The 61,642-nt window shown below is 44.8% G+C and overlaps 1 protein-coding gene and 2 long non-coding RNA genes across 5 annotated transcripts in view; all 3 read left to right on the top strand.

Moving 5' to 3' along the window:
• Positions 1-2,215: 2,215 nt before the first annotated feature.
• LOC142819908 (uncharacterized) lies at positions 2,216-4,297 on the top strand. Its single transcript, XR_012897590.1, has 2 exons — positions 2,216-2,739; positions 3,870-4,297. It is a non-coding gene; the product is annotated as an uncharacterized LOC142819908 (long non-coding RNA).
• Positions 4,298-9,165: 4,868 nt separating this feature from the next.
• Positions 9,166-45,801, top strand: CLSPN (claspin). 3 transcript variants are annotated; one of them, XM_006110728.4, is made up of 25 exons: positions 9,166-9,324; positions 18,361-18,493; positions 21,392-21,861; positions 22,295-22,459; positions 23,056-23,145; positions 23,411-23,483; positions 24,064-24,172; positions 27,742-28,304; positions 29,722-29,913; positions 31,164-31,342; positions 32,348-32,553; positions 33,050-33,114; positions 33,571-33,773; positions 35,074-35,234; positions 36,029-36,255; positions 36,472-36,586; positions 37,590-37,674; positions 38,433-38,542; positions 39,478-39,642; positions 39,763-39,884; positions 42,231-42,358; positions 42,902-43,004; positions 43,709-43,791; positions 43,989-44,150; positions 44,466-45,801. In XM_006110728.4, the coding sequence occupies exons 1-25, from the start codon at positions 9,313-9,315 to the stop codon at positions 44,580-44,582; spliced, it is 4,038 nt and encodes a 1,345-aa protein (XP_006110790.3). In that variant the 5' UTR covers positions 9,166-9,312; the 3' UTR covers positions 44,583-45,801. The 3 variants fall into 3 exon arrangements, with proteins under 3 accessions (XP_006110790.3, XP_006110791.2, XP_014425533.2); XM_006110729.4 differs by having other exon boundaries at positions 33,568-33,773; XM_014570047.2 differs by lacking the exon at positions 44,466-45,801 and having other exon boundaries at positions 33,568-33,773; positions 42,902-43,003; positions 43,707-43,791; positions 43,989-44,126.
• A 15,167-nt stretch (positions 45,802-60,968) lies between these two features.
• Positions 60,969-61,642, top strand: part of LOC142819923 (uncharacterized) — a 9,948-nt gene continuing 9,274 nt past the window's right edge. Inside the window, exon 1 of the long non-coding RNA XR_012897607.1 lies at positions 60,969-61,045. This is a non-coding gene — a long non-coding RNA (uncharacterized LOC142819923). The remainder of the gene's footprint in view (positions 61,046-61,642) is intronic.

Raw genomic sequence — 61,642 nt, 5'->3', positions numbered from 1 at the left:
TGTTTTTTATTTGGACCTCAAGTGTGTAGTCGGCCCCCGAACTGCTGTTTGATAGTTAATGCGGCCCTCGGGCTGAAAAGTTTGGAGACCCCTGTCTTAGATGATCGAAACTTAAATAAAATGAACCAAGTGGGTCACTTCTAGCATCCCTCCTAAGTCAGAGGAACAGTTGTCTGGCTGCAGTGCACTGGCACAATGCTCAAGTGCTAAAATAGTGAGCCACGCAGAATATCTTAACCAAAAACAGGAGGTAAAAGGGCACAGGGAGGCTGACTTACCCAGGGCCACACAGGAAGCATGTGATGGAGCAGGAAGTTGGAACCAGATCTCACAAGTCCTAGGTGAATGCCCTACCTACTGGATCATCCTTCTCCCATAGGCGGCAAGTTGTATAGGACCATGATGCCTGTCCTCCACCAATGTTTGGGCCTGTATTTTCAGAGTCGGCCCATCCATAGGACAGACCAGGGCAACTGCCCCAGGCCCTGCATTTCAAGGGGACACAGAGTCTAGACCTGGGGAGTTAGCAGGGGGCCTTGCACTAGCAGCAGAGAACCAGGCCCCAGCCTACTCACCCCAACTCTACCCCTTCCCTCAAGCTCCTGACTCCCTCTTCCCATCTCTGTTCTGTCTCTTCTTGCTCCTGTTCTGCCCCGCTCCCTGTCCCCATTCCATCCCTTCCCCCAAACCCCAGTCCCGTGGCTTTCTGGCTGCCATCCCCCTCCCCCAAGTAACTCCAGGAGCCGATAGGATGGGGTCAGGTCTCTCACTACTCTCAGTGCTAGGCCCCATTAAACTCTTGGGCCACCCCGGATTCCATGTCCCCCTGAAGCACAGAGCTTGGAGTGGTTGCCCTGGTCCATTCTGTGGAAAGAACTGCTCTGCTTGGACCCATTCTGGGTACCCATGCCTTCACCCCCACTATAGAAAAGCAGGATTTTCCTGCCCTGTCCAGTCCTTGCACGCTTGGCTTTTCAGCATCCCATTCCATAGAATGGCACACATGGTGTCTGTTCTCATTTCTAACTGCTACAATACATTTTGAAACTTAATACACACTTTTTTTCTCAATATTTGATTTTCATATAAATAGTTGCTACAGAGATGAGGCGTGATTTTGAACAGGAGGAAAATCTGAGACATGCTGTCTATTAAGATACAGTCTGTTCTATGAACAAGTTTGTGAACCCACAGGAATTGACATAGTAGCTAAGACCCATGAACTATCTGGTCCTGTGCTATCTCGGACATGCCAGTAGGAGATGCTTCAAAGAAAGGCACAAAACTGTAACAGAAGGCAAAAAAGGGACAATCTGCCCTCCTTTAAGATCTCAACTTAATCCCCAACAGAGACTGGTTTAAACCCAATATCTCTCCTATTTTAGTTTTTTATTTATTTTAACCTAACTTCAATTGCTCCAGAACCTATATGGTGGGCAATTGCCAGTTGCACTAACATTTTCACAGGAAATAATATAAGTGTCTTTTCAGCTACTCAACTACCTGGTTACTTTCTGAATGACAGAAAGTAATTTAGTCCCACTTACAGAAAAGTATATAAGAATAAGACTATAATTTGTGTTTAGGTATATATTGGCAAAATAAACGTATCCCTATTCAAATCTTTGCAGAGCCATGGATTTTTAGGCTCCTCACTAAAGGTTTTATAAGAACATATAAATGGCTTTACTGGGTCTGGCCAATAGTTCATCTAGACCAGCATTTCTTCTGACAGTGCACAATGCCAGATATTTCAGAAAGAATGAACGGTATAGGGCAATTCTGAAAGATGCTACCTCTCTTGTCCAGTCTCAGTTTCTGGCAGTCAGAAGTTTAGACTCTCCCAGAGCATAGGGTTGCGTTCCTCACCATCGTGGCTAATAGCCATGGGATGGACCTATCCCCCATGGACTTATCTAATTCGTTTTTAACCCAGTTAGACTTCTGTCCTTCATAACATCTCATGGCAATGAGTTCCATGGGTTGACTGTATATTGTGCAAAGTACTTGTTAATGTTTGTTTTAAACCCACTGTCTATTAGTGTCATTGGGTGAGCCCTGGTTTTTGTGTTTTGTGAAGGGCTATCACTTCCCTATTCACTTTTTTCATACCATTCATGATTTTAAAGACTTCTATTATACTTTCCATCACCAATTCATCTCTTTTTTAAGGTAAACAATCCCAACTTTTTAGTCTTCTCTCGTGTTGAAGCTATTTCATAACCCTAATAATTTTTGTAGCCATATAGAATAGGCAATCAAGGATCTGAGTACATACATATCCATTTTTAAAAGAGAAAAACCTCATCTACTTTCAGAAACTTTCTTTAACCCCCGTTACAGAGAGATCATCTACTTTTCTGCTTAGAATTGAATAAACATAAAACTCACCCCCAGTTTGAAAACATAAATCACCATTTCTTTCAAACTGTGAGCATCTTATTCATGCTCTTCTATTGTTTTATAACCCATAGGTCCAGCCTCAAAGCTCTTCATGTGAGAATTTCCTTCTACCTCCAGAAACCCTATATAATGCAGGGTATTTGTTTAACCTAATTGCACACTATATAACCTCCCACTGCAGAGCAAATTGTATTAATTAGATCTTCAGATGCTTTGAAGAGATGAAAATTATACTAAAAGCCATTCCAAATTTGAACTTTGGTTTCTTGTCAACTTTGCAATAGAGTCACATCTTAACGAGAACAGCTCATTTTTGTGCAAGTTCACAGTGTTCTGGTAAGCGCAATAATTTTTCTTTCCAGAGTTAATGATTGGTTAATATCCAACAGCTAATAGTTAACACAAAGAAATGGATCAATAATAATCATGAGATGTCACTCAGAATTTGGCTGGGAAGTGATCACTTTGGAATTGGGTGATGCCTCTAAAAGTTTGGTCATTAAACACTAAAAATACATCTACATTGCAATGCTATTTTGGGATACTGGAATATATCAAAATAGCTATCCCGTGTCTTCACAGCAAGTCCATTATTTCGGGCTTGCTATTCCGATGTACCTATAAATCTCATTCTATGAGGAGTAAGGGACATTTTGGAGTAGTGCTTTATTTCGAAACTTGGTGCTGTGTGGACAGCACCAAATGACAAAATAAGCTACCGTATTTCGAAACAGCATCAAAATAAGATACACAAACTAGATACAAAACTGTATTTGAATAAAGTTTAAACCCTGTATTGATTATGACCACAAATCAGGACTTCTTTGACTCCCATTTAAGCCTCTAGCATAGCTACTAAGTTGTTTACACGGCTTTCTCATTTTCCTGTTGAAGAGTTTGCTTGGAGATCTGATGTTTGTAAGGATACATCTCCACTGCATTGCAGTGGTACTTTAACCTTAAACGAGAATATAATTAGATTTTATATGAACATCCTGATTCAGGCCATGTTTCTCTACAGCGATACGGCTGGCGTAGCTATTATTTAGTGAGTTGGAGAGATCTGTGACAACTTTATAGTGGGTGTGTATTCACAGAACTCCATCTGCCTAGCTCCCAGCCTGGAGCACAAATACCAACTTTGGCTTCAATCTTACAATGAGCTGTAGGCTGGCAGAAATCTGTGTGGCTTCATGTGGATACAGAGAGTCTGCCATTGACAGAGTGTGGCCCTACAGAGCACATTGTAATTTATCTGGATACCTTGGTGGATTAGATATTGTTATTTGAAATTTAACAAAGCCAGGAAGCAATATATATATGTATTGTTTATTTGCTATCATTTCAAAGGCATTGCTCATTTGGTAAACTACACTCTGGTGTGGGCTATGCTTGTTTACATTCTTCCTTGTTTAGTAATTCTCTCTTTTTTTAACCACTTCACTAACTTCACTTTTTATGCACAGGGCTGCCAACTTTCTGAACAAGTGAAGGCAAGCATTCAACACTGCTAGTAAAATTCTGAAATACCAGCCTCCTTTCACCACCAGGCGAAATATGGATCTTGTGACTATAAACTTTCTATTCAGTGATTGAGCTTCCTGAAAGGCAGAAGGTTGTGGGTTTCTTGGGCTATTTAAAAACAGAAGCCAAAGGGTGTTTCCTGGGTTGTGAGGAAGTAGCTGCACTTCGCGTATGTTGGAATTACAACTGGTTTACTCTCTGATGCTGGAGCTCCCTCCTGTGCCATCGTCCACAACCATCAGTGTATGCACCCTTTAGGTCCCACATAAGCCCTAATTTGAGGTGTAATTGCCACCCCGCATGCTCTTCCATTGCTACAATATTAATAATAATAATTCATAATAAATAATTAGTGTAACACTGAAATATATCTGCTGATTTGATGTCACCTCCTTTCCTTCATCTGCATTGTTGCCTGTTTATACTAAACATTGTCATGGGCAGGGAGTCCTGTCTTTTCACCACTCTGTAAAACAACATACATACATCTCTTTATATATAAATAATACTAGGAAGATATAAGGCTGGAATACAGCTGAGCCTCCCTTGCTGTAACTATGGAACACTCTCTTGAAGAGTGTTTGATACAAAGATTCCCTAGGCATCTACACAGCTCCTTTTTGCGCAAAAACCTCTTGCGCAAAAGCGGCCCCTAAATAATTATGCAAATGAAGCGCAATAATATACTAATGTGTGCTCTATTTGCATAGGCTTGTGCACAAGAAGTAAGCAGTATAGATGTAGCCATTAGCATTTTACAGGCATCTGGCTTGGTGCAAGTAAAGCAAGCTAGATATACCAAAGTAAATGTAGAAGGCCCTTTTAGTGGCTAGGGAAACTTGGATGAGAAATGATCACATGCCACATCCCTCCACCTCTATGTTCTAGCATGTACTCCCACGCAGTACAGAGAATCATACAGCCACGTTATCTCTGCCAAAAATGGCTAAGCAAATAAACCAGAGCCTAGTACTACAAAGGTACTTGGGTGCCTATGTCTCAGGTTTAGGTACCTGTAAGTCCTAGTTTTCCCTCCACTGTGATCCACAAAACAACTCCTCTATAGCATCTAAGTTTTCAGGGAATACTGACTCTCTAGCCCAGTGCTAAGGCCCTAGGTCAGTTGCCCTTCTCTAAGCATCCACAGTGGAACAGCTTCAACAGGAGAGACTAAGGAAGTCCCACACCAGATTATCCCAGAGCTCAGGAAGTCTTCTGAGAACTAGGAATTGAATAGGGGTCTCCTTTCCCCACCCCAGTGGGAATTGAACCTGAAACCTCACAGCTGAGAAGAAGCACTCTAACATGATCTCCTCCTCTTCCTCCATCCTTTTCCTGTAGCTCAAGGGCAGCAGAGTAGCTAACTCATCTCCATAACAGGTGCCTAGGCTGCCTGACTCTAGGCAGCAGCTTCCCAGTAATGGATCACTAAGTAGCTACAGTCAAAACTTCAGCTATCTTTCAGAGAAGTGGAGCTTAACACACACTGTCATCAGTTTAGGTCTATAGTCAATAGAGTGCTGGCTTTTGTGGATTGCATTTTAAAATGATAGTCTCTCTCCTTCCCTTCATTGTATAGAGAGCCCAGATGTCTATGTGTGCAGCTGTGTGGGTCACAGTGTTGTTCCTATGATTTTTGAGGCTCTTAAAAGATAGGCACTGTGACGCCTTGTCTACACTTACCTGTGCAGTTGATCTACTTCACATAGTGGAGCTGAAGTTGACATACTTACCACAGCGTCTTGCGTGAGGTAAGGTCAGGGGGAGCTGCTCTCCTGTTGATGCTGGCTACATTTCTCATCTTGGTGGAGTATTGGCATCAGTGGAAGCACACTTGGAGATCGATTTATTGTGTCTAAGCAGACATTGATTCCCCACGTAATGTAGACAAGATCCAAATCCTTTTGTAGATCCAGGCCAAGATGTGTCTGCAGATCAGCTGGCATTCCCAGTGCACAGCTGCACTAAGGCTTGCCAATGGCTAGGTTATCTAGTTGATTCTACATACTTTTGTAAGACAATGAATAATTTTGCATTCGCATGCTGACCTGTCAGTGGGTGTCTCTTGAATGAACTGATTTTGTGGGTTAATGTGCCCCATGTGTCTCCTAACTGGCCTATTGCAGAAGAAAGTTCTCTTGAAGAAATCAATGAATAGGCAGATCTGCTGTATCTAATCAGATTTCTTAATTTTAAAACTTTACAAATGGACCTGAGCTTTCTGAAAATTGTTCTGACCATATCATTCTAGGAATCTCCTTTTGTGTCCCTGTTACATTGTAAAATAAAAGTAACACCAAGAATGAATTTAGACCAATATTTGAAAACCTACAGTACACCGATGTACTAATGTACTAACCATGATTAATACTTTGTGAAGCTTGCTTGGTAGGCTTTGGTTGTCATCATTTTACACTCTCATGAATTCTGCAAATTTTTAATTTTGAAATTCTTAAGTGTTGTTTTTGCTAAATGTTAGCACAAAATTGTATTTTGCTGGCTGAGTAATGGCTGGCTGATCACTGTTGTGTTGAGGAATCAGAAAAAGTAAGTTATTTATTTTTGGCTTTATAAGCATGTACTTAAGTATGTAAAATTGCTTTTGAACTGCTTGTTAAATTCAACCAAGTACATGTGCCTTCATGTTATATAATTGATTCAGCTGCATTCTCAGGATTTTAAATGTCAGCTTCTGTGACTACATGCTTTTCTTTTAGTCTAAAAATGCTTTTGTAATGACTTTGCTGATGAGTGTGCACCACTGCTGTCCGCTGGATAAAATGAGAACTGATGTGTATCATAAACCCTGTATTGCTAAGAGCTAATAAACGTTTTCCTTTTGCTCGAGAGGTTGCAGCATTTCCTTGTGGAACACAGTTCTCTCTCTGCTGCCACCATTAAATTCCCTTGGCCATGGTATGCAGCATAGTGACAAATGGGAAATCTTAATTGGCCACAACAGTATTTACACTCTGTTGAAATATGTATCTCTATCTGCAATTACGTCACTTAAATAAAACCATTTCAGCTACTAACTTGGTTCTTGCCCACAAAGTGGCTTTTACATAATTACCAATGTAATTTGCAGATCTGTCAAATTCATCAGGCAAGCAGAGCCATCAGTATAGTTTGTAAACCCAGAGAAGAAATGTGATTATTAATTTTTGCTCCTAACAAAATGTAATGCACAGACCCATAACTGTTGAAAACCTCGCTCCCAGATACCAAACAGGATTGATTCAAATAACTGATACTACAGAAGCTGCAGAAAGTGAATTTAGTAACAACAGGGCTTCCATGTAATAGATTAACCAAGGTGCAATACTAGAATATATGTAATCCAAACATAACGGTATTGTCCTGGGGCATAAATACCCCAGAATTTACCTTTTTAGTGATAAGTGAAACAAAACAGAATTTACCTTTTTAGTGATAAGTGAAACAAAACAGATATTAAACTCCTAAGCCTTATTGTCAACTGTTATTAGATGTCCTTCCCCCGCTAACAAGAGAACGTATTTCCTTCACCTCTCTTGCTAATGTATTTATAGAACCTTTTCTTATTACTCTTTATGGCCCTTGTTAGATGTAACTTATTTTGTGCCTTAATTTTATCCTTATATGTTTGTATGGCTTCTTAACAAATTGTCCATGTTTCCACTTTTTGTAGAATTCCATTTTTATTTTTAGATTGCTGACGAACTCTTGGTAGAGCCATATAGATGTCTATAGAGTTGACAGAAGAATGATCACTGGTCAATTTATTGTGTCTATTAACACCCGCTGGACAATGTTCCCACTAATATTTTCTATCCATGTGCAGAATAAATTTTATATGCACCAATGCATTTGCAAATATGCAACACCAGCTAGGGATGTTAAAATTAGATTAATCAACTGTTCAATTTGTTGATAAGGGCGCTTCTGCTTTGAAATGTAGCAAGAGCGCTCCCGGCTATTGCTACATTTCAAAGGTGGAAGTGCTGCACAGCGTTTCACCTTTGAAATGTACATAGGGGATCTTGTGCATTTCAAAGATTGAAATACCACATGGAGCCTGGGGCCAGTGGGGGACTCTGAATCTCTCGCTGGCCCCAGGATCCCTGCAGCGCTTCTGCTTTGAAATATACAAGAGGGCCAGTGGGGACTCTTGCACATTTCAAAGGTGGAACGCCCCCGCTGTGCTCTTGTTCCCTCCCATGGAGCTGGGGGGAACCAGCTTTTAAACCAGCTCCCCCCAACACCCACACCTCTCCCCTGTCTTACTGCCCCTTTCTGACAGAGGCAGCAAGGTGGGGGGAAGCGACAAGTCAACTAATGTGTCAACGATCTGATAAACTTTTGCTTATCGGATAGTTGACTAATCAATTAGTCATTTACATCGACTAATCGATTAGTCATTTAGTTGGAATTGGTCCTGCCTAGAGCAGGGGACTGGACTTGATGACCTTCTGAGGTCTCTTCCAGCTCTATGGTTCTATGGTTCTATGATCCCTACCACCAGCAGACACAAAAACCTAGTGGGTGGGGGCTCTGCTCGTCAGCAGGGCAGCATTTGAATCTCTCCTGAGCCGCGGCACAGAACCCCAGCTTCCAGCGCAGGCTGCGGCCCCGTCGAGCTGACCCGTCGCGCAGTCCTGCCCTTCGAGGAGTCCAGTTCAAGAAGTCGAGGGGCGACGCACGCAGGTGGGGGCGGCTGTACGTTGGCAGCAGGCTGCGCGGGCAGAAAGAGCAGACGCCGCCCGGCACTGGACTGGAAGGGGGTCTGTCCTGCTTGGCTCTCCACAGCGGGTTTAGGACACAGGGCTCCAGGGCGGAGAGGATGGGGGGAGGGGGGGGTCCAGCACTAGCAATAACATTAGCACAGGGCCCTTAAGAGTGGAAGGCCCCTGTGAACTTGGGGGGGCCCCCAGAGGGAGGCCCAAACCAGGCAGCCCCCAGCATGCACTGCGGCCCCCATCCCATTTGGCCAGGGTCACTAGCCCCGAGTTGCGTGATGTGCGGCTAGAGCGGCTCAGGCCCAGCGGGCCCCTCTATCCCTTCGGAGCAGACGAGGCGATGAGCGAGCCGGGAGGGACTTGACAGCGGTGAGGCGCCAATGGGATGCTGGCACAGCCGGGGCCCCCCTCAGGCTCAGAGCCGGATGGCGATTGGTTCGCAGACCTGCAAGGCGGGCCAGTCATCCACTAGGGAGCCGAGTAAGGCGGAGGCTGAAGGCAGAGCACGAGCTGTGATTGGTTCGAGGTGGGGGGCGGGGCTAGCTGCTGCAGAGCGCGAAGAATCGAAGGGGTTTCAATCGCTGGCGGCGGCAGCTGAGGAGACCTGGGGACTCCTGAGGGGCAGCCAGCGTTAGGGGTGCTGCCCACCACCGCGCAGCCTGGGGTCATGGCGGCTGAGGTAAGCTCTCCCGGCCTGCATTGACGGCAGGCGCCGAGAGGGGATGGCGGGGGTGCAGTGACCCCTGTCCCCTCTCTGTTGAGTTTCCCGCAGCTGGCGGGGACTACGACTCCCAGCATGCACGGCGCGTAGGCGGCGCGTCCCAGCATGCACTGCAGTCAGTGGCGGCGAGAGGTCTCAGCCTGCCTTGTGCCCATGTAAGGACTACACGTCCCAGCGTGCCCTTCGGCACACTGAGCTCAGCGAGGCGGTGGCCAAGACGTCCGTGGTGCTCAGCCATTTCATACTATGGGGGGGGGCCCTCTGCAGGAGGCTGGGCTGGTGTCTCCCGCAGGTTTCACTGCTCTGACAAACGACCTGTGTGCAGTCTCAGACTCAAAGGCTAGTTGAGACTGGCATGATTTTCCGCAAATGCTTTTAATGGAAAAGTTTTTCCGTTAAAAGCATTTGCGGAAAAGAGCGTCTAGATTGGCAGGACGCTTTTCCGCAAAAGCACTTTTTGTGGAAAAGCGTCCGTGCCAATCTAGACGTGCTTTTGCGCAAAAAAGCCCCGATCGCCATTTTCGCCATCGGGGCTTTTTTGCGCAAAACAAATCTGAGCTGTCTACACTGGCCCTTTTGCACAAAAGGGACTTTTGCCCGAACAGGAGCAGCATAGTATTTCCCCAAGAAGCACTGATTTCTTACATGAGATGGTCAGTACTCTTGCGGAAATTCCAGCTGCCAGTGTAGACAGCTGGCAAGTTTTTCTGCTTTTGCGGAAAAACTTGCCAGTCTAGCCACAGCCAAAAATACAAACCTGGCACAGAAATGTTGCTGACTGTCCTGCTTCCACTGCATTGTCAAATGTGTTGGGCTGTAAATATTGCAGTGCGCTGTATAAATAAGTTGCATCGACCGTTAGTTTGGAGTGACTTTTCTGGTGCTTTTTATGTAGCCTGTTGTAAAACCAGGTAAATATGTAGGTAAGCTGATGGACGCCTGAAAGATATCTGCACATCCCTTCCCCCGAAGTATGTGTACCGCTGGTTGAGAGCCAGGTCAATGGTTCTCTTGTGGTGCGGTCAGTGAATCTGAGATTCCCGGCGTAACTGGGGGCACCATAAATATGCTGTCCTCGTGACCCACACTGGATAACTAAGGTCCTCCTAATGGGATGGGAATTAAGAATGTTAAGTAGTGAGTAAATGACTAATTGTGTACTCGATATAATGTGTGTTGAGTACATGATTAGTTGATAAAAGGTCACTTGGGTTATGCAGTTTACATGTAGTAGGTGCTGGGCGTGCATAGCTGCAGCGAGGGTAGGTCTGGTACCCAGCATGAGCCAGGCCTGGACTGCTGCAGCTCTGCCTTTTAAATGTAGTAAAAGCTGCCTGGGTTCCACTCTGTGCCTCTGGATTTTAAATGTAGCAAGAGCCAGGTACCTTTTACTATATTTAAAAGGCAGATCTACAGTACTGCTGCATCTTTGCCTCCCTGCCCACCCTCCCCTCACCATGGGGAAGGAGGGAGCCAGCTTTTAAGCAATGTAAAAAAAATAGTCGTGTCGACTACTTGCAATCCCCTCCTTGCTGCCTCTATACCAGAGGCAGCAGGAGGAGTGTAGAAGCAGGAGCCAGCTTTAAAAAGGATGAGGCTTTTTTTTTTTTTTAAATAACCAACAAAGCTATCCAAAGCACAGGACTTGGTGGTGTTGGGAAACTTCAATTATCTAGAGATCTGTTAGGAAAACAACATAGCAGAGCAGAGATTATCCAACAAGTATTTGGAATGTATTGGAGACATTTTTTTTATTTCAGAAGCTGGAGAAAGCTACTGGGGAAGGCTGTTCTGGTTTGATTTTAACAAATAGGGAGGAATTGGCTGAGAATTTGAGACTGGAAGACAGCTTGGGTGAAAGTGATCATGAAATGACAGAGTGCATGATTTTAAAGAATGATTGTAGGGAGAACAGGAAAAAAAGACAGTGGATTTCAAGAAGGCAGCTATAGCAAATGCAGGGAGTTGGTAGATAAGATCCCATGAGAAGCAAGTCTAAGAGGAAAAATAATTGAAGACGGTTGTTTTTCAAAGAGAGGTTAGTAAAGGCACAAGAGCAAATTATCTCACTGTATACAATAGATAGGAAGTACAGCAAGAGACCATGCTGGTTTAACCTGGAGATCTTAAATGATTTAAAAATAACAAAAGGAGTCTTACAAAAACTGGAAACTGGGTCAAGTTATAAAGGATGAATATAAACACATAACACAAATATATAAGGGCAAAATTAGAAAGGACAAGGCACAAAATGAACTCAGACTAGCTAGAGACATAAAGGATAACAAGAAAACATTCTACAAATATATTAGAAGCACAAAGAAGAGCAGGGACAGGATCAGCCCGTTACAAAAAGAGGAAAAAACTAACAGAAAATGTGGAAATAGGTAGGGATATAACCAGTTGACTGGCCTGTCTGGAGCAGCCCACAGCATGGCGGGCCTGGCTGGGATGGAGCAGTCAATCATCCAAGGGGTGGATGGGTGGGCCTCTCCAGCTTGACTGGGCCCTCCACACCATGCTGTGGGTGGGTGAACGGGCAGGCGGGGGCTGCTCCAACCCAGTCGGGCCCACTGCACTGCAGACAGGCAGGGGGCAGCTTCAGTCCAGCTGGGCCCATCATGCCATACCATGCCTTGGGTGGGCAGGAGGACCAGCTAGGGCCCATCATGTCACACTGAGGGCAGGGGAGACCATTCCAGCCTGGCTGGACCTGTCACACCGCAGGATCGAAATTAAGTGGTTAACCAGTTAAATGTTAACCTGTTAACTGATTAAATGGGATTTTATATTCCTAGAAAAGGCAAAGGTGCTTAATTACTTCTTTGTTTTGGTTTTCACCTATAAGGTTGATCCCTAACATAACCAAGGTTGATGCCTGACATAGCAAATGCTTGTGAAAAGGTGTGGGTTCAGTCGCTAAAATAGGCAAAGAACAGTTAAAAATTACTTAAATTAGATGTCTTCAAGTCTCCAGTACCTCATAAAATGCATCCTAAACTACTCAAGGAGCTGACTGAGGAGATACCAGTGCCATTAACGATTATCTTTGAAAATTCATGGACTACAGGAGAGGTTCCAGAAGACTAGAAAAGGGCAAATAAAGTGCCCATCTATAAAAAGGGAATAAGGGTATGCCATGGAATTATAGACCAATCAGTTTAACTTCTGCGCCAGGAAAGATAATGGAGCAAATAATTAAGGAATCCATTTGCAAACATCTAGAAGATAATAAAATATGTAACAGTCAGTATGGATTTGTCAAGAACAAGTCATGTCAAACCAACTTGATAGCTTTCTCTGACAGGATAACAAGCCTTGTGGATAAAGGGGAAAAATTGATGTGGTATATCTAGACTTTATTAAAGCATTTGATACAATCCTGCTGACATTCTAATTAAAAAGCTACGAAAATACAACTTAGATGGAGCTCCTAAGGTGGATCCTATGCATCCTAAGTTGGTTGCATAACTGGTTGGATAACCATTCCCAGATAGTATTATCAATGGTTGACAGGGCATACTGAGTGGGGTTTTGCAGTGGATTAGTGTAGGGACCAGTTCTGTTCAATATTTTCATCAATGATTTAGATAATGGCATAGAGAATACACTTATAAAGTTTGCAGATGATACCAAACTGGTAAGGGTTTGCAAGTGCTTTGCTGGATTGGGTTATAATTCAAAATAATCTAGACAAACTAGATAAATGGTCTGAGGTAAATAGGATGAATTCAATTGAGACAAATGCAAAATACTCCACTTACGAATAGGGTTGTGAAAGTGTAACCATGTACTATGCGGTTACATTCAGGTTCCCAGTACATCTGCCATCTGTCCCTTCCCATGCTGCTGCCTCTGAAGCTGCCTGAGAGGGGGGGAGGCAGGAACCGGTATGCACGGGGAGCTGGTTAAGCCAGCTCTCTGTACGCACCAGCTCCCAGAGAGCTGACTGCCCCCATGTTAATTTTCAACATTTTAACATCCCTACTAAGGAAGGAACAATCAGTTGCTCTCATACAAAATGGGAAATGATTGCCTAGGATGGAGTCATAGTGGACCACAAGCTAAATATAAATCAACAGTGCAACACCATTGCAAAAAAAGCAAACATGATTCTGGGATGCATTAACAGGAGTGTTGTGAGCAAAACACACAAAGACATTCTTCTGCTCTGCTCTGTGCTGATTAGGCCTCAACTGGGGCATTATGTCCAGTTCTGGGTTCCACGTTTCATGAAAGATGCAGCGAAATTGGAGAAGGTCCAGAGAAATGCAAAACAAATGATTAAAGGTCTAGAAAACATGATCTAGGAGGGAAGATTGACATAACTGGATTCGTTTAGACTTGAAAAGAGAAGACTCAGGCTATGCCTACACTACAGTTTTTGTGGAAAAACGGTTGTTTTTCCGCAAAAACTCGCAGAGCATCCACACCTCAAGCATGTTTTTGTGCAAGTAAATTGAAAGATCAGATGGGTTTTTGTGCAATTGATAATCCTCATTCTGCAAGGAAGAATGCCTTTTTGTGCAAGAGCTCTTGTGCAAAAAGGCGTGTGTGGATGGGGAAGAGGGTTTTTTGTGCAAGAAGAGGGAAGAGGAAAAAGCAGGGGAGGTTTAAGTTGGACATTAGAAAAAATTTCCTAACTGTGAAAGTGGTTAGACACTGGAGTAAATTGTCTAGGGAGTTTTAGGAAACTCCATCATTGGAGATTAAGAACTGGTTAGACAGACACCTGTCAGGGATGGTCTAGAACTCTAGATGGTGCTTGGTCCTGCTGTGAGTGCAGGGGACTGGACTTGATGACCTCTCGAGGTTCCTTCAATCTACGATTCTATGACACTGTCAGATTTGTGGGTCCCTGTGTTAGGCTTGCATCAGTTTTTGAATGTTACAGACTGCATTTAGTTTGCAGCCTGAGCTTATGCCCTGCTGCGAGGGCTTTCTCTGTTACTACTACTTTGGGGGTATCCCTGGTTATATAGACCATAGAGGTCCTTTGCTGCTCTCCCCACCTTTTTCTGTCAAGGACATGTTTTCCCCTTTGATGGTAATGCACATTAAAGAACGCTTACGTTGTGCTCAATATTATCCCTACATCGTCATCTTGGTCAGATGCCAAAAGAATTGCCTTCTAGGAGATGCTTAGCTAGCCTGTCTTCTGTCATCTTAACTATTTACCCTGCTGCTGAAGTTGTTGAGATTTCACTACGTTTCTCCATTACACAGAATAATAATTAATGATCTGTCAGGCTGCCACCTTCCTGATTTTAATAGCTTGCACAATTTGGACTGACTTTATTTTATGTCAAGTTATATAAAGTTAGAAGTGTTAATACAGTACAGCCGCTCCCCGAGTTGCGAATGGTCGAGTTACGACCGTTCGCACTTACGACCAAAGCTCCCATGGAGCAGTCGTAAAGGCAGTCTCTGAGTTACGAACGTGACCTGTGCTTATGAACAGCGCGGTTGTGTGTAACTCAGTGGGGTCCGAGTTATGATCGGATTGAGTTACGGCCAAGTGTTTGGTCCGTAACTCGTTCGTAACTCGAGGAGAGGCTGTATGCCAGATGAAAATTGCAAGTTTCTCACGGCTTTTAGTGCTGTGTTGTCTCAAGCAGTAGTTCCCAAGCAGTGTCATAAGAATGGCCATACCGGGTGATATCAAAAGTCCTTCTAGCTCAGTATCTTGTCTTCTGACATTGGCCAATGCAAGGTGCCCCAGAGGGAATGAACAGGGCAGATAATCATTAAGTAATCCAGCCCCAGTCGCCCATTTCCAGTTTATGGCAAAAAGAAGCTAAGGACACTATCTCTGCCCATCTTGTCCCTGCCCCCCATGAACTTAGCTAGTTCTTTTTTGAACCCTGTTATAGTTTTGGCCTTCACAACATCCTCTGGCAAGGAGTTCCCTAGGTGCTATGTGAAGAAATATTTCCTTTGTTTGTTTTAAACCTGCTGCCTACTAATTTAATTTGGTGACTCTTCGTTCCTGTGTCATGGGAAGGAGTAAACAACATTTCCTTATTTACTTCCTCTACAGCAGTCATGATTTTATAGAGCTCTAGTGTATCGCCCTTAGTCATCTTTTTTCCAAACTGAAAATTCTCAGTCTTATTAGTCTCTTCTCATATGGCAGCCATTCCAAATCCCTTATTATTTTTGTTGTACCTTTCTGAACTTTTTTATTTTCCAATATATCTTTTGCGAAATGGGGTGACCACATATGCACGCAGTATTCAAGATAGGGGTGAAACATGGATTTATACAGAGGCAATTAGATATTTTTTGTCTTTTTATCAATCCCTTCCTTAAAGATTTCCAACATTCTGTTCACTTTTTTGGCCATTGCACATTGAGTGGGTGTTTTCAGAGAACTATCCACAATGATTCCAAGATTTTTCTCGAGTCACAACCGCTAATTTAGAACCCATCATTGTCTATATATAGCAGGATGTAAAAATGCATTTAAAAATGTATCTGTGTAACCACTAAAATCATAGCGGTTACACAGTTCTGCGGGCTGCAGGCTCTGCAGCAAAGCCTCCCTGGGAGCGGCGCTGGCAAGGGCTGGGAAGGCTACACTGTGGGCTCTATAGCTGGCTCCTGGGTGTGGGGCTGGCAGTCTCTACCAGCCCCGCTCCCAGGAAGCCAGCATGTAACTTGAGGTGGGTGGCTGGGCCTGCTATGGACAGGGGCTCCTTGGGTGGGCTCTGGGGGACTGGAGCTCCAGCCCCTATCAGTTAACTGGAACCAGTAAGCCTCACCCATTAACCAGTTAACCTTTTACATCCCTAATATATAGTTGGGATTCTGTTTTCCGATGTGCATTACTTTGCATTTATCAACATTGAATTTCATCTGCCATTTTGTTGCACAGTCACCCAGTTTTGTGAGATCTTTTTGTACCTCTTTGCAGTCTGCTTGAGATTTAACTATCTTGAATAGTTTTGTATCATCTGCAAATTTTGTCACCTCGCAGTTTATCCTTTTTCCAGATAATTTAATAAGAACTTCCTTACTGTCAGGGTGGTTAAACTCTGAAATAAATTGTCTAGGGAGGTTGTAGAATTTCCCTCACTGGAAATTTTGAAGAGGTTAGACGATCATCCCTCATAGATATTTTAGATGGGGCTTGGTCCTGCTATGGGTGCAGGGGACAGGTCTTGATGACCTTTCAAAGTCCCTTCCAATTCTAGTATTCTATGGGTACGTCTAGACTACATGCCTCTGTCGCCAGAGGCATGTAGATTAGTCTACCAGACATAGGAAAATGAAGCGGCGATTTAAATAATCACCGCTTCATTTAAATTTACAAGGCTGCCGCGCTGAGCCGACAAACAGCTGATCAGCTGTTTGTCGGCTCAGCGCGATAGTCTGGACGTGCGGGTGCCGACATCAAAGGTATTTGTCGATCACCCAGGTATACCTCATCCTAAGACGTACCCTAAGATTCTATGTCAACTAGGATTGGTCCCAGAACAGACCCCTGGGGACACAACAATTTATCTCCTTCCATTCTGAAAACTGACCATTTATTCCTACCCTTTGGTTCCTATAGTTCAATGGTCCCCAACCTTTTGAGGTTGTCGGGCGCCAGGGGTCGTGGCCGTTCGCCTGCCGGGCGCCAGGGGGCAGGGACACTTGCGCGCCCGGGGGCGGGCCCCCTCCATAGCTGCGTGCCCGGGGGTGGGGCCCCCTCCATAGCTGCATGCCCGGGGGCGGGCCCCCACATAGCTGCATGCCCGGGGGCGGGCGGGGCCGGGGCCCCTCCAAGCGCCGCGCGCCCGGGGCCGGCGCTCCCTCCCCCCCCCCCCCCCAAGCGCCGCGTGCCTGGGGCCGGCGCTCCCCGTGCGCTATGTGCCCGGGGCCAGGCCAGCCCCGAGCACCTAGCGGGCGCATGCAAATGCCCCCGCGGGCACCATGGCGCCCGCGGGCACCGTGTTGGGGACCACGGCTATAGTTTATGTTATCAATCTATTAGAGGACCTTCCTTCTTATCCCATCACAACTTACTTTGCTTAAGAGCCTTTGATGAGGGACCTCATTCAAGGCTTTCTGGAAATCTAAGTACACTATATCCACTGGATCCCCTCTGTCCACATGCTTGTTGACCCCCTCAAAGAATTCTAATAGATTGGTGAGGCATGATTTCTCTTTGCATAAATCAAGTTGACTCTTCCCCCATTAAATTATATTCATCTGTGTGTCTGACACTTTTATTATATACTATAGTTTCATCCAGTTTGCCCAGTACCGAAGTCAGGTTTATCGGCCTGTAATTGCCACAATCACCTCAGGAATAGGGATGTTAACGGGTAACTGGTTACCTGGTTAGCATCATCCAAATGGTTAACTGGTACCCAGGGAACAGCCCACTGCCCTTTAGCATTGCTGAGCCTATGCATAGGGTTGCTGGCTGTAACAGCCCCATGTGGTACCGCCACTCCAGCCCACTTCTATTTAATCAGTCAACTGGTTAAACTTAACGTTTATCCAATTAACTAATTAAACAGGCTTTTACATCGCTACTCTGGAGCCCTTTTTAAAACTTGGTGTCAATTTATCTATTCCCCAGTCATGTGGTACAGAAGCTGATTTAAGCGATAGGTTACAAACTACAGTTATTAATTATACCATTTCACGTTTGAGTTCCTTGAGAACTCTTGGGTGAATGCCATCTGGACCTGAGACTTATTACAGTTTAGTTTATCAATTTGCTCCAAAACCTCCTCTGGGTGTCTGGATACAATGTTTGATTTTGCTTTAATACTTTCAATGTGTTCATCAGTTAATCAACTTTATACAGTAATAAGATAATATGTTGTATTCATTTTCTCAGTGGAATAAACCGAGTTCCTCAGAGGTTATAGCAATAACATTTCAATATATTGTGTGTTATCCAATTTGAAGTGCTTGGATGAAATTGAATTCAATGAGTCATCTCTGTTAAACAATTTATACTGTATTATGGTTAATATTATTCTTGGTTTCCAGCTTAATTCGGAAGTAGATCTGAAATCTGACCTGCAGAAAACCACTGATAGTGATTCTGACAGTGGAAAGGGCAGCTGTGAAACCAGCTCTCCAAGTCAGTCTAACAAGGGACCCGCATCTCTTGGTGACGAAGGTCTGTAATACTGTCAAGTTTTTCTTTTGGGGTTTAGTTTAAAAAATTGGGCTTTGTTCTCTGATGGTTGCTTTGCAGAAGGCTGAGGGAATGTGGTCTTTGACTATCTGCCAATCAGAAGTCTCACATTTGATTTGCTAATCCTCGGTTATTTTTCTATGCTACCAGGACAGGCTCCTTAATTTTCCTCTAAGTCTACAGACGTTAAACAAAACAACACCCCAATGTCACTAGCAACAAACACTGTACATACACGAATGTTTTTCTAAATGTTATAGAAGCAAATATCTCATACGTCATTTGCAATCTGATTCCACTTCGCTCACCAATATTCCATTCAAAGCCATGTACAAAATATATGTATGATGTAGTATAGGAAAATATATGTATGTTGTAGTGCGAGGTGGAAAACATACATATGATGTAGTACAGGGCTCTTCAATATTGTATTAACGATCAAAATCCATCTCTCTCTCCCCTCCCCCCCCCGTGGGACAACAGAGTGACATCAGCACATCACTCATGTCACCCCATCTTCAGGCTATGATCTCTGCCCCCATCCTGGGGCTCAGATGCTCTGGGCCCTGCATGGGCAGCCTCCTTAGCCCCGGCCAGACTCCCCTCCCTGGCAGCAGGCCAGGGGCTGTCTCGGTCTTTCCTCCAGGCCACCACTACTGCCTCCCTGCTTCCCACAGCCCAAGCACAGAGCCAGGTTCTAGCAGTGGCCATGATCTCCGCCTCCCTCCTGGGGCTCAGATGCGCCAGCCCCACATGGGCAGCAGTGTTAGCTGAGGCTGGGTCCCCTCCCCAGCAGCAGGCCCAGGGCTTGGCCTTCCACCGCCACTGGGGTGTATGTGAAAAAGGCAGGTGTGTGTGTGTGTGTGTGTGTGTGTGTGTGTGTGAAAAAGCTGGGGCTGGTACAGCATCAGCCTGGTCCACCCCAGTGCCTGGGGGGAGAGCTGGGTTGCCTTCCCCCCAGAAAGAGGGGGGTAAGCGAGCGTAGTAAGCAGGGGGTGCAGCCCCTAGTAAACATATAAATTAACCTTTCACATCCCTAACCAGTAAGCATCACTCTACATGGGTAATGCTTACTGGTTCTGGTTAACCTGTTAGGAGCTGGAGCAGCTCCTCGCCCACCCCAAGCAGGGGGCTGCTCCAGCCATGCGGGACCCACTGCAGGCAGGGTATGCTCCAGCCAGCTGGCGCAACTCCTGTCTGTGGCGGGCCCAGCTTGGCCCCCCTGCCATACGTTATATGCTGGCTTCCTGGGAGCAGGGCCAGCAGGGGCTGCCAGCTCTGCTCCTGGGGAGCCAGCTGCTCCTGGGGAGGTAGCTTTGCTGCAGCAACAAAGCACAGCTGGCAGGGGCTTGCGGCCCCACTCCCGGGAAGCCTTCGCTGCGGGCTCTGCAATATAAAGCTTATTTAAGCTTTATACTGCAGAGACCGCTGTATGTAACTGTGTAACTGCTGGGATTTTTAGCAGTTACACAGTTACCTTTTTAAAGAAATTTTTACATCCCTAATATAAGTATGTGTCTGTTCTGAGTTCCAAATGCCCTTTTGGTTGCTCAGGATAAGAGTGGAGATGGGAAGGTAGTGGAAGGGCAGCATTGGACTGAGATGAGGTAGGGAAATGATGAGTGGGGTAGTGACTATCTTAACTGCTTAGTTCCTTCTTTTTTATGATTTGCTAAGCCCAGAGAAGCAGGTTCCGTGGTGTTAACTTGAATGGCTTTGTGTGAGATCCAATCTGGCCAAATTTTTAAAGGCTATTGTGAGGGAAGTCTGGCAGAGGAACATTTGTCCTAAGAGTTCCATTTAAAAACTATTGAATTTTCTCATGATGCTCAGAGCTCAGTGGAGAGGTGGAACAGTGGTTTTTATAAATAAAACTTGCACTTTAAGATAACGCTATCATAGTAGTTCCCCATTAAAGTTGTATCTCAGTGACGTTTCCTGTACGTGGTACAGTTGCATAGGCAAATAACCAGATAAAGCAAGATTCTGAGAACACACTTTGTTATATGTTTACTGGATGAGTCAATTCTTTCCTGATACCAAACTCTAACATTTTAAGTATTTCAGTAAGTGTTATTTTCTCTTATTACTTTTCAGTCTGAACTCAGTAGTAGTGTTATGAAGTTTCTGGACTGCAAGCTTTTTTACATATAATAATTCTAAACTAATATTGCATTTCAATAACATTTATACAAATCTGTAATTCAAGTGTGGTCCAGATTTCTGCTGAACAACATTGCATTGCTCTCTCTGCACCATTCTAAAATACGGAACATCAGATCTCCCAACTCAAACAAAAGGAAACCAGAAAATGTTCAGTTAAGGTCTCCCTTGAAAAGAAGATTGACGTGGCATGAAAAAATAAAATACAAACTTTAAAAAAAACCAGTTAACGCAGGAATACCCACTTAAAATATATTTCACTATTGTATAGCAGAAAAGGAGTCTTGCACAGTGGCTTTTATGGGACTAGTCATTTGACTAAAATTATGTACACGTTTAAATATTTGCAGGAGTGGGGTCATCATGTGTCTATTATAATTCACTTATTATATTACTGTTTGTTTTGATAGAATACACTTTCATCTCAAGGAAAGACTATACAAATGAAAGTAGTTTTGGAATGGTTCTAAGGTTCTTGAATGGTAGATAATAACATACTGTGCTATTGGGGGGAGGGAAATGGGTTGTCAAAGTATAGATTAAATTTGATTTGCTATGCTGCATTAAATTTCCATTGGCATTCATGAGCCTTCAGGGGATAATAAGTGTCTCAGAGAAATGTGTCTGGCATGGTGCATGAACTAATCATTTGTCAATTAGCATGTTTTTTTTTAAAATGTGATGTGTGTCATAAAGAGTTTAATATGTTCCCACCAGACTCAGAGGAGGAGATCTTTGTGAGTAAAAAATCAAAAAGCAAGAAAGTGCTTCAGGACAGTGAGAGCGAAGGGGAAGAGGAAGGCATTTTTCCTAAGAAGAGCGACATTGTGGATGAAGATGTGGAACATGGAGAGGAAAATGAAAACACTTTTGCCACAAAGAACAAAAAATCTCATCGGATTCAGCAAGCTCTGCGGGACAGCGATGAGAGTGACACGGGTGATCCACTGCATCCTGAAAACCTTGAAATAGACATGAAGTCAGAATTGACTAAGGATGAGTTGGGCTCACAAGTGAGGAAACCTGCAGAGATGTCCGTGAAATCTTGGAAAAAATACAAAAAACACAAACACAGTTTTAACCAAGAACCAGACAGAGTAATAGGGAAGTCAAGAAGGAAGACAGAAAAAGAGAGAAAAATGGAGGCTATTAGACAGATGAAGACAGAAAAGAAACACAAACAGGAGGTATAAAAGTTTACTTGCAAACATTTCTGATATTTTCAGTTGTTAAATACTGGCATTTGATGGTGGGCTGAGGGTTTCCATTTAATGTAGGTTTCCATACCAAAAGAAAGAGTTGGACATCCACTCAGGCGCTCCCAAGTTCTGGTTAGGGTTTTTCTCTGAATCATAGGTGAGTTCTATGGTATGCTGATTGCAGCAGTTGAGAACCTGCCTCCATCAATTAGCATATCTAATTTTGAGCTCTATAAAGTGAACAGGACTGGCCTATAGAATGTGAAAGACTGCTTGGGGGATAATGTAATGATGATGGGATGGGCTATTTTTTAAAATTTTGCTAATGGCCCTGAAATCATGAAGAGATCTTCCAAATATTTTGAAAACAAGTTTTGCAAGTTAATATAGTTCATTGTACTTTAACTCTTCTGCTGACCAGGAGGATGGTGGTGAAACATACGATTTTAATGATAGTGGGTGCCTTCTTGCCAACAAAGAACTCTTTGACAATGATTTAGAGGAGGAAAATGATCCCCTTCTTGAAGATGAAGAGTCACTAGAATCAATAAGAGCTGCTGTGAAAGACAAAATGAAAAAACATAAGGTAACCTATTCTGTTATAACCATAAACTTCTTTGTAGAGGGTATTGTACTGAAGTATGTAACGCAAATTTTTGGTGGCACTGGTGTGCATCCATATTTTTCTTTCTAGAGGTATTGGAGTACAGCCGCTCCCCGACTTACAACACACCGACTTATGACCATCTGTACTTACAACCAACCTCCCATTAACCCCATTATAATATTTTCGAGTTGAGAACCATGTACATCAAGTTTTTCGAACAGTGTGGGCAGCGCGTTTAAGGGTATTTCAGACTTACGACGAAATCGATTTATGACCAGGTGTTTACAACGTAACCCGTTTGTAAGTCAGAGACTGCCTGTAATAGTGCCACTAATCAGGAGCACTGACATAGAAAATGCCAAAAATCGTATTGCAACAGAGGCTGTAGAGGCTCTTAAAGAAGTTGCAGTGAAACAGGACAGGGTTGGGCATTAGTTTATTAGAATATTTGCTGATCTTTTTTCAAGACTGATGGCACAAAAATAATTGTAGAAAGTTATCTTGTTGCAGGCTTCTTTGCCCTTGATAGCCCCCTTTGTTTTGAAATGTAATAGACTTCTTTTTATCGTTTATAGAGTAAAGATCTGTTTTCTGAGATTGAAGATTACAAATGTGTATTTGATGATGAGAATGAGGGACCTACACTAAAAGGACCCAAAAGAAAGGTGAAATATTTCATTATGAATATCTGTTCTTTTTTAACTCTCAGTAATGCATTATAATTTTTATTTGAAGCCTTTTCTATGTTGCGTCTCATCAAAGTACCTTATTCTTGTTTATTTGAGGTGGTTCTTTCTTTTTTAAACTCTGCTACAACTGTTAGTTTTTTCTTTTGTTTTCCCGCTGTTTAAAAGATGAAAACTGGTCATATGGATACACTCCGACGTTTCAGTCCTGTGATTTCAAGGGCCTTTCTTTTATCTGTTTAAGGAGCGGAAAGCAGCAAGATTAAGTAAAGAAGCTATTAAACGACTGCATAGTGAGACTCAGCGACTTGTTAGAGGTAAAACCTAAACTCTTTGGTGTACATGTTATGTGTGAGCTATTAAGATATCTTTTGGAGGGCAGCAGAAACTTCTGATATGCAAGATTCTGCTGTTGATTAACATGAGTTATTCTGTATCTAAAGTGTATAGGCTGCAAAACAGTTTTTGCCAAAATCTTGCTTAGTGATGGACTCTTGGTGCAAACAAGATTCCTGAGTGGAATCTTACAACTTGCATTCACGTGGCTATGAGAGGTCACTGGAATCTTTTAAAAATTATAGCTGGGCTACATATAACTGATTTGGTGTGTCTCAGGTTCTTACTTGCAACAGATTTTAGAACAGATCATATAATTCTCTTCCTGATGACAAAATCTGTTTTCTTTGAGTTCCTCTGCATGCTGCAGTAGTCCCTCTTCACAAGAATAGACTGGTGATTGGGAAGAGGTCCTTCAGATACAACCTTTATTCAGGGTTAAGATCTATTTAAATTTGCTCTGATATTTTAGCTAGAAACCACCTGTCCCAAAAACAGTTGGATTTTTAAAAAAATGTTGTTTTGATGTACAACTTACATGATTTTTCCCCCCTTTGACAGAATCATCTCTGTCTCTTCCATATCATATGCCTGAGACTAAAACTATCCATGAGTTCTTCAAGCGTAGACCACGACCACCATTGCAAGGAAATGCTATGGCATTGCTAAAGTAAGGACCAAGCTTATCTCACAGTGTCTCTGTTCCAAATCAGGACTCTCAATCTTCCTGAAGCAGATGTGGTCCATGTTATGAAGAAGTTATCTAATATACAGATTCCTGTTTGCAATCACGTAGGCCTCCTACATTTCCTTTGTAATACCATAATCTTCTATGGCAATTATAGTAATTTGCTTCTGGGGGAAAGTAATACCAGAGATGTATTTATTATGGTTTAAATTATCTCTTAAATGCAGTTTAACAGCTGGAAACAAGAAGTATCACCATGTAACTAGGCAACTCTCCACAGACCAGCAGCAAGGGATGTCATTGATCATCAATGGGCCATAAGTCAGAGTCTGAGAACCAATGATCTAAGTGGCAAACCTGCCACTTTAGTAACTAGTATGTGATAGCAGGACTCTGCTGTTTTTTCCCTAATAAATGAAAATTTCCAGTTAGATTGTACTTGGTATACAGAAGTAAAATTTTAAAGGAACATGCTCATCTAAATTCTTGTGACAGTGTCCCATGCTCCCCTTCAGATTCAAATAACTGCTGTGGTTTAAGTCTCCCTGCTCAGTTTAAAACCAAATCCTATTTTAAAAGGTGTGTGAATAATGAAACAAACAATAATCATAGAATCATAGGACTGGAAGGGACCTCGAGAGGTCATCGAGTCCAGCCCCCCGCCCTCAAGGCAGGACCAAGCTCCACCTACACCATCCCTGACAGATGTCTATCTAACCTGTTCTTAAATATCTCCAGAGAGGGAGATTCCACCACCTCCCTTGGCAATTTATTCCAATATTTGACCACCCTGACAGTTAGGAATTTTTTCCTAATGTCCAATCGAAACCTCCCCTGCTGCACTTTAAGCCCATTACTCCTTGTCCTGTCCTCAGAAACCAAGAGGAACAAATTTTCTCCTTCCTCAAGGTGCAGTTAGTGAACGTTTTCTTTAATAATTAAAAAAATTGAAATCCAGAGAATCCTACATTAATGTAAATTAATAACTTAGATTTTAAATGCCCAAATGTCAGACTATTTACTGTAATGTTCCCACAGCCATCCTAATTTGATATTATTGAATTTACATAGTAAACTAGTAATTTGTGATAGTGGGTAGAGTGTAATACATAGGCACAAAAATGACAATGTGCGGTACTATCAGATAATTGGCATTAGTTCTCATAACACATTACAAACAATTGTAGGCTTCAGAGCATCTAAGGCTGTGGTCACCAACCCGTCGATCGCGAGGCCTCGACCAGTCGATCGTGAGGTGTTCGGGCACCCCAACACCCCATTTTCCCCCTCACCTCCGAGAAGCCCCACTACCTACCTCTAGTGTATTGCCACCTTCCCACAGGGTAGATGGAAGTCCTGTCTGAAGCCTGCGTCACTTCTGGGGGTTCCAGAAGTGCGCGGGCTGCTCCCCTCCCACAGCTCTATTGCGTGCTGGGGGAGGGGGTGTTGGCCTTGGAGGAGGAGTGTGGCGGCTTCCCTGCACTGCTGGCGCCGGAGGGGTGAGTCGAGTGCAGGGGTTTCCCTATGCTGCGGGAGCGGGGGTCGGCCCCAGGGTTTGGCCACGCTATGGGAGGAGAGGGGGTTGGGCGGGCTGGGCCGCACTGCGGGATGGGGGGTCGGCCCCAGGGCAGGTGCCCGCGTGGGTTGGCCGAGCTGCAGAAGGGGGAGAGGGTTGGCCGGGCCACAGGAGGGGGGTTTGGCCCCTGGGCAGGCGCCCGCGTTGCAGGAGGAGAGGAGGGGGTAGGGGTTGGCTTGGCCGCACCACGGAAGGGGGGTATGGCTCCGGGTCAGGCGCCTGCGGGGGTTGGCCGCGCTGCGGGAGGGGAGGAAAGGGGGAGGGCTGGCTGGGCCGTGCCGTGCTGCGCCGCGCCATGTGGGGGAGGGTTTGGCCCCGGGGCAGGCGCCCGCAGGGGTTGGCCATGCTGCGGGAGGGGGTTGGTCACGCCGCAAGAGGGTGGGGTTGGCCCTGAGGCACGTGCAGAGTTTCCCTGCGCCGCGGGGGCGGGGGGGGGGGGGAGAGTAGGGCCCAGAGGAGGCACGTGCTGGTTTCCCTCTTGGGGGGGGGGGGAGGGAAGAGAATCCTGTGAGGAGGCAGATGCAGGGGACTCTCTGCTGCCACTGGTACCCTGCCCCCTGTCCGCACTCCCCGCTCCCCAGACCCCACTCCCCTGTCCCCAGCTACAGAACTCTGTCCCCACTGGCACCCTGTTCCCTGCTGCAGAACCCTGTCCTCTGCCCTCCCAGCACCCTGTTCTCTCTCCCCTGTCCCCAGCCCCAGAACTCTGTCCCCACAAAATGTATAATTATAAATGCTTCATTTTAGATTTAAATAGTATGAATAAAAAACAGACCATTTATTTCATAACTATAAACACGTGATTTTAATTGTATGTATCGCATAATTTTAAAATAAACTGTTTATCTGAGTGTGTAAGTAAGGGCTGGGGTAGCAAGTGACGGACAGGAGGAGAATAGAGAGGGCTGGGCTTCAAGGATTGGGCGAGGCTTCAAGGAAGGTGCGGGGCAGTAAACCTTCGCATGTTCTGAGATTTAAAAAGTGATCTTGGGTGTAAAAAGGTTGGAGACCACTGATCTAAGGACATATCTACATTAGGAAATTATTTTGAAACAATGTATTTTGAAATAATAACTCCCGAAATAACTATTTTGAAATAGCGTGTTCACACTTCAGGGAAGCCTCGAAATTAGTCCGAGACAGGCTCCCTTAATGTGGATGCGCTACCTCGACATAGAGCTCCAGGAAGCACTGGGGAGTAATTACTTTGGATGACTCTAGGGAGTAGTTATTTCGAAATAGCATCAGTGGAGCGTCCACACTACCGCTATTTCAAAATAACTATTTCAAACTAAGCATTATTCCTCGTAGAAAGCAGGAGTTATTTCGAAATAACAAGCCCATTATTTCAAAATAATTTCAAAATAACAGGCTTGGTAGTGTGGCACTCTGCTTGTTATTTCAAAGTAATGTCCTAGTGTAGACCAGAGCTAAGATCTGAATTACCCATTGCATTATGTTATTTGACTTCAACTGTTAAATAAGCAGGATTTACTGAGCACCCCAGATTAACCCTGGTAGCCCCCCACTCTATCCCACACCTCCTCCCATGAGTTTAGGGAAAGTTTATCTTAGGATCCAAGATAAAGGATCATTTTTTGTTTTAAATTGTGCAGATGAATTGTAATCTACTGTGGCTACAAAATGTCTCCAGAATTAACTTAATCCAAGTTGCGATAATGTGTAATGACTTTGCACCCTTGTAGAGTGAACCTGTTGTAAAAATGGGCCAGATTATTTTTTTCTCCTTTTTAAAATGGAATTTGGAAATGAGGCTGGGTTTAAAATAAGTAGCAGTTATGAATGATGATTTTTCTCCCCCCACCGTCCAGAACTGATGTATTCAAGTGCAATAAATAGAACATGGTTTCATTGCTTCAGTTTGATTTAGGCTTTTCTTACGTTTAATAGCAGCCATTTTAAGGGCTGATGTACTGTGTTTTGGTTGGTGATTTTGTTTTTCTGTTTTTGGCAGGTCCACTAAATATCAGCCCTGTCTAAATGAAGACAGTGCAACCACTAAAAACTCAACTGTAAATTGCAACAATAATCAGTCTGAAGAGGTTGATCAGCCAGCACCTAAGAAACTGGAAATGGGGCTTAATAAGGATACTGCTGTTACCATTGTGGACAAACCTTCCTCTGGTGTAGTGGAGAACCTGATAGAAAATTGTGCTGAGAAGCATAGAGAGGAAGATGCCTCTGATATTTGTGAAAGACCTACAATTGCTGGTATTTCAGAACAGCAGCAGTCTAGCCTACTTAGTAATGAACGCATTGAACAAATGGACAGTGAAATTCCCTTAGCATCTGAAGAAAGTGCCTATGTACAAAGAGGGGACCACTCACAAGAAATAGGTGTAGAACATGAAGAATCTGTTCCACAGGTGGGACCAGTGGTGGGGATTCAACCTGAAAAAGTAAAGAAGTCTAAACTGGATAAACTTCGGGAGCTGGGAGTGGATCTGTCCATCAAGCCAAGACTTTGTTCTGATAATGACTCCATTATTATCCTGGATGAACCTGAATCAAACATAGGTACCATATTACCTGTTGCAATCTGCTAGATTTGACAAGCTAAGCAGGGATAGGTCAGAACTTAGATGGGAGAATTCTGAGGAACAGCACTAGAAACTGATGAATCAGAAAGGGGCAGGCACACTTTCTTTGGAGAACTAATGTTACAGCACTGTGCTGGCCTTGCTGGTGGTTGTCAGATGAGATTTAAAAACAGATGTTGGGATTCCTGTGATTGTTAAAGATCTTTCCGATCTTTCAATAAGAGTTTATGTTTTGCATACTTCAAGTCTTCCTGCAGTACAAGTTAAATAAGGTGGCATTTGCTTTCTGTACTGAGCAGGAAAGCCAGTACTTTTCAACTTTGGTGCCTAAAATTAGGCCTCTAAATCTTTTTATTCAGATATTTGAATAAGTGACCTGACTTTCAGAGATGCTGAGCATGAGTATCTTTTGATTATCTCATCAGAAGTCATGGCTGCTCAGCAAATCAAAATCAGGTCACTTTTATTTAGCACTCTAGGCTTGTTTATACTATAGAGAAGATTGATGCTGCCACAGTTGATATTCTGGGATTCGAATTAGCAGTCTAGTGAAGACTGGCTAACTGTCAGTACAGTAGTCCTGCTTCTCTCAAGGAGTAAGGGAAATCGACTAGAGATGTGCTCTTATTGACCTCCTGCTGTGTGGATGGTGCCAAAACATGATTTAAGATAATTAAGTAGCTGAAGTGGAAGTAACATAGCTGGAGTTGCATATCTTAAGTGGACTTTCCCCTTTATTGTAGACCAGACCTAATAGTATAGGTGTCTAACTTTAGGCACCCATGTTTGAAAATTTCATCTGTGTTTCAGTGCTGGATAGGTGATCCCTTATCAGTTTGAATTTTTCATTTATTTCTACATACATTTATGAATAGTATTTAGTATATTCTTTAAATTATACAGAAAGATGGCCTGTGCCAAGAAATGATGACTCCTCCGCTATCAACCTGGATTTAAAAATATATGTCAGTGAAACAGTGGAAACCTCAGATCATATGGGGGAGGGAGAAGGGTCTGTTAATGAAATGTAATATAGATACCCAAATCTCCAGTAAATAATTAGGAGTTTTTTAAAGATTTTTCACTGGCATTTAATCATGTGCCCAAATATTAAAGTAAGCGATCTTAAGAGCATGGTTGAGCAATGTTATCTAGAGATGGGCTACTGTTATTAGTGTTATTTTCAGATCAAAGAATGTTGACCGTTCTTACATACTGGATGCTGAAGTGCTTTAAAACTTTTTTGTTTTTTTATAAAAGTCTTTCTTTAGAAACGTGTGTTACCACTGTATGTATAAAAAGCGCCCAAAATTATCAGGTTTTTGTTGACTTCAGTTAACTTGATCTTAGAAGGAATTTTTCTCCTGACCTTAAATATAATACTTTTTTTAAAGAACTGGAAGCTCTGAAAGCACGTTTCTTGAAGCATACGCTTCATGCACCCAAGTCAAAAACTGAACGGACTGTGAACTTGAGTATTATTCGTAAGGAGACCACGGCGGAAGGAAAAGAGGAACTAAAAGCAGCTGTGGTGCCGGTGACTTTGGCTGCAGAAAATCTGGATGATACAGTTCATGCAAAGCCAGGTATATTTGGGGTGAGGGTCATAGCTATTGAGCTGGAAAACAAGTGTATTTTCTTTGATAAGAAACTCTTTTTAATATCTAATATCCTACAACTTTACTGGAAGCCCAGTCTTGAACTAGAGTTTACTTTCACCAAAATAGAAGTACAAGATCATTCAGTTTGTTCTCTGGATCATCTAGTGTCTTGTTTTACTTGTGTTTGCCTTGTTGATTATAAGCTTCCCATGGCAAGAATGGTCTTAAGATGTTTCTTGTAACGTGTTAAACACACTGACAAGTACAACTAGATGCTTGCTTCTGTCTCACACAAGGAGCTGTAATCATTGGGAAACATTCAGATTTTATGACGGGTTGATTGTGGTCAATAGACCATAAGGGAGTTTTATCTGGGATTCTCTTTGCAATTGCAACTATATTTTCCCACATAAAGCAAATTAAAATACAAAGAAGAATCCCTGCTAACAGAATTAACAGGTGTTGTTCCATTTAGCTACATTTTTCCAACCAGTTTGGCATGTTAGAAGCTAGAAAAAATAACTCTTGAGCTGTGCTAGCTACTGAAGAGGATCTTGCCGTGTGCCATAATTTAGCCATTGGCTCTCTGGAATCTCTTGCCCAGCCTGATGGTTTCAATAAAACATATTTATCTTCACTGTCTACATCAATCATCTGCATAAAACCTGTAGAGTAACCTTCTTGTGTTATTCATAATTAATAGCACTTTCATCCCTGTTGCAACCCTTAATAGAGGCTGTTTGTGTATTGGATCATTGTATTTGCATGTATTGAAAATGATAAATATATGGGAAACTTAATCTGAATCACCTATAATATTTAAATGTTAGAGGTAGGTAATTTGACTTATTCTACAACAGACATGCTTTGTAGCTATTGGTGAGATATTTCATATGCCTGAGGCAACTGGAATCCACTTCTCCCACAGGAAGCAAGGGAAAGAAGAACCCTTTGTTAGCTCCATGGGTGTGTGCCAGTGGCATTTGTGAATAATGAGGAATCTTACTGATAAGTCACAAAGTTTTTGTACCTCTCTAAATGGAGCTTATTAGGCTAGGCAATTTAACTCTTCTAATCAGTAGATCAAGTCAGAAAACCTCTTTTTAAAATAAAGCATTGATGCCTTTCATCTTCTTTCTATGTGTGTCGTTACATTAAATTGTGTGCTGGAGGCAGCAGAGTTTAAGGCTTCATTGTTGTGCATCTAATGTATTCAATTATTCATTTCTGTCCAGGTGAAAAGCTACAAGTGCTGAAGGCTAAGCTACAGGAGGCCATGAAACTCCGCAGGAGTGAGGAACGCCAGAAGCGGCAAGCACTACTTAAACTGGATAATGAGGACATGTTTGAGGAGGAAGAAGAGGAGGAGGAAGAAATGACGGATGAGTCTGAGGAAGAGGAATGCAACCCAGAGGTCTCTACACGGCATTTTTACCTAACTTTTGTCAATGTCTAATGTTTGCTGGCTCCTCATAATTAGCAGGGAAATGAGATAAATCAGAATTGTGTGCAGTATTAATATGCACAATTTGCCAAATGGAGACTGTTCTTTGACACTAAAAATAATTGGAATGTTTGCAATTCCAAGTTCTCCTAGAACGGTGTCCAGTAGCTCTTTGTTTAATACTGGTCCTTTCTCGCAAATCCTGCGCCCCTAGCACAGTGGTCCCCCAAACTGTGGGATACTTCCCTTTCAGGAGAGCAGAGGACTATTCAGCACCCACAGAAGCAGGGAGGGAGCACCAGCTGGTTGGATCTGTACCCCAGCCTCAGCTTCCTTATCCCTTTCTGCCTTCCCCTCCCCCCACAAGCTGAGGCCCCACTCCTGATGTTGACAGGGGGCAGAAGGAGAGGCATGGATGGGGTAAGGAGGGACATGACCCTGAAAAGGGGACCATTACACTAGTGTCTGGCTATGAAGTGATCTTTACCAGTCCATATGCTAGTTCAAGTTGATTGAAATCACTTCAAGTATATGATTAGTCAGAATCTTTTACAATTTATTACAGTGTTTTAATGGCTGATTGATCATATTAGCAACTTAAACCTTTTTGCTGCTTAGAATAAATGTTTGACTTGCCATAGTGGTTCAGTAACTCACCACTCAGTTTAGGTATGCTCCCTCCAGGATTGACCGATATCTGACCTTTCACGTGAGGTGAAGCCCTTCCCCCTGTCTCATGTAGCAAAGTAAATGCAAAGCCTATAAAATATTCTTTTTAAAAAATTGTTTCATGTTGGCGATGACAGTATTTTCAGCTCCTGGCTGCAAGAAATTTGATTCCAACAGGATGGATGAAGGCTTAAGTGCGATTCCTTGGCTGATTTCAGAGTTGCAATAGTGTCAGTCATGGAGGCAGTTTATGTAGATGGTCAAATTAATAATTCCCGCTTTCATAAATATGTGTGCGTTTTTTAGACTGTTGAGTTCCTTCTTGGTGAGGCAGAGGAAGATGATGATGAGGAGCTGGAAGAGAAGGAGACCAAAGATGATGAGAAAGAAACCGACAAAGAATCAGTTGATGAGGAAAGGGTGGACAAATCTGTGCATTGTGACTCGGCTCCCAAACTTTCCTCCACAGAGTCTACATTGATGCTGTTCAAGGACAGCTCCTCCAAAATGGGGTAAATAAACCAGGTTTTGAGCCTGCTTCAGCTATGTTTTATTCTGATTAACATACATATCCGATATTTGATTTGAGAACGTGTGGATTCATGTGTGTGCTTAAATATAAGAATTCCCACTGTCTGTCTCACCATTTGTGGTAGTTTTTAGGAGTATTTTAGTATCCTTTGTGACTGCAGCAGCCACATATGAAAATAATAGTTTGTATGTGAAAGTGACTCTATGATAGCAGTGATGCATTGAGTTAGTGCCCCAGACCTGAAGAAGAGCTCTGTGTAAACTCAAAAGCTTCTTTCTCACCAACAGAAGTTGGTCCAGTAAAAGATATTATCTTACCCATCTTGTCTCAATGAAAACCCTTGTCATTTGGCAGAAGAATCCAATTCCTAATGGCAGTGCATTCCATATGTTATCTTGTCTACAAAAAGAGCATGCCTGACAGTTCATGTACACAAAACAATACTTTTTAAAATTTCATCTGTTGCTAAATTGCAGATATTCCCTTCCTGATGAAAAAGCTGAGCTGGAGGAAGCTCCAGGCAAAAGATCTAGCAAGTTAGGTAAGGTGGAACTGCTGTTAGAGCAAGCATTATTCTCTGGGGTTTTCAGTTCTGGCCCACAAGTGATTTGCACATTTCTGTGTCTAGATTACCATTGGGGTGTCTCACTATCTTATGCTTGCATTTGGTCTGTGAAATGCTGCTCTGCTACTTCTACTAAAAACTTTAACAATCACTAGCTCCCTCTGTGTGATGGGGCTTGGAGAAGGACTCCTAATACAATTTTTGGTGCAGGAAGTTTTGAAGCTGATATACTCTAGGATGTGGGTTGGATTTGAATTGTAAAATGTTATTTAATTAAGCATTTTAAGGGAACTGCTAGTGCCGCACTAGTTGTAACTGACTTTGGAATTTGAAATGAATTGTGAAAACTCTACATTCCTTGTTTGGGCCGCACTTCTAGTACAGTGGCTTTCCTAAACTCTCTTCTTTTATTGCTGCTTTCTTCCCTAGAAGACGAAGATTCATATTCACTGCCAACATCGGCGAAAGAGAACAGCCATAATAGCAGCTTTGAGTTAATTGGCTCCATGATCCCGTCATACCAGCCTTGTAACAAACAGATGGCACGTGGGGGCAATTTTCTATCTGCAGTAGGCGGTTTCAGGTCTTCCTCTCCAGCTTTGTTCAAAACAAGCTTTATCAGCTCTGCTTCCAAGGTAAGTCTCCTCCCGCCACCTTTTTTCCCTTCATTGCACTCCCCTTCCAAATTCATATGTTATAGGACTTATGGCCAAAGCCAAGGTTCCCTTTATTATACATCAAGAATATAAGCACAGCAGATAGCCAGTGCCCCCCTTGTGGTTAGTTGAGATTTAATCAATGCAAAATCACTGTCTTGACTAATACTTACCTCTTTTAACAAATCCACATGGGTATGTCTACACTTGCACCCTCTTTCGATAGAGGGATGCAAATGAAGACATTCGAAATTGCAAATGAAGCCGGGATTTAAATATCCCGTGCTTCATTTGCATAATCACGTTACGGTGCTATTTTGAAATAGCGCTATTTCAGAATACAAAACGCGGTGTAAATGCAGTTATTTCGGGAGGACACCCTTCTTCCAAAATAACCCTTATTCCTCATAAAATGAGATTTAACCGTTATTTCAGAAGAAGGTGTTCTCCTGAAATAACCGCATCTACACCACGTCTTGTATTTCGAAATAGCGTTATTTCGAAATAGCACCGTAACACGATTATGCAAATGAAGCGCAGGATATTTAAATCCCAGCTTCATTAGCAATTTCGAATGTCTTCATTTGCATCCCCCTATCAAAAGAGGGTGCAAATGTAGACATACCCCATTAGAACAATCTGGGTTAGGGATGTAAAAGGTTAAATCAGTAAGCTTCACCCTTTAATGGGTGAGGCTTACTAGTTCCAGTTAATCGGTAGGGGCTGGAGCAATTCTCCACCTGCCTCAGGCAGCCTCACGGGGCATCCCAGAGCATCCCCCTTTCCTCCACCACAGGTTATACGCTGGCTCCCCAGGAGCAGTGCTCCTGGCCCCACTTCCCTGGGAGGCTTAGCTGTGGGCTCTGCAGTATAAAACTTATTTAAGCTTTATACTGCAGAGCCTACAGCGCATGTAACCACTAGGATTTTTAGCTGTGACATGATTACATTTTTAACCACATTATTACATCCCTTATCAAGGTGATTGTATTGAATACACAGATGAAATTTTACAAATTCAAAAAGTTTTGGAGGAAACCCATTGCTGAGTAATCTGTTCATGAACTATACAAAAATATCCCCATGGCCTATGCAGCATCTCACACTGGTGCCGTCTTAGCTAGGTAGCAGAACAGTCTGGCTTCTTAGTAATCTTCTTCTGTATTTTTATCTGTTTAAAAATGGCACAACCATTAACCCTTTTTGTTTCCAGTTGAAAAGACTGTGTTTATGTTCTAGTTCATTTTCATAACTTGTGATTTTTTTCCCCCTGCACTAGAGTTCAGGCAAGATGTCTGAGCCCTCTCTTCCCATAGAGGATTCCCAGGATCTGTACAATGCCTCTCCTGAGCCCAAGAGTTTATTTCCAGGAGCTGGAGAGTCTCAGTTTCAATTTTCTCTGGAAGATGATACTCAGAGCCAACTGCTGGATGCTGATGGGTAGGTTGCCGGGATACATCCTTCAGGTGGCAGTCTGTGTGTGTTAACAGAAGCAGCACAGATTTGCATAGTATGATTGGCCCAATTCTTTATTAATGATGGAAACTGAAGTGGCTAGTATATTGAGTCCAAAATGTGCCAATGCATATGTCTAACCCTCACAAATTTTATTTTTTTGTATTTTGCAAGTTTTTTTTTTAACCCTTCTTCAAAAAACCCTCCACAAATCTGAAGCAGGTCTAGATTTTAATTTGTTTCATTTGCTGAAATAGTGGTTACAATTTGAAAGCCATGTAATAATTAAACCTTCTTAATCAGCTGATCTGTTGAGCTCTGTTAACTTTACTGAGTAAAAAGACTTGAATGCATTTTACTCTTCCTAGGCAATGCAAAGCCATTACAGCTTTGGTTGCTCCAGATGGATTTTATTCTGCATCATAGATCAGCAGAACAGCCAAATTGCATTGACTAAACTGTTCCTACTGGCAGTACAATTAGAAAACCCAAATGAATTCTCTTATTCCAGATTGTGTTTGCAAGACTGGTAGCAAGAGAAGCCATCTACCTACATAAATGGAGCAAAGTTGATCTAGAATCAATGAGACACAAACATGGAACTCCCACAATGTCATGCTTAAAGTCACATTATAATGGAGAGTTAAGACTTTTTTGGGGGGAGTGCTGCTTTGTCTCTGTAGACAAGCCATCCACATTAGTGTGGAAAGGCAAAATTCTCCAATACGTGCTGCGTATTAAATTGTAGCTTCTAACTTCTCAATAAAATTTACTTTCAGGTTCTTGAATGTTGGGCAGCATAGGAATAAGTACCAGTCCTCAAAGCAGCCGTTGTCACTGGCTAGCATGGATGAGAATGCCATGGATGCTAACATGGATGAGTTGCTCAATTTGTGTTCTGGGCAGTTCAGCAGTCAGGCTGAGCATACTCCAAATGCTAATAGTGACAACAAACAAAACATGGAAGAACTGCTCAATCTCTGTTCGGGGAAATTCATCTCTCAGAGTAAGTTTTTAGTTGTGTTCCCGGTGACCTTGATTTGTGACTTTTGGGAGTCTAAAGAATTTTAATAGTGTACTTGGAATCCTAAGAGTTTATAGTGCTTTAACTGTTTGGAATCTTTACAGACATATGTTGACTCTCATTTCCAAGACATTCAGTGATGTTCCAAAGACCAGAAGGAAGCTGTGTAATATGTTGCCTTTTGGTTTCTTTCTGTAGCAACATCTCCAATCTGGGCATCTTCAGTATCCTCTAAGCAAGAAAAAGAGAGTGACACAGATGATCCAATGGCAGAAGCACTAGCACTTTGTTCAGGCTCCTTTCCAACTGACAGGTCAGCACCACAGAAGTTCCAGGTCTGCATGGTGATCGTGGTCTGACTTCACTTCTGATGCCTCACTCTGGTTCCACAGCTGTTCAAAATCTATTGACACAGATGTGGTTTGCCTAGGAGCTGAAGGAGTCGAGTATCTCAGTGCTCTACAGTTGTATGTTATTGTTGAGAGGCTCTTAAGGCAGTGTAGTTCCCATGTCCATTATGAGGAAAGAGTCTCTCCTGCTACTGATGGTGGAGGAGGAAACTGGGCATAGAATTTGATCAAATCTAGATCACAGGATTAGGAATCTCTTGGCTTCTGTTGAGTGCATGAACTGTGGGCAAGTCATTAACTTCTGCCCCTTCATTTCCTTATTAAAACTGGACTGATTCATGGGCACTTAACAAGGATGTTATGACATTTAATTTTTGTGCCAAATGTAGGTACCAAGAAACTCCAAGAAATTCCATTTTACTGACAGGCAAACTAATACAAAAGATAATGGCTTGCCAACACTGTTCCCATTAATACTAATGGGAATTAACCTTCTAAAGCTTCATGCTCAACACTGTTAGGGCACGTCTATGCATGCAGGGCTAAAGCTGAGATACATTATACAATTGATGTAGCTGAAGTTGCGGAGTGTAAGTCGAAATAACTTATTTCAACTTTTGGCGCTGTCTACATAGCAGGAAGTCTGAGTTAGAGCACTCTTCCTCCGACTTCCCTTACTCCTTGTAAAATGAGGGTTACAGGAGTCAGAGTAAGGAGTCCTCCAGCTCAACATTATTTTACATTGTTGAAATAACTGTAGTATAGACCTGGACTGTGTTATTTCGGAGTAATGTCAGTTATTCCGAAATAACACTGCAGTGTAGACGTACCGTCAGAGACTACAACTTTTCAGATGCTATCATGGATATAGCTTCTCATGTAGCAGTTAAAAACCCTGCTTCAATCCATTTCATATCCATTGCTAGACACCAATTGTAAGTGTGAGATGTGGTTTGTTGCTTGTAGGGAAGAAGAAAATGAGGAGGAGCAGGAGGAAGAATTAGGCAATTTCCAGCTCTTAACAGATGCCCATGCCTTTGATAGCGAGGAGGTGAGTATTGATGGAATGAAGTGATAACTTCAGTGCACTGCTCATAAACATTCGGTTTATTTTCTTGGTGCTCTCGCCATTTGTGCAAAAGTCTAACTGGCTAGCGCGGATTACCGAAACTGCTGAAGACCAGTATTTTTGGGTCAGTGTAAGAAGTGCTGGTTTACAATTTTGATCTGCTAGGTAAAATATCTTGGTTTTGTGAGCGCTTAAACCAGGGGTGGGAATCCTTTTTTTGATCGGAGACCAGTGACCCAAAGAAAAATCATTCCAAGGCCACACGTAAGTGAGAAGCAAAACAAAACCCCTCACCGGCCTGGCCCTGGAGAAACAAAACAAATAACAAAAAAACAAAAAAAGCACACCTCACTGGCCTGGCCCCTGAGAATGGGGAAGGGAAGACCAGGGGTCCCCCAGGCACCAGCCCCATGGGGCCAGATCCAGCTTCCCTTGAGCTGGTCTGTGGTGAGGGTTGGAGTTTCCCTTCCTTCCCGCAGGCAGGAAGACTTGCAGCAGGGCTGGTGTGCTAGTGCTGGCTTGCCCTGCTGTGGGTAAGGACTAAGGAAGCCCCGAACCTCGCTGCCAGTTGGATCAAAGGAAACAAGAGTTCTTCACCCCGGATTTAGACTAAAACCTGAATTTTTCTCACTGGTTTTTGCTTTTAGCCATTGCGAAACAGGGCAGTTGTGACTGTAGGGACTAAACAATCTGCTGAATCTCGTAGGAATTTCTGAAAACCGTTTCTTGTTGACTGATAGGATGAAAAAAGTGAGGGTGACGAGAGAATTGAGAGAAGTGAAGATGAAGCAGAAGTTAGTGATGATGAAGAGGAGCTGCTGAGACAAAGAGAGGGCTTAAAGAAAAAATTGTGAGTAAATCTTTCTCCCTGTCTACCTGCCAGAAAAGTTGTACCACGTCACTAGTAATTTAGCTAATAGTTGCAGTTGAAAGGGCTGTTGAATTAAACAGCACAAGACCAGGATAAAAGTAACGGAGACCTTTTTTTATTTTGATGAAATAGTACTTCTCCTAATATTACCTATGACTTAAGTCTTTCAGTGGGTCATATAACACATATTATGGAAGGGAAATGACCTTGGTTGTGTTTTTTCCCTAGAAGGCTGTTGTCATCTTGTCAGATGGGTTACGGTCAAGGAAGCTCAGAATTAGAATATTAGTGGGCGCTTGCAGAGAACTACCTGGCAGATATTCCATACTTCCATGTGCTCTTCAACTTGAATAATGTAATCAAATTGAAAATGAAAATGGAATAATAGCATCTCTAACTTAGCACACACTTGTCAGAACCCACCAGGTCAGGGGACCCCAACCCCTGTAGCACCCCACCCCTGTTTTGACAGCCCCAGAGCGGGCACATGGAACCCCAGCTGTCCCACAGCAGCCCCGGCAGGACCTAGCCCCCGGCCATGCTGCAGAGGGGCCAGGCAGGACCCTGGCTGCACTGCGGTGGCCCCAGCAGGACCTGGCCATGCCGCAGTGGCCTAGCGGGGGCTGGTGGGACCCTAACCTCACTGTGGCGGCCCTGGCCACTAGCTGCTCCACAGCAGCTCCAGATGTGGCCTCATCTTGCCCAGTAAGACACCCGCCTCCCCCTCCATTTTAGCTGTCCTGTGCCCACCAACTGTTAACCGTTTACATAATATAATTTTAATCATTTAACTGGTTAACTATTTTGATCAATATTTACATCCCTAGTCCAGAATGACTTGGCTTTTGTTTTCAACCATTCACATTATGCAGCTGAATGTTCTCACTTTAACGTCTTTGGAAATTTTCTTATAGAAAACTGCAGGATTTCTTGGAAGATGAGGCAGAGCTGTCAGGGAGTGAAGTTGACAGTGAGGATGAATATGATGGTGAAGAGCTGGATGAATATGAAGAAGAGATTCTTGATGAAGAACTCCCTACTGAAGTGGAACTACAGGATCAAATTAACAAAATACACATGTCAGTAGTGATCCGCATATGCTTACACAGTACAGCAATTGCACATCAAAAGTTATAACAGGTTATAGTCTGGAATTGTAAAACTAACCTAGGCTTCTCTCCCTTGCACAATAACAATAGGAAGGCGATGCTTGATGATGATAAGCGTCAGTTACGCTTGTACCAAGAAAGATACCTTGCAGATGGAGACTTGCACAGTGATGGTCCTGGCCGAATGAGAAAATTCAAATGGAAAAACATAGGTATAATGTTGGCATATTAATCTTCTACTATAGAGCAAAAAAAATGGCGTGGGAGGTTGGGAAAGGAAAACTCTGCGGGAAATACTTTAATATGAGGCTTAAGGTTGTAAGATCTACCGAGCCCTAGTTTATTATTTTAATACACACACGTTGTTTGTAACTGGAGAGGGGTGGAACTCATTTTGACTTTTTTCTTGCCTGGTTGCAGACCACAGTAGAACCTTGGCTTGAAAATTTTGAAGAATAATCCTTAAGCCATTTTTGGGTCCTATGCTAGTGAAAACAGAACACTCCTGTAGAATCAATAACTTCAAGTTTATATTCAAGAAAACTTTAAAAAATAGCAGTTGTTACTTAAGTGTCTTTAAGTGGCTTCAGTATGTAAAAACTGTATATGCTCTTCTGTAGGCTGAGTCCAGGAAAAGGTACGAGAAAGCTGATGGGCCTGGGTTGGATCTTTTAAGTAAGGGGCGGTATGATTATAAAAAATGACTCCATTATAAGTTTTCTGCAGGACTTGAACCTGGAATTTTCAGCACAGGTGTCTGGCACTTGAGAAGGTTATAGGCGCATCTCCAATCACGTTTTGTCAGCAGTAGGCTCTTACTGTGTTTGTGTAGCCACTAGAGGGGGATACAACATAGTCAGTTCGTTGCACACAAATCCTTAATATTTTTATTAAGGCTTCATATGTTGCTGTTCAGGATTCCACTGTCACAACAGCATTGTCACAAGATACCATCTATATTTCCCCCCATAGCTTTCCTTTAAGGAGCAACTTACTTTTTTTTTTTCCAAGTGTTGTGAAGTTAGGAATTCATTGCCCATGCTTGGATTTTGGTAACTGTTCTAGTCTGTTCTGACACATTCCTGTTATCTCTGCATTTTGGTGCAGACATGTTAAACAGAGTCTTATTGTTGACTGTTGTTGCCCATTTGCTTGGGACCTCGGGGAATGGTTAGTTGGACAAAAAGAAAAAAATCCTAAATAAATTCTGATTTTGTATTTCCAATAGAGTTGAAATTGTTCCTGATGGCTTGGTTTTAAGGTTTATTCTTGGGTATAGCATAGCCCACTTTAATTTGCTGGGACAAAATCCATTTATAATAGATTCTGTGCCTTCTATGTAAGGCCTGTTTATTCACAATGGTAGAGGCTGGAGCAGGGGTGGGCAATAATTTTTGATGGGGGCCACTCCAAGAATTTAGTAAATGGTTGAGAGCTTCACACGTCCATGATATTAATGGAGGAAGTGCACGGTCTGGGATGAAGGCTGGGTGCAGAAGGGAACTCGGGATAGGGGGATGGGGGTGCAGAAGGGAGAGTGGGGTCTGGAAGGAAGGGGTTGTGACCTGGGGCATTGAATTGGGGTGCAGGAGGAGATGCAGGGTCTGGAAGCAGGTTTGGGTGCAGGAGAGGATTCTGACTTAAAGGAGGGGGTAGAAGCGGGTACAGAGTCTGGGAGGGGATTGTGACCTGTGCAGAGGGTTGGAGTGCAGGGACTGGGCGATGGCATGGATGCAGGAGTAGGGGTGCAGAGGGTTTGGGTTGCAACCTGGGGCAGGGGTGGGAGCAGAGGGTTGGGGGAAGGAGGAAGTGAGTTCCAAGTGCATGTTCTGGTCAGGAGGCACTTATCTTAGGTGGCTCCCAGCCAGCAGCCCAGTGGGACCCTCAGGCAGTCTCCCTGCCCAATGCACCCACGCACACCATTCAAAGTGGCCATTTGTGGGGACCATGTGCTTTCTGCGTGCTGTATGCTCTGTGGGGGTGGGGGAGACTCCACGTGCTGCCTGCACCACAATCTGGGCCCAAGCAGCTCCCATTGGCAAGTTTCTGGCCAATGGGAGCAGCAAGATTGTGTTGGGGGGAGGGGCAACACGCGAAGCCCTCCCTCCCCGCCCCGCCAAGAATGTTGTTTACATATATGCAAAGAACACACATTTTATCTGCAGAATGTGCAAGTGCCTGGTATTAGTTCTTTACACTGTTTAAAGCTGGTGTTAATCTTGTCAAATGAAGCTTTATAAAACTCCTTATAGGAAACATTTCCCCTGGATAATTCATCAGTGTTTTTCTAAATGCTTTCGTTCCATCTGTCATCTATCTAAATGAGAAGAAACATCCTGCATGTAATTCACTTCAGAGATCCACTGCCAAGATTTAGTTTCAGGAGAAGAGAATTCTGGGAAGAAAGGATGTTGCTGGAGGTTAACTAATTCTAATGGCTTCTGGTGTGTGCGTGTTTGGTCTTCATTGTTTCTGGAATTCTTAACGGACAGGAGAGCTAATGTGCATTCCTCAGCCCCTTTGATTGGGAGAACTAACTACTCTGTCTTCTTTTCTAGATGATGCTTCCCAGCTGGACTTATTTCACAGAGACTCAGATAATGATGAGAATGAAGAACAGCTTGAAGAGACAGAGACAAAATGGAGAAAGGAGCGATTTGAACGAGAGCAGTGGATCCGTGAGCAGGTATTGTGTTAGTCTGCTGAAAGACTGGCTGCTCAGTACTTCTGTACACCATTAGCAAAGTAAGACAGACTGTTGGCAGAGCTCTCGTTTTGGTTGGCTCTGTTAGTTAAAAATCATATCCGTTCTAGTGTGTACTTCTCCCTTATATAGCACCTATTGCTTTATCTCCTGCCATTACATCTGTAAAACTCCCCTAGTGAAAGGGGATACTCAGCTTCTCGAGGTCATGCACTGAGTTGGTGGCAGAGCCAGAAATCCTGTTTTCTACTCCAGAATCCCGATTCCTAGTTCTATAACCTTCCAGATCATGTTGTTTTAATTAGCATAGGGTCTGAGGAATGAAATCTGATTGGTATCTTGCAGCTTTGGCTATTGTAATGGATGATGATATAAGAAATGAAAAACTTCAGAAAACTTTACATGTTGGTGTATCTGAAAACCGATGTAGTATATTCAAGTCACTGACTGACTGAAATGTGTATTCTAGTTCTTATCATTGCTTGTTTATGAATTATCACTCTAAAACCCATCTCTTTTTATCAGATAGAGAAAGGAAAACAAGAAGAGGAGGAGGAAGAAATTGGTGAAGATAGTCAGTTCATGAAACTAGCAAAGAAGGTGACTGCTAAGTCCCTGAAAAAAAAAGGTGGGTTTGTTTCATGCTGCAGTGGCATCCAAGAAGGAAAAAAACCCTTGACTAGCTATTGACCGTTCCTCATACTAGTGAAATTTGCTATTAGGCTAGATATCTCCACCCAATCCCCCCGCCATGCCAGTCCAGTTTTGGCTCCAAGTTTGATGGTGCTTTGACTTGTCTGGCATTAAACGCTGCAGCTGCAAACTTGATGAAACAGAAGATCTTTTTCTTTGCTAAAATAGTTCTTTCCCATTAATTTTTTTTAAATTGTTACAGTATGGCAATATGTCCATATGCTTTCCGTCTGATTCCCCTTTTGGTCACTGCCTCACAAAGAATCTTTGAGGCTAGTGACATTCAGCACAACACACTACTTCCCAGAGCGCACACTGCTTAAGGAAAAATTGCATAATGTGGTTTAAATCAAATTGTATATTCTATTTTTAACATGCACATGGCAAAAATGTGATTCTGAGATTGCATAACTACTTCAAAAATAAACAAGTTCCCTGCCAGGTGATAAAGATTTCATTGCCACTCTTGCTAGCTATCAGTTATATGGCTCATTGGTCAGTTTAAAACAGAATTCTGTCTGCATCATTTATTGGAATAGGACTGCTGTCACTTGTATTCCACTGTCTGGTATAAAAATGTATTCTTTCTAATGATATTCTGGAAGTGAATTTATTTTCTGTGTCTCCACCACACACCAGGAAACCCTGTAGCAGCTGTGCAGGAAACAAAATCACTGCCAAGAAATCCCTTTGAAACATTCAGACGTACCTGTGACCTCCAGGTTGGTACCTTCATGGCATGAACTTAGAGGTGTATTTTCATGTTGCAGCTACAGAATGCATTTAAACAATAGTTGACTGATCAGGTGTAGAAGAGTTTGGGGAGAGTGGAGGAGCAATGTTTTTGACTTTAAAGAACAGCAGCATATTAAAACGATTCATCTCATGTGTTAATGTGAAATTCATTGGTTGTCTTCAGCTAAAGAACGGATCACTTCTGAACAGACCTAAAGCCATCCTTGAGAAGCTTGCTGCCATGTCAGACCTTAATCCAAATGCTCCCCGAAACTCAAGAAACTTTGTCTTCCACACGCTTTCGCCGGTAAAGAGTGAAGAGGCAAAAGAGAAATCAAAACCGCAGGTAGAGACTTGTAGGAGGTGCTAATCGTGTCAGTTGGCTTATGTTGCTGTGTTAAAGTACACTCAGTTAATTGGCAGCATTCTTACTGAATGTTAGAATGTGCAAATTCTTAATAGGCAAATAGTGTACAGAAGTGGGTTTGTAATATAGAGCCCTATGCACAATGTAGAAAAGAGCTGTTTGTGTGCATTGCTTGAAATAGTGGCGAAATGGAGTGGAATATGTGGGATTAGGATGGTGGGGATGGGAAATCTTGTTATAACCGTGCTGAATAATCACTGCTGTGTATTGCTGAGGTATCATGCTTTCTTCTAGGTGAAGAAAAGAGGTCCTACAGTGATGGTAACACCCTCACCCAAACGGTGCAGGACTGATGATGCTGCAACACAAGGGAACCAGAGCCGAAGCATATTCCAATACTTAGAGAGCTGAAAGTTTGTCGCTCCAGGGCCAGTAATTGCATCGTGTCTTGTTGCCGCTCGCAGTATATACTTTTGCAAATCTCTAGCTTCACGTACCAAGGGAAAACTGTTTTCTTTTGCCTGGCTTCTTCTGACCTGTCAGTCACTCTAACGACCACAGGCTCCCCTACTGCCAGACAAGTCTTCGTATTTCCTGCGAGACCTGTCCCAGTATTTCAGGAAAACCAGCACAACTTAAAAATCCATGCTTTGGATGGGCAGAGGCTGAGTTCATACTTTATGCCAAAGCATTACTGAAATTACACTACAAGACACAGATCTAGTGAAGTACAGCGCCGCAAGTGTTTTGATTCAGTGTTACTTCCTCCTGGCAATTCTGTTAGTGGGGGCAGTCTGTATTTAGAGTAACTGGATCACCTCGGTGTATGGAGAACAGATCTATAAAGGACAGAGGGCTGCATTATTGGGTGGTTGGGAGGGAGGTGTGGTGTCTCTAATAGCAATGATTTGCCCGCACTGTTTACAATTGCAGTATTAAGGTATCGCTATCTTCCTTTTATACCTACTGCTTTCTCTAATGCTGACCATAGACAGACTTGATATCCCAAGAGATTCTTGTTTACATTTTCGATACTTTTTTTGAAAGCTAACCCTTTATTTATAAAACAGATAACTAGAGGGGAAAGAAAAGCTACCCTTTTACAGACAAACTTCACATACATGTAGACATGATGGGATGATGCGAATGTGAAAAGGTTTTTTTTACACAAATGAAAACTTATTTTTTTAAATTGTCTGTTGCCTTATTTTGGACCGAGGCACCATCTTCCATGAGAATTCACTCTTTGTAGTGCAGACAGAAATGTAAGGCCTTCTTTGAAATGAAGAAACAAGGTTTGATACTAAAGAAGAGTCATTATTCCCAACAATCCTAAATTCTAAGGCAGAAACAGTGTGTGATGTACAACATGCACTTGGCTATACTGTGACTGTGTGAAACTAAAACGTATTCATTGTAAAAATCAGGCTAATTCTTAAACACTTCACATGTTCCTAAGGCTTGATTTAAGATGCTGACTCGATCACAGAAGAATCCTGATTTGTACATTTTGTAATTTGATAAGCACACTTTTGTGTGTTGGGTGGTGTAAAATATTTTAATGTATATGGTGTTCATAAGGAACTAGGATACTATTGGAGTGAAATATACAATAAATGTGTGTTTTTAATTTTTCTGTGGAAGTTAAAATTAATTTACAAAATAACTTGCACATGGCTGCATGATATTTCAAAGAATACATTTATCTGCCAAGCTTGCTTTTGCTGTCACTGCTGCCTGCTAGAGGGCCCTGTTATGGGCCAGCACAAAGAGGAACTGCTTCAGTAAAAAGGGTCTTACTCCATATATGGCCTTTTATAGGGGTTATATTTGCATATATGTTCTTGGTGGTGAGAGTAAATTTCCTTAATTTCCTCTTAATAATTTTGATTTTGTCAGTTTCTAGACAAAACTACTTTCATTGTTGGCTAGAGGTGTGCACTTACTGCCTCGCTTTGCCAACTATGAACTGGTGACCTAGAGGTGAAATACACTATATGCTTAGAGTCTGGGGTATGAGTAGACCTACTCATGGTGGCTCTCATTGAGTTAGCATGCCAAAATCATAGCATAGCTACAGCTAGCAAGGGCTAGCTGCCCCAAGTATATACTCATAGGGTCTGGGTGGATTTGTACTCACAGAGGTAGCCACTGTCTCTTTACTAGGGGTCTATGCTATTCAGTCTCTTGGGCTACGTCTACTCTGCAACACTATTTCGGGACACCAGAGTTTCCCAAAATATTTGGCAGCAAGGCTGTGTAAACCTCATTCTACGAGGAGTAAGGGACATTTCGGAATAGCACTTTATTTTGAAATTTGGCTCTGTGTAGACAGCACCAAATGACAAAATAAGCTATTTTGAAATAGTATTGAAATAAGATACCCAATTTTCATAGCTCAAATTGCCTAGCTCATTTCAAGTTACAGAGCAGTGTCAATGCACTCTTGGTGAATTTTAGATCTCATTCAGTATATTCAAATAACTAGTTGCACCTCGTTTGCTTACTCGGTGGGATGGCAGGCAAGATGGTGGAGCCCCGGTACTGCTGGCCCCTCCTTTGGTGGTACAGCTGCCCGCAGTGAACATTATTCAGGATAGCTCTCTCCTGTGGGCTTGCTGTCTCCAGTGGCCACTCCCTCAGTATTGTGTCCCTCCGAACAGTTTAGTCCTGTGCTTTCCATGTTATGGAAAACAGTCCCTTTCCCATCACTTCCGGTTGTCCTGCCACAATCAAACCCTGAGCTTGCTTTAATTTAGGAGCAGAGGAAGCTGCATACTGAATTTGGTAGTCCTAGCTCTTACTGTTTAGGAGGAGTTCTTGAACTAACGGACTTGAAGACAGACACAGGGACAGACAAACACAAATATCTAAAATATATATGTAGACAGAACAACCCTGCCTTATATTGTTTGGTTTTTTTAAGTTGTTTGCAGTGCTAAAACACCTCCACCGCCTGCAAAATAAAATAAAAAATCATGATTGAAGCCCTATTGTATGGGGTTTAGCCTAGACACACACTGTGTATTTTTTTCTGTTTCCAGTCTTTACTATTCTTTGTGTGAATGCTTTAAGATTGTTGGTTAAAAGGTGCTACAGAAGTGCAAAATTAGGCTGAGAAAAGTATTTTTCTTAGAAAATTTTTCCAATACAGTGCCCATTGCTGGCCTGCTAACTGACATTCTGTCTCATACAGACGCTTGTGCCTGTTGTATAACTCTGCTGTATCTACAAAATGAGCATTCGATTGGACAATCCACAATGCTTGTGTCAGGTTTCTTGGTAATTCCGTGCTCTCTGTATGTGGATTTTTGGGATTTCAGCCAAGTGTGACAACTTCTTCTCTGAGGAGAACGCGAAAGGTGAGTTTCAATGAGGGACTTAAAAGACAAGAGTTGTCCTCTGGTGTCAGGAATTATTTTCATTATGCTGCAAACTAATCTAATTCAGAACAAACTTGCCTACAGGAAAACAAGCAACGGACTCAAAATAATTGATTCTTTGTTTTTAAACATATGGTTGTTTCTAACTTTATAAATCGGTTTTGCAGCTTGTGAGAAGGTACGCTAGTTCCCTAAAAGCGCTGCAGACAGTCCCAGCCCCTAGAGAACAAGAAGAAAATGCCCATTTATCAGGCTAGAGGAGAGGGGCTAGTTTCTTACGCAAGCCCTAAAACAGCTGAAGGGAAAGACAAGATGAATCATGATAGGCTTCCGTCAGGGAATCCAAAAATAGCCATTGTCCCCAATGTTCCCTCTAATCTTTTTCATCCACATGTAGATTTTTTCCCCATCATTGTGCAAAATACATTTTTTTAATGTGCCCCAAGGCCAGGGGGCAGAGGAGAGGCGGGGCTTGATGAGCGGTGGAGTCTAGTTACTGTACACAAGCGTGGCAGGGCCCATGCCTCCAGAAGCATCCAAAGCAGTAGGTGAACAACACAAAGGGATAAGAGGGGGAAATAGGGCGGTCTGTGGTTAAAATTAGGAGCTACATGTGGGAAGCAGCTGCCTGCAGCCTGGGGAGGCCACACGGCAGGTTTTGTGGGTATCATAGTAGAGGTAGAGGAACGTCTTAGGGAGGAGAAAGCATGTGAATAGAGGAAGAGGGTGTGGAAGTGATGCAGAAGCCAGACGACTGACACCGCTGCTCACAATACATTTTTAAACAACATCATGCAGGAAGCAAAACTCTGTGTGGCAGCCCGTCTAGAGAGCCCTTCATGTTACACTTCATTAAATCTCCTCGTGACCCCCTTTAATTTTAAGCTGCCGTAATTATTGCTGATTTGTAAACTCTAGATCCGCTTGTCCTAATGATTACCTCTGGCTGCGTTATGGGGCAAACATGCAGTAGCATGAAAGATATTAAAAAAAAAACAAACCCACACACATCATTAATTTTATTTTATTTTTTAAAGGGAAGAAAGTCTATTAGTATTTAGCCTCTTGCCAGGGTTAGTGGGAGCCTGAGAAAGAACCTTTCCTGAGTCACCAAAATCCAGGTCCAGTGCCTAGTGCCTAGTGCAGTGCAGCGGCACGTCGGATACCCCTCCCCCAACCCTGCATCCCATTTGCAGCAAGATGAGACTCCGCCAACCAGTAGTATAGAAAGGATTTATTGCTCCGCCAGGATACAGCACAGCATAGATTTCAGGAATCAGGGCCAGGATGCCTCCGACCCCTTGGATTAGGGGGTCCATTGTCATCACTAGACCCTCAGCTAAGGCTGCTTCCTTCATGTTTTCCAGCCAGCAACTGCCCCTTCCCCCAATCCTCCCTTCCTTTGTTCCCTGCCTGCCCTCAGGCAAAAAGACCCAACCTGTCCCACCGGCTATGTGACTTAAGGCAGCCATCCTGCTGAGCAGTACTACAGGTAGCGGCCAGTAGGGGTCAACCCCAGCCCCCACACAGCCACCTGTGGGTATGGCCTGCCCACTACATCACATGCAGTCACTGGGAGTCTTTCCAGTGACTTTAATGGGCTTTGGCCCAGGGCCTAGGTGAGCGAGGCTGTGGAGTTCTCCTGTGAGTATTTTCTGCCTTAATGGTGAGGCCAAGGGTGGCCAGCCCGTTACAGATGAAGAGCTAAAATAGTGGTGGATACAGCGCAAAGATCTGAGGGAAAGAAGTCGAGCAAAAAAAAAAAAAAAAAAAAAGCGCTGCCCCCCTTTCAGAGCTGCATGTGGCCCAAGCAGGAGTCCAAGCGGGAAGTGGTTGAGAGAAAAAAAAAAAAAAAAGCTGCCCCTTTAAGAGCCGCATGTGGCCCAAGCAGGCTTCTGTCGGCTGCAGTGCCAGATCTCGCTGCGCCAAGCGGCGCCCTGCCCAGACAAGGAATAAAGGTCAGAGCAGGGGACTGTGAGAAGAGGCGGGGGTGCGGGAGCTGCAATTTTTCCTTTGAAGAGCTGCATGCGGCTCGCGAGCCACAGGTTGGCCACCCCTGGGCTAGGTGCTTGCACAATACTTGGCCTGCTATCAAAGCACCCTCTCCGTGGATGAAGAAGAGGCCTTTTCAGCAACAGGGTAATGCACTTTTGATTGTAGTTTGTCATTTCACTTCCCCGCCTGAGTCAGTGTGTGCACCATTGGCCTGACAATGGCTGAAATGCATGGAAACAGCCAATGGTGGGGGTTTGCAAGTTACAAGTGCTTTCTGCAGGAATGGTGTTGCTTCGCTACCTCGTCTGCCCGCCCCCATTGTGGCTTGCCATGTCTCACCCCGTAAGCAGCCTGGGGCAGGGATTTCATTTGTCCAGCACCTAGCACAAAGGGGGACCCAGTTCAAACAATAAGCTCAGGCAATAGAAAACAGTCGCTGGTGTACAGTATGGTCCCTCTTCTACTCTAGGTATGAAGGGTAGGGATGTAGCAATGTTCTGTGTTTATTCATCGCCCTTTTGGGTCGAAGGATCTCAAAGCACTTCGCCATCTAATTCGGCTTCACGCTACCCTTCTGAGTCAGTGAATTACCATCCCCGCTTAAACACAAATAAACTGACATCCCCAGGCCTCCTGTGAACTGGCGACATAGTTAACAAGATTCCAGGGCTGTGTCTAGACTGGCCAGTTTTTCCGGAAAATCAGCCGCTTTTCCGGAAAAACTTGCCAGCTGTCTACACTGGCCGCTTGAATTTCCGCAAAAGCACTCACTTCCTACTGTAAGAAATCAGTGCTTCTTGCGGAAATACTATTCTGCTCCCGTTCAGGCAAAAGTCCCTTTTGCGCAAAGCTTTTGCACAAAAGGGCCAGTGCAGACAGCTCAGATTTGTTCTGCGCAAAAAAGCCCCAATTGCAAAAATGTCGATCGGGGCTTTTTTGCAGAAAAGCGCATCTTGATTGGCACGGACGCTTTTCCGCAAAAAGTGCTTTTTTGGAAAAGCGTCCGTACCAATCTAGACGCTCTGTTCCGAAAATGCTTTTAACGGAAAACTTTTCCGTTAAAAGCATTTCCGGAAAATCATGCCAATCTAGACACAGCCCTAGCGTCTCACTTGTCTTGAAAGCAGAGCCGGACGCTGGTCTGGAAGCTGGCAGGCGGGAGGCGCGTGGTGTGGCGGTGAATACAGTTAATGGGGACTGAAACAAAAGACAGGACTCTGCAGCACTTTAAAGACTAAGAAGATGGTTTAGTAGGTGATGAGCTTTTGTGGGCCAGACCCACTTCCTCTGATCAAACGGAGACTGCTTCTGTAACTAGCAGCGTGTGACTGTAACCCCCAAAAGCCACATGCAGGGTCTGAATGTAAAGTCCCAAAACAAGGACGGCAGTGAGTCAGCTTCATCTCTTCTCCTAGGTCCCCAGACCCATTGCCGTCAGCTGGAGTTTATTGGGAGGGCAAATTGATGGAGCCTGGTGTTGGTCCCTGGTAGTTCACACACATCCTGGTGCTACTGAGGCAGGAAGTCTTTAGTCTTTCCCAGCAGGGTTGGTATGGGGCCGGGCGCTGGCAAAGCTCCCTGCCAAGCTGCGGGAATGCGGCACTGGGAGAGGCAGGGATGCTGTGCCTGCTCTCCTGTTCTCGGCGGCACATTGCTCTCAGGCTGGTCCTAACGGTGGGATTCTCCAGCCCCATCTTCCTTTCTCCCTTTCCATTTCTATTCATCTTTGTCACCTGCTCCCCACTGCCCCCGCTTCTGTTGCTGATGGACTAATCCCTCGGGGCTCCCCCTGCTCCCCCCCCCCACATTAACTCAGTCTCAATGTCTCATTTTCAGGTATTGATCCATTTTGCTCCTCCCGGCACCGGGATGTTACAGAGAGAGAGAGACCTCCACCCATTGGAGCAGAAGCCGTCTCTTGTCCAGACAAGCGGGCTGAATTTTTCTGAGCTAAGCAAGAGAGAAGGCTGGACTAGCGGGGAACTCCTGGGTTCTGAGAGGGTAGTGATGTCTAATGGTCAGAACAGGGGGGAACCGGACGTTAGGATGCCTGGGTTCTCTCAGCGTGGCCACTGATTCACCGTGTAACTTTGTCCATTTTCCAACTTGACCTGTGAAGTGAATTACCCACAGTAAAACTCTGTAAACACCATTAACTAAGATGCAGAGTATACCAGTGAGGCAATGAGCTGTGGGCCTTGGTGGGAAGGTGCAAAACACGGGTGAAATCGGGCTGGCTGTCAGGTCCGATGGGCATGGTGTAGTGGAAAAGCATAAGCCAAGGATTAATTCTCAGTTGGGGAAGAGATCTATGGATTGCTCAGGGCAAGATACGAGAGACTAGCATCTTTGCAGGCCTGGGGGGAGTTGTATTAGCAGAGTTCTGGGGAAGGCCTGATCTCACAGGCTGGCTGCAAATCTGGACTGGGAAACCCTTCTGTGGGGAAGCTTAATAGGTAGCAAGTTTAAAACAAACCAAAGGAACTATTTCTTCACACAGCACAGGGTCCACCTGTGGAACTCCTTGCCAGAGGATTTTTGAAGACCAGGACTTAATCAGGGTTCAAAAAAGAATTAGATAAATTCATGGAGGTTAGGTCCATCAATACGTCTTAGCTAGGATGGGTAGGAATGGTGTCCCTAGCCTCTGTCAGAAGCTGAGAATGGGCAACAGGGGTGGGAATCACTTGATGATGACCTGTTCTGTTCATTCCCTCTAAGGGCACCTGGCATTGGCCACTGTCGGCAGACAGGATACTGGGCTAGATGGACCTTTGGTCTGATCCATTCTGGCTGCTCTTATGTTCACCCAGTAACTCCATTTCCCAATGGCTTTTGCCCATTCTCCCCTTCCTTGCTTTCCCAGGATGTGTATTTTTAATGGGGGAGACACAGAATTGATGGTAAATTGATTGTGTGGCCCGTTTGCGTGAAGTGAAGGGGAGCTGGGCGGGGGGTCCCTGATGGTTCATATCTTACATTCCTAAAATCTTCTGCTTCACAGCTTCTGCAGATCACCTGCAGGAATCTGGGAGGCATTCCTCTTCTTCCCCCCCTCCTGAGTGATGTTTTCCAGATATGGGAGGGGTGGGGTTGGTTCCCTGTTATGAAGGATCCGAGAGGACCACGGCTGGGGATGGGGCACTGGACGGGCAGCTGGTGGCTATGAGAATTCTCTCTCGCGAGCTTTGCTGGCTGGTTCTTGCTCAGAGTAACTTTGATCACCACATTTGGGGGTGGGAGGGAATTTCCCCCCAGGTCAGATTGGCAAGAACCAGAGCGGGCTGGCAATGGGGTTCAGGCTTTTTCAAACAGAAGTTGTGGGCCAGGATTATCTGGTCTATCTCACCACATCGAGTCCCTGCCAGGGCCTTGGGCAGTGGGACCCCTCGTCCCTTCTGTTCTTGGCTGGTTTAGTCCCCTGCAATGCTTTCGTCTAGAGATTCAGGTACCAGGCTTAGTGCAGGTGTTGGTGGCTTAGGGGGCCAGACCACACGATTTCTTAGCCCTGGACTTTAACTCTCTGACAGATTAAAATAGGACGATCCCAGATCTTTGTGAGCTGGGAGGCGCTTTAAGCCCCCTGCTGGGTAGGTTTAGCCCAGAGAGAAGTCACAGAAGAAAGAAGCAGCGGCTGTCCCGGAATGAAATTGCGTACCTCATCGGTTCCCACCTCCAGTCACATGGTGCTACGCTGTCAAATAGTTAGAACAGCTCACCTGGGGTGGGATGGGGTGGTGGGTTCAAACCCCGCCCCGCCCTGCCCCGCCCCCTCTGGGAGAGACGGGATAAAGGATGCCCTGAAGGTTAGGTGGTGGGGTGGGTTCTGGTGTGGCCTAGGGGATAGGGTGTTCACCTGGGGAGTGCAAAGTGGTGGGTCCAACCCCTCCCCTGGAGCAACAGGATAAGGGATGCCCTGAGTTCTGGGGGTCAGGACCCCGGGCATTTGGTTCCCTGACGGTGGCCCTGTGCTTTATTATTGGCTCTGCCCCAGGCTCTGTTCTCATGTACTGGAGATTTAGACAACGGATCGTTTTTTCACAACATACGAAAACAATAATGATTAAACATTCAAATTATATTAAAAATACCCATGTCCACACAGTTGTTTTGTAAAGTAAAATGGGCCTTACCACATATACCCATAGGCTACGTCTACACTGGCATGATTTTCCGGAAATGCTTTTAACGGAAAAGTTTTCCGTTAAAAGCATTTTCGGAAAAGCGCGTCTAGTTTGACAGGACGCTTTTCCGCAAAAGCACTTTTTGCGGACAAGCGTCCGTGGCCAATCTAGAAGCGGTTTTGCACAAAAAAGCCCCGATCGCCATTTTAGCCATCAGGGCTTTTTTGCGCAAAACCGTACTGTGCTGTTTACACTGGCCCTCTTGTGCAAATGATTTGTGCAAGAGGGCTTTTGCCCGAACGGGAGCAGCACAGTATTTCCGCAAGAACTCTGACGCTCTTACATGAGATCGTCAGTGTTCTTGCGGAAATTCAAGCGGCCAGTGTAGACAGCGGGCAAGCTTTTCCGCAAAATCATTTGATTTTGCGGAAAAACTTGCCAGTCTAGACACAGCCATAAGATGGAAATACGTACATCCATTTAAAACCCGACGCCATAATGAAATCCATAAGGCGCACACAGCAGTGTTAACTATAGAGCTCAGCTTTGCAAATCCTTATTCATAAATGCAGACCTATAAAAACGGCAAGGCACAAAGATATTTAAAAAAATTGCTATTAACATTAATTTAAATAATAATTTTTCATTCATTTTTTTACCGTGTTTTTTTTAAAGTCATTTTTTTGCTCCATGGATGTGTATATGTGTAAATATGTCCAACTCCATACATTTGTACTATACCCTGCAAATAATCACACCAGCCCTGCTCCTGGGGCTTGTGGCTGGCACTGAATGGGGCATGCGGGGTAGTGGTTAGAACAGGGGACTCGCCAGCACACCTGGCTCTATTGCCAGTTCTGCCAGGATCTTGCAATGGGACCCTGGCCTTCACTTTCCGGTGCCTCAGTTTCCCTCCCTATAAAAAAGGAAATTAATACCTCCCAGCTACGTGGTGCCATTCATGAATGTTTCTGCAAAGATCTTTGGCTCACAGGACCGATGAACGTGACCATCGTTATTCTCCTGGCCTTGTTAACAGAACCAGCTCATGGGCAATCATATTATGGCAAAGAAATTAAAGTGCTTAGAAGCAGAGGGAAGCAATGATCTTTGGTCCGTGTTAAAGGTTAACATTGCAGACACGTTTATAATCATAGCTTTCACCACTGCGGCTCCTCAGGGGTTCGAAGCCGTCACTGAGTTATGTTTTTCTTTTTCTTTTTCACCCCCCCCTTTCTTCTTCCAAGAGACCGAAAGGGGGAGTGAGAAAAAAAAACTATTTGTTTGTCTTGTCTAATTTAATTTACGTTATTTATCAAAGAGACAGGTTATTTGGGAAACCAGATGGACCCAGGCTACAATCATCTGTATTTTCAAAATGTGAAAAATTATATCAAAGTGGACATATGAAAAGAAGAGTGTGTGTGTGTGTGTGTAGCACATGTGAGCTTTTTGACCCTCATCTGCCTGGCCCCTTAATCACATGCCCCAACCCAGCCATGGGGGATAAAGGACAAAAAGACCCCCCTCAGGGGTTAATAGACGTCCGGGTGGGGACAGTATCTTCTAAAACAGCCATGTCACAATTATTTAGCTCCTCTGGTTTTCAGCCATCTCATTAGCTGGCACATCCTCTTGCTGGGAGTGACGGATGGGGCACATCTTCAAAGCCATGCACCTCTGTACCCAGTGCTTTTGTTTTGGGGACTGAGCAGGTGACTAAATCAGCATTTGTCTCGTTTCCTCCGGGTTCTTTGTTATCCGAAATGCAACGAGGAAAATAACGAAGCAGAAACTGATCGCGCGGGGGGGACGGGGCGGAATGTTGCTCTCTCTCCTTTTTTTGGTTTGTTTTGCTATTAGCTGAGAGCGAGCAGATCATTTAATTTTTGCCCTTGTCATAAAGAAAGAGACGGCTGGCTTAGAAGGACGTGGTGTGTTCTTTCCTTACTTACTTCCCGCGTCTCTCCTCTTCAGAGCCATGCGTCTGGCTCCTCTTTCTTTCTTGGCTTTGGAAGAGTGAGACAGGGCTGGATCATGGCGATCCAAGATCCTGTGCGCACCAGGATGCTGGCCCTCACGGCTTCACCCCCCATTTGCTATCGTGGCCGCAGGGAGTCCTCCTCAGTTGACAGCCCTTAAAGCTTTCGCTCCAGGCTCTCTGCAGACTCTGGCAGACTTTGCTGAGATTCTGCTGTAATCACCTGACTCCAGGAGCTGAAGCCTGGAATGCCTGTGTCTTAAGCTGCCCAGGTGCCCTCCTGATCACACGTCGCTCCCACTGTAGGGCCCATCGATGATGAGCAGTCGGAAGAACCAAGGGGGAAATGCACACAGATGTCCCAAGGATTGGCTGGCTGGCGACTGTTCCCCAAAGGCAGCTGCCCACGGCTGTCCCCTCTACCTGCATCTGGCCAGACTCTGCCTATTCCTGTGGGTGTGGAGTTATGGGGAGAGGGGCACATCTGGAGCTTGCCACCCCGTTGTGTTAGGCAGAGTGGCAACCCTGGGGAATGCAGGGGTGGTTCTGTGCCCAGTGTCCTAGGCTGTATGGGTCTGTGGAGTGCGGGGGGAAGAGGAGCCAGAGGAGCTGGGCACGTTGTTCTGTTCTTCCTCTGCATTGGGCCCACTGACAGCAGAACAGCCAGTGGGCCCCCACGTATGCGCAAACCACGGACACGACCTGCCTGGCATTCGGAGGGTGCTGCACTGCTGCTGGCTGGTGCCCAGCAAGCTGCTGGCTGCACTGCTGGCTGCGCTCTTCTGACACAGCCAGGGCTTCTGCATATACTCAGTAGAGTTGCCAACTGTCTAATTAGGCAAGCCCAAAGACCCTTGTTCCGCCCCTTCATTGAGACCCCACTCCCACTTACTCCATCCCTCTTCCCTCTCTCACTTTCACCAGGAACGGGGTTGAGGTGTGGAAGGAGGGTGGGGTACAGTCCTGATCTTCACAACATCCTCTGGCAAGGAGTTCCACAGGTTAACTGTGCGCTGCCACTGATGTCATTCCATCCTGTCTCTCCTGCATGCTTTGGTGCAATGCTGTAGGGCACGCAGGATCTGGGCTAGAAGCTCTGAAACCAAGGGGAAAAGGCCAAGCCAGCCGACAATTTTAGCCAGAAACCTCACCCAAAAACAAAAACGTCGGTTTGTTCCAACTCACCATTTTTTACATATGTCTGGTTTTTTGTTTTCCGACCGATCAGGGAGTCGCCCGTTTTCTCCCCAGGACTTGGTAATACTGGGAAGGGCAAGTTTGAGGGAAGCGGGGGGGACTGCGTATAACGGGAATGCAGAAAACTGAGTGTTCGGATGGTGCCTGGAGTGCAGGAAATCAGAAAATCGAAGGCCCCTAAGACGGGGGCCAGCCCTTTCTTGGCCCTGGACACCCTGCACGATGTCCTGGTACGCTGCAGAAACGTGTCCAGATGCTTGATCGTAACAGTAACCGAGACGGGTCTGAACAAAAACCCCAAACAGAAGCCTGGGGGAGCTTTGAAACCCCCAAGCCTGATCTGCCGCCAGACTTTGCTGCTGGCTTCCTCGCCAGGATGCCGGGCCAGCCCCACCTAATCGGGGCAGCCCTGAGCTTTGGGGGCAGCCTAGATCCTGATCTCAAGAGTTTCACTGGACTCTTGCTCCGTCTAATGCTGTCCTGGCTCATACCAAGCCTTTGCACCCTCCACGCGCCCGGATGTGGTTTTCCTCGCTGCTTTCCTGTCTGCCTCCGGTACAGGGGCACAGCCTTCTCTCCCGGTGCCTGCTCCTCCGTCAAACGTGATCACCCATGCCCGGGACGTACGTTCGTGCTGCGCCCCCAGATCCGAGAGCGCTGTGTTTGTTCAAAGGCATCGTGGCTCCCATGAGCTGACAGAGCCATCTAGGGCGTATCCTGCCCGCTGTGGATCCCTCGCCTGGGTCCGGAGAGTAACTATTCCCCCTCCTATTCCTATGACTGTGAAATTTTTTGGCCTCCTAGCCATCCAAGGGCCATTTAGCCAGCCACATTAATCTGCCACTGACAGGCCTTAGGGAGGCTCCATCCATCTCAGCTCAGCGCTGGAGTCGTGATGAAGTTAACACTGTGTCCGAAGGGCCCCCGCCATCTCCCTGACTCCCACGCTTTATAAATGATCTGAAAGCAAGTGGGAAAATTGAAATTTAACGGAGACCTTCCCCTCCCAGCCCCTGAAGCCCCGGCCCAAGCCAGGGTGAGGAAATCACTCACCGGATCCCGCCTGTCACACGAGGGGAGGTGGTTTGTAAAGGACACTAGGGACTTAGCAGTGAAAAGAGAGAGCGAGCAAATGGAACAATCCCATGACTCGAAAGCGTCAGACGTTGCGTGTTTCCAGGGAACATTTGCTGACGGTTCAGCAGACCAGAGTCTGTGGCAACTGCTTGGCACGTCCCTGGCACCCGCTTCCTGCAGGCTGCTAAGTGGTTATGCCTAGTCCTGCCGTAGGTGACATATGGAAGGGGCAGGAGGGATCACGCACCCCTCTAGATATTAATTGCTGAGGTCGGGTGCCCAGACTCTTCTCCCGGCTCCACCTTCCCCACAGGGCACACACCAACTCTGACTCCTGCTCCCTTAAAAAAAGCCCGGGAGTTAGACTCTGAAGGGTCAGGAAAGTAGCAAAAGGAAGCAGGCAACTGTCAAGAAGAAACAAGGCTTGACCTGGGTCTTTTGCTTATGTTATTGTTTGCGTTACAAGTGATGGGCAGCACCGGTTTCCAAACTATGGGCCGTGACCCAGCACTGGGTCGGTCACACAGTGTCAGGCCCTGGGTCACCAAATTTCCAGTTTAAAGCCTTCCTCACTAGGTTAGCCAGTCTATGTCCATGAATTTATCTAGTTCTCTTTTAAACTCTGTTATAGTCCTAGCCTTCACAACCTCCTCAGGCAAGGAGTTCCACAGATTGACTATGCGCTGTGTGAAGAAGAACGTCCTTTTATTTGTTTTAAACCTGCTGCCCATTAATTTCATTGGGTGGCCCCTAGTTCTTATATTATGGGAACACGTAAATAATTTTTCCTTATTCACCTCCTCCTCACCACTCTGGCATGAGCTAGAGCAGCTCACAGGCTGCTCTGATTCACACCAAGGGCCAGGCAGGCACCGGAATACAGAGCGCGTGCATGTCCCTGCAAGCACAGGGCCAGGGCGAGAGCCATCGTGCCTTTGTGATGTGCAGGCCAGGCTAGCGCAGCAAGGAGAGCAGCCCCCAGAGGCTGACTGGCCCTCTGGCCCACCGCGCTCACTCTCCCATGCAGGGACGTGGGCTGAGAACAAGCTCAGCCGGCTGCTGCCCATTTGTTCTGTGAATCAGGCATCGACAGGGTCATCCCTAGGGGGCCGTGGGGCCTGGGGCTACCCCCACCCCAGTGCCCAGGTGCAGGGCCCAGGGCAACCCTCCTGCTGCAGGCCCCGCTCCCGCCAGCCCCTTTCCCCAAACCCCACCCCTATTCTGCCCCTCCCTGCCCCTCCTTCCCCTGAGCAACAAGAGCCCAGGGATGACAGGGCCTGGTTGCCACCCCTCCCGCACGCCCAGTGAAGCCGAGTGCAGGGGGCTGGGACAGGGTGGTGGGGTGGGGCGGAGAGGAGCAGGCTGCAGTGCTGGGAGTGTGTGTGTGGGGGGGGGGGACCCCTGCTGCCACCCCATGCTAGGCTTCTCCCCTCAGGCCATCCTCTGGACCACTCCTAGGACTGTTGAAGCAGCCACCATGGGGCCCCCCCTCCCAAAATGCAGGGGCAGGGGCAGGGGCGGCCGCCACGAATTGCGCAGTGGACGGGACGGCTTGGGGAGCAAAGGAGGAAGTCCAGGATGAAGCCTCACAACCGTGGGTTTAGCAGGGCAATGCTCAAACCACTGAGCTATTCCTTCCCCTGCCTCCTGCACAGTGCTGCAAGGCACCTGGCCCCATCCTGGTGTGAGGCAGCAATCTGGAGGCCAGGGAGAGGAGGAGAGCGAAGGGGAGCATGTGGCCCTGCATGCCCCCTCCCTGGCTGCGTCTAGATTGGCATGATTTTCCGGAAATGCTTTTAACGGAAAAGTTTTCCGTTAAAAGCATTTTTGGAACAGAGCGTCTTGATGGGCATGGACGCTTTTCCACAAAAGCACTTTTTGCGGAAAAGCGTCCGTGGCCAATCTAGACGCGCTTTTCCGCAAAAAAGCCCCGATCGCCTTTTTCGCGATTGGGGCTTTTTTGCGGAAAACAAATCTGAGCTGTCTACACTGCCCCTTTTGCGCAAAAGTTTTGCACAGATGGACTGTTGCCCGAATGGGAGCAGCACAGTATTTCCGCAAGAACACTGACAATCTTACATGAGAGCGTCAGTGCTTTTGCGGAAATTCAAGCGGCCAGTGTAGACAGCTGGCAAGTTTTTCCAGAAAAGCGGCTGATTTTCTGGAAAAACTGGCCAGTCTCGACACAGCCCCTGTGTGTTCCTCGGGAAAGGTACCACGCTAGGTGGATTCCATCCCTGGGGGTCCAGCCAGGTGGAGAGCGCTCAGCAGGGAGGGCCTGGGTCTGTCAGTCACCCCTTCCCTTCACTAAGGTGCAGGTGTGGGTGTGTGTTGCCCAGCCCAGTGTGAACCCCAAACTCTTAAAGATAAGAAAGTAAATAAAAGGACTCTAGCTACCCGGTATTTCTTCTGAACAGGGGCTCAGTCAGCTCGCCCTTAACGGGAACGTGTGCACTGCAGAGTTCTGATGGCCGCCGAGCTCGCTTGGATAAGAATAATTTGATCAGTCCTGTATTCAGCCTTGGGAAACATGATCACCTTGCCTGCGGACAGCCGTGTTCCCGTGGCAGGAGTGGCCCCCTGGGCAGTTTCCAAACCTGCACGCTGTGGCCACGAGATGGTGCCACTGTACCACTAACCTCCACCAGTATCTGCTGAGGGTGCAGCCAGACCCGTGTGACCCAGCCAGGCTGCTTAGTTTGTTCCATGTAGGACTTTGGCACAGCAGGAAAACACAAGACCTAACTGAGGTAGTAGAGCAGAGGGGCAGGGAAGTCTGGGTGCTCCTGGCTGATTTATTTTAAAAACTCCCACTTGAAAATTAAACTCAGGAAGAGGAGGACAGGGCAGGGAAAGTCACCCTAAGAATCTCTAGTCCTGACTGATAATGCCCCTAATCCAACATTTATTGCTGTAATGAATCTGCAGTAGCCATGACTTCCCCAATGTGCAGTGTGGCACATCCCAGGCCTGCAGAACTTGGTGGCAGCCATGGGGATAGAACTCAGAACCTTCTACTCTAGAAGTCCAGGGACAAAGAGAAATCTTGATCAGCTGTTAGCAGTACAAGGTCGATAATAGATATGGATGAGCTGCTCTGACTATCTCCAGGAGAAGGTAGTGATTCATTAGGACTGAAAAAGATACAGAGTAAGACAACAAAAATGATCAAGAGTATAGAGCAGCTTCTACTGAGTTTAAAAAGTCTGCAACTGCTTAGCTTGGGGGGGAGGGGATATGATAAAGGTCTATAAAATCATGAATGGTGTGGAGAACGTGAACAAGGAAGTATTATTTACCCCATTACATCACAGAAGAACTGGCGGCCTGATGTAATCAATAGGCAGCAGGTTTAAAACAAACCAAAGAAGTACTACTCCACACTTTGCAAGTCAATCTGTGGAACTCCTTGCCACATGATGTTGTGCTAGGACTGGACAATATGGATGGATCTTTCAAAATGTCCCTGTCCTGTTCATTCCTTCTAAAGCATGTGGCACTGTCCACTGGTAGACAACAGGATACTGAACTTGATGGACCATTTACTGTGACCATTCTTATGTTATCATTTCATGAGTGCTACTACTATGCTGAGTGCTACATAAACACTAGGCATGTCCAGTAAGACAGAGGGTTGGGGGGAACTGAATGAAACCTTCTGCTCTTTATCATTGACATTTTAAAAAGTTTCCATGGGCTCTGTTTAGCCACAGA

Source organism: Pelodiscus sinensis, chromosome 25 (genome assembly GCF_049634645.1).
Source record: "Pelodiscus sinensis isolate JC-2024 chromosome 25, ASM4963464v1, whole genome shotgun sequence".
Taxonomy (NCBI): domain Eukaryota; kingdom Metazoa; phylum Chordata; order Testudines; family Trionychidae; genus Pelodiscus; species Pelodiscus sinensis.
The sequence above is the reverse complement of the archived record's forward strand: the minus strand, read 5'-3'. Positions and strand labels throughout refer to the sequence as shown.

Bases quoted from the DNA above. Each gene is read 5' to 3' on its own strand.
- CLSPN (XM_006110729.4), top strand. The intron at 39,885-42,230 runs GTATAATGTTGG...CTTCTTTTCTAG, and splicing joins ATTCAAATGGAAAAACATAG to ATGATGCTTCCCAGCTGGAC. The intron at 42,359-42,901 runs GTATTGTGTTAG...TCTTTTTATCAG, and splicing joins AGCAGTGGATCCGTGAGCAG to ATAGAGAAAGGAAAACAAGA.